We start from the raw sequence: 72,089 nt of genomic DNA on the forward strand, positions 1-72,089 counted from the left end.
AAAACAAAACTCCATATGAGATTTTATTCTCCACTAAACCTGCATACCATCACCTCAAAATTTTTGGATGCTTGTGTTTTGGAACTACTTTGTCCCATGGGTGTAAAAAGTTTGATCCAAGAGGCAAAAAATGCATTTTCCTAGGCTATCCTTTCGGAGTTAAGGGATATAAACTACTTGATCTAGAGTCTCATACCACTTTTGTTTCTAGGGATGTTGTTTTTCATGAAGGAATTTTTCTTTTTCTTAACACTCCTGAATCTGATCTTCCCACTTCTATCCCTCAACCTCCACCTGTTTTTACTGCTTCTACACCAAATTCATTTGATTTTTCCTCTTTCTTTCCTGCTTCATCACCACCTGATATTGATCCAACTCCAACTAACTCACTTATTGTCCTACCCACGAGTCCACCCTTATGTACTTCTCCTTCAAAACCACATACAGTTGAAATGCCCACAAGTCCATCCTCACATAATTCTCCTTCACCACAACTTGTCACTAATTTTGACATGTTTTCACTTCTCTTCCACCTCATATTTGAAGGTCAACCAAGACTCAAAATGCGCCTACCTACCTACATGACCTCCACTGTCAACAGACTGTTTTGGCTTCAACATCACAATCTCTGGCTTAGGTAAATTCTGTTCCTTCTACTTGTCTATACACTTTACATGATTACTTGACTTATGAACATTTCCCTCCAGCCTTTCAAGCCTTTTCTTCATCACTTTCCACTATTTGTGAGCCAACATCCTATTCTCAAACAGTTAAAGATCCCAACTGGTGCATAGCCATGGATGCTGAGTTGCATGCTTTGAAACAAAACAAAACTTGGGTACTTTCAGATCTTCCCCTTGGTAAAGAACCTATAGCTTGCAAGTATGTGTATAAAATAAAGCGTAACTCCGATGGTAGTATAGAAGGGTTGAAGGCACAATTGGTGGGTAAGGATTACACCCAACAAGAGGGGATTAACTACACTGAGACATTCTCACCCGTGGCTAAGATGGTGACTATTCGTTGTCTTTTGTCTATAGCTACCATTCATGGATGGCATTTACATCAATTCAATGTAAATAATGCCTTCCTTCATGATGACTTAAAGGAAGAAATTTTTATGACCAAACCACCAGGGTATACCCTGGTAATCCTGGCCAAGTTTACAAACTTCAGAAGAGTATTTATGGCTTAAAACAAGCCTTACGACAGTGGTATGCCAAACTCACTGCTTGTTTGTTAGATTTTGGCTTTTCCCAATCCAATGCAAATTACAGCTTATTTACTAAGGCCATTGACAATTCTTTTACAGCTCTCTTAGTATATGTTGATGATATTTTGATGACCACTAATTCTCTTGACTCTATAGCTACACTCAAGGATTTTCTCAATGCTAATTTCAAGATCAAATATTTTGGTCCTCTTCAGTTTTTCCTTGGCATTGAGGTGACTAGAACTTCTAAAGGGATCCATATTTCTCAACACAAGTATGCATTAGAGATCCTTGCAGATTCTGGCACTTTGGGATTTAAACCAGTCAAGGTTCTAATGGACCAAAATTTAAAGCTTAGCAAAGATTCTGGCCTTGAATTGCAGGACCCCTCTACTTATCAAAGACTAGTTGGAAGGCTTCCATACTTGACCATAACTCATCCCAAACTCAATTTTGCAGTTCACACACTCAGCTAGTTTATGTCCAAGCCAACTACTGCACATATGGCTGCTGCTCACAAGGTTTTGAGGTACCTTAATGCAGCTCCTGGTCAAGGACTTTTTCTTGCTGCTCGCAATTAGTTGCATACTGTGACTCTGACTGGGCTTATTGCCCTGACACCCATCAGTCAGTAACAGGCTACTGCATTCTACTTGGAAATTCACTTATTTCATGGAAATATAAAAAGCAAACAGTAGTTTCAAGGTCTTCAGCAGAAGCCAAGTACAGGTCCATGGTAGCAACATGTGCTAAAATCACTTGGCTCAAGTTTTTACTTGTAGATCTTCAAGTTCCCCATCCTCAAGTTGCTCATCTTTTCTGTGATAATCAAGCAGCCATTCACATCACTGCAAATCTAATTTTTCATGAGCATACAAAACATATCAAGTTAGATTGTCATCTAATTTGAGATAAGATCGTGGATGGTTTCATTTCCACCTCTCATGTTTCTAGCCATTTACAACTTGTTGATCTTCTCACCAAGGCTTTACCTTCCACAATTCTTCAATCTCCCTTGCTCAAGATGGGAATAGTAAACTTCTATTCTTCATCTTGTGGGGGGTATTGCAGCATCCTGTTTCTGTTGCTGACAATGCTACAAGTCATTCTGATGAGACAAAGGCTACATGTCATCTTCCTCCAACTACTTGTCGTGTTCATCCAGAAGAAGCCTCTCCTCCTACATGTCGTTCACTCACTCTGAATCAGACGCATAAGGATAGACCAGATTAACTTGGAATCTTCTTTTCTTTTCTATTTTATCTCACTTGCTGTGTTGTACAATTGTAATTGGTTCTGTTATTTTCTTGTTAGTATTGGGGTGGCAGATTCTGTTATGGAGGTAGCAATCACTGCTGTGTATATATTTTTTGGTTCTTTGTACATTTTCATTCATTCGATTCATGGTGAATAAAGTAGAAATTCCTCTTCCATCATTTTCCTTTTCTTTCACTTACACCTTCCAGTACTTTACCTTTATAGCACTACAAGCTAGTGCCATGCACACATTAACATCATTTATCAATATATATATATGGCTATAATTTGTAACTAGTCATTTCTTGCGAAAATAATTATTTTTTGTCAAAATGAATTAGTTTTCATAACAAATAATCATTCTCATGACAAATAATTGTCACAAATGCTCATTTTTCTTGTATTATATATATCATGCTCTTGGGGCTTTTGATTAATATTCCTTGTCGCCCTTTGTTCTAATGGTAGCTAGTCCTTCCACCCTCAAAGGGGCTGATGAGTAGGTCATGTACTGGGTTCAATGGAATGTGAGTTACTAAACATTAATGAAAAAACAACAATAACAATTAAAAACTAAAATAACTACCTGCAACTTTGCACTTCCATCTTCTCTATGTTGTGTAAGTGCCACATACAGTGCTTTGCTGACAACCGTTTTGCCATTCATTTCCAAGAGCTGCTACCAAAAAAAAAAAAAAGACCGGAAACAAGAGCAAAAAAAACATAATCATTAATTAACCAAAAATACAAAAAGAAAAAGAAAGTACACACAAGTTGGAAACAAGAGCAAAAGGAAAATGATTATAGTGAAAATGAATGATATTTGTCGAGAATATCAACTCACAGCTCGAGACGATTCTTCAGCAGTCGAGAAAGCAACAAATCTCGATCGTCTAATTATACCATTATAGTCACACAAGATCTATATTAAACAAAAAGCAAGAGACAGAGATCAGCTACAGATACAAAAGAACTGCTCCAACCACATTATTTGCATGTGCATGATGTTGAATTCATTACCAAGACTAGGGATCGATGCACAATTAATACAAACCTTGCATGAAGTAATCGTACCGAATTCTGAGAACAATTCGCTTAGCTTATCATCAGTACTGATGCTATCATCTAGGTTTTTAACAAATAAATTGAGTCCTTTGTTAACATCTACGTTGTCAACCTTCTCCTGCAAGTACTTTTGCTCGATTCCCCCTTTCAAATAAGTCCCTCTTTCAGACTTTTTCTGGGCATTCCCAACATACCACTCCTTAGCTTCAAACTTCTTCCCATTAAGGGCCTCAACAGATCGAGCTGCATCCTCAGAGTCTTCCAAGTTGACAAATTCAAAACACTTGGATTTTCCATCTTCATCTCTCATAACTACAACGCTGGTAATAGTTCCAAAATCACCAAAGACTTCCTTCAGCTCTTCCTCAGTTGTCGATTCAGAAAGATTTTTCACATAGACATTGTTAAATCTGTTCCTATCTGAAGCAGAATCTCTTTCGTACTTACGTAGAAAGGGTCTAACAAAAACTTGTTTGTCCTTCAATAGCATGCCATTCAGCTTTTCAATAGCATTTTTAGCAGAATCTTCAGTATCAATTATCAAATTGTAAGTAACCATATGATCCTTTTAACTGACCCCACAGATCAGTTTCTATCTTGCAAGATAAGATATTCCCAAATGTTGAAAATGTGTCATGCAGTGCTGTGTTGTAAATGGCCTCATCCGAATTCTTCATAATATATATATATAGAATACAGACATGATCAGATTGATAAGTCATATTAGAGATAATGAATATACCTATTAAAATTAGCAGGGTGCTAAGTACTGCAACATAACGACCAAATTAATTAAATTATAAAATCAGAGTACCTTAACAAAGATATTCACTGCCCATCTTTCAAGGCCATGTGTTGCAGATGGAGACAAAATGGTGAACGGTAAGCCATGCACCGTTTGCTCCTTTGTTTTATTAGGCACCCACCCCTTAGTTTCTGCAGCAGATTGCTGCACCATAAATGCTCTGCTCTCCTATAAATAGGAGAACTTAAATGTGCAGAATGGAATAGAGTGTGGGAGAAAAATAAGAAGAAAACAGAGTGGGTGAGTAGAGAGTTTACAAGAGAGTTTTTTGTAAAAATTATTTTCATAGTGAAATTACAGCAGCTGTGGACGTAGGCAATTGCCGAACCACGTTAAATTTCATCCCTCCTTTATTTAGAATCGTCTCTATGTCAGAACAGCTCCCAACAACTGATATCAGAGCACTGGTTCGAGCTGTCCAAAAATTCAAGTTGTTCAAAATTAATTTTTGACAACTCCACAGTGTTCCTCGCGTCGAGACGAATCCGTTGCCACAAACGGAATCGAAAACGGAGGTCGAACGAGCCTACACGCGCCCCTAGAAGATCGGCGCGTGCATTTGCTGCAATCCACGCTCCCCCACGCGCTCCGGATGTTGAAGACGCGTGCACCACACCCGCGCACGCGCCTACACGCGCTCTAGAGGTTGAAGACACGTGAAGGACACGCGCCCACGAGCCCCCACGCGCCCTAGAGAGGTTCAGTGCGTGTGTCACACACGCCTCGCTCTCCCCACGCGCACACAGTACTATAGCGCATGTATTACATGCGCCCACGCGTTTGCCCACGCGCACTGTGCAGCGCGTGTATCCCACGCGCCAGACAAATTAGGACCGTCCATTTTTCAGATCTGTTTTCGGCTAGATCTAAGCCATTCGGAGTCCGATTTCGACGATCAAATAGTGCTTTCCAACTATTTGGATCATTCCGGACTCATCCATACGGTCGAAATTTTGAGATTCGGCATCAGTACATTGGATCTGAACCATCCACGTGTTGCAGATCATTTTGGGCTAGATCACGCCAGTTGGAGTTCCATCGCGATGATCAAATAGTGCTAACAAACTATTTGGATCATTCTGGACTCGTTTCCAGCTAATTCGAGTGTTTCGGACGCAACGGTGATATTTGTTTGTTTAAATTTGAACTCATTTGTAAAGTTATGGCTGGAGAAGAAGCTAAAGGTGTTGGTATCGAGAAATTTGACGGTACAGACTTTGCCTACTGGAGAATGCAGATAGAGGATTATCTCTATGGGAAGAAACTACATCTTCCACTCCTAGGAAGAAAGCCAGATGACATGAGCAATGAAGATTGGAGTTTCCTTGATAGACAAGTGTTGGGAGTCATTCGACTAACACTGTCAAGATCAGTTGCACACAATGTGGGAAAGGAAAAGACCACGGCAGATTTGATGAAAGCTCTATCAGACATGTACGAGCAGCCATCAGCCAATAACAAAGTGCATTTGATGTACAAGCTATTCTACTTGAGAATGGCAGAAGGAACTCCAGTTATTCAGCATCTGAATGAGTTCAACACCATCATCAATCAATTAGCTTCAGTGGGGATTGAATTTGATGATGAAGTACGTGCACTGATTGCTCTAGCTCAGTTGCCAAAAAGCTGGGAGGCCATGAGAACAGCTGTTAGCAATTCTTATGGTAAAACAAAGATGAAGTATCAAGATATCCGGGACCATATTCTTAGCGAGGAAGTTCGCAGAAGAGATACAGGAGAAGCATCAATTTCCAATTCTGCCTTAAACCTCGAGACGAGAGGTAGAGGAACTAGTAGAAGTTCAAATCGGAGCAGGTCAAAGTCCCGAAGAGGCAGAAGTAAATCTAGGTCCGGAAAACAAGTACAGTGCTGGAATTGTGGCAAGATTGGCCACTTCAAAAATAATTGCAATGAGGCAAAGAAGAAGAATGAGCATGACTCTGCTAATGCCACAACAAAAGATCTCTGAGATGCCTTACTCCTTTCAGTCGACAACCAAATTGAATCTTGGGTGTTAGATTCAGGAGTCTCGTTCCACACTACAGCACACCGAGAAATCATGCAGAATTATGTCACTGGTGATTTCGAGAAGGTGTACTTAGCAGATGGTAAAGCGTTGGAAATCGAAGGCATGAGAGATGTACCAATCAATCTGCCCAATGGAAGTGCATGGTTGCTACAGAAGGTGCGACATGTTTCCAAACTCATGAGGAACTTGATTTCTGTAGGACAACTTGATGCTGATGGGCATTCGGTACTATTTACCGGTGGCACGTGGAAGATAACAAGAGGAGCTATGGTAGTAGCTCGAGGCACAAAAACAGGTACTCTATACATGACTTCAAGCATTAGAGATACTGTTGCAATTGCTGATGCAAATGCCAACCTATGGCATCAAAGGTTTGGTCACATGAGTGAGAAATGAATGAAAGTACTATTATCCAAGGGGAAGTTACCAAAGTTGGAATCAACTGATTTCGACATGTGTGAAGGTTGCATTTTTGGAAAACAGAAAAAAGTTAGTTTCTTGAAAAATGGTAGAACTCCAAAATCTACAAAGTTGGAGTTGATGCACACATATTTGTGGGGGCCATCCCCAGTCGCTTCTCTTGGAGGATCGCGGTACTATGTTTCATTTATTGATGACTCAAGCAGGAAAGTATGGGTTTATTTTTTGAAAAATAAATATGACACATTTGATACTTTCAAGAAGTGGAGAGCCATGGTTGAAAATGAAACAGATTTGAAGTTAAAATGTCTGAGGTCAGACAATGGAGGAGAGTACATCGACGGGGGGTTCAAAGAATTCTGTGCTGCAAATGGGATTAGATTTCAGAAGACTATTCCCGGGACACCGCAGCAGAATGGCATAGCTGAACGCATGAACAGAACTCTCAACGAACGTGTCAGAAGCATGAGGCTGAATTCAGGATTGCCTGAATGTTTTTGGGCTGATGCAGTTAATACTGCAGCCTATTTGATTAATCGGGGACCTTCAGTTCCCTTAAAGTTCGATCTACTAGAGGAAGTCTGGAGCAGAAAGAAGGTAAATCTTTTCCATTTGAAAGTTTTTGGTTGTTTATCATATGTTTACATAGATTCTACTGATTGTAACAAGTTAGAAGCCAAATCTAGAAAATATTTTTTCAGCGGTTATGGTGATGAAGAATTTGGCTATCGATTTTGGGATGATAAAAATCGCAAAATCATCAGAAGTAGAAATGTGATATTTAATGAGCAGATTATGTACAAAACTAAGTCACAAGCTGAATCTGAGGAACAGCCAAAGAAACCTGAGGTTGTTGACTTTGATGTTACTCGAGTCAACACTGATCAGAACGAGGATCAAGAAAATGATGATACACAGATCGAACAACGTACACCACTCACTGTTATTCGAAGATCTTCAAGAACAATTAGGCCACCACAGCGGTTCTCACCATCTCTATACTACATCTTGCTAACAGATAGTGGTGAACCGGAAAGTTATGATGAAGCTCTACGAATAGAAGATTCAATCAAGTGGGAAAAAGCCATGCAAGATGAGATGGAGTCACTGATATCAAATCAGACATGGGAGCTAACTAAGCTTCCAAAAGGCAAGAAGCCTTTGCACAATAAATGGGTGTACAGAATTAAGGAAGAGCACAATGGTAGCAAGCGCTACAAAGCCAGAATGGTCGTGAAGGGGTTTCAACAAAAGGAAGGTGTCGACTACACAGACATTTTCTCTCCAGTTGTAAAATTGACAACGATCAGGCTAGTGTTGGCAATTGTGGCTGCAGAGAATCTACATCTTGAGTAGTTAGATGTGAAGACTGCATTCCTTCATGGTGATTTGGAGGAAGACATCTATATGCACCAGCCACAAGGATTCTCAGTGAAGGGAAAAGAGAATCTAGTTTACAAACTGAAGAAGAGCTTGTATGGCCTAAAACAAGCTCCACGACAATGGTACCGGAAGTTTGACAACTTCATGTGCAGTAATGGATTTACAAGACTGCAGGCTGACCATTGTTGCTATATGAAGAACTTTGACAACTCTTATATTATCCTACTGTTGTATGTGGATGATATGCTCGTTGCAGGGTCAAGCATCGAGGAAATCAATGAACTGAAGAAGCAGTTGTCAAAGCGGTTTGAGATGAAGGATTTGGGTGCTGCAAAATAAATCCTTGGTATGAGAATTATTAGAGACAGGACTAATGATTCTCTTAAGCTCTCGCAGGAGGAGTATGTAAAAAAGGTGCTCAGAAGGTTTAACATGGACAAGCCGAAACCAGTGAGCACACCCTTAGCTAGTCACTTTCGACTAACTAAGGATCAGTCGCCAAAGACGGAGGAAGAGCAAGAATGCATGAACAGAATACCCTATGCATCTGCTATTTGTAGTCTTATATACGCCATGGTCTATACAAGGCCAGATATTGCACAAGCAGTGGGAGCTGTGAGCAGGTACATGAGTAATCCAGGAAAGCAGCATTGGGAAACAGTCAAGTGGATTTTAAGATATCTACAAGGCTCTTCAGATACGTCACTATGCTTTACAAAAGCAGGTTTAAAACTACAGGGATATGTAGATGCTGATTTAGCAGGTGACGTTGACAGCAGAAAAAGTACTACTGGATTTGTGTATACGCTGGGTGGTACAGCTGTATCGTGGGCTTCTAAGTTACAGAAGATTGTTGCTCTCTCAACTACAGAAGCAGAATACGTTGCTATAACTGAAGTAGGGAAGGAAATGGTTTGGTTGCAGTCATTCTTGGAGGAATTGGGAAAGAAGAATGAAAAAGGCATTCTGCACAGTGATAGTCAGAGTGCTATTTTTCTTGCAAAGAATCCAGCCTTTCATTCCAGAACAAAACACATACAGTTGCGATACCATTTTATCCGATCTCTTCTCGATAGTGGACAGCTGATACTTGAGAAGATTCGAGGAACAGAGAACCCAGCAGACATGTTCACAAAAGTAGTTACTGCTGACAAACTGAAGCTGTGTATAACTTCAGTTGGACTTCGTACTTAAAGGCATGACTTGAAGTTGCTGTGATAATTGCTATGAAGATATGTAGACTCATTTGTCTCCAAGTGGGAGCTTGTTGTAGATGGAGACAAAATGGTGAACGGTGAGCCATGCACCGTTTGCTCCTTTGTTTTATTAGGCACCCATCCCTTAGTTTCTGCAGCAGATTGCTGCACCGTAAATACTCTGCTCTCCTATAAATAGGAGAGCTTAAATGTGCAGAATGGAGTAGAGTGTGGGAGAAAAATAAGAAGAAAATAGAGTGGGTGAGCAGAGAGTTTACAAGAGAGTTTTTTGTAAAAATTATTTTTATAGTGAAATTACAGCAGCTGTGGACGTAGGCAATTGCCGAACCACGTTAAATTTTGTCCCTCCTTTATTTAGAATTGTCTCTGTGTCAGAACAGCTCCCAACACCATGATAATACATAATTCTGATCCGCTTGCCAAGAAGAGGAGTATCATTCAAAGTAGCAAATGCCCGTAACGCTGTAACCAACAACAAAAGTTTTCAAAAACAAAAAATTATATAATCGGCACAGCTTGGATGACTCTTGTAGCAATTTCATGACTTCAGTTCGGATGACTACTTGATTGAATTAAGTAGTACTACCACTGTTGTGTAGAGATGAGCATGATCTTTTCACGTCCGACATCCACATGTCCGGAATTGGACTAACACGTACGTCTAGGCAATTAACATGCAGATTGCAATCTATGAAAATTCCAAGCAAATATGAAACGTTTTACTTATGGCGGTCGAGTTCTGAAGCATGCAGATTGGAGACATTCAATACATGATCTCATAACCGATCGAACTCCGTACGTAGATTGCAAAATTAAAACATCGATCAAAGTTAACTGAGGAAAAATTCTCCACTAGTTTCAGAAACTTGGATAGATGTATTCCTGCGTACGTGCTAGCTGATCATAACAAATTCCAATCAGTTTAAAACTAAAAGTACCGAAAAAAAAAGGACCAATTACCTACCGTCTTGGTTGTCGTTGTATTTGACGTACCCGTAGCCGAGAGACCTCCGGACCTCGACCCAGACCGAATCCAGCATACCCACATGCATAAACAAGTCGTAGAGGTGCGCGTCGAATACGTTCTGGTCAAGATTTTCGACGTACAAAAACGTCCGCTGGTACGGCCGGTCCACTCCCTTGCTGACCACGCCGTTTGAAACTGGAGGTTGCACCGCCTGATCTTCTTGATCATCATGTACCTGAGCCATATATTCCGTAAATTCTCCCAATAATCTTTGCCTTGCTCTTATATATTAAAGGTGGAATTAGCTTTACCAATTCCGCTGGTACTTAATGATCATGTGTTTGTGTTTTGCTACTTTCATTTGCGTTTATTTATTTATTTTTGTCGTCACTCTGAATACATGCCTCGTAAATAGCGCTCTTCTTGATGTTGTAGTGACGGAATTGTTGTCTCATGCATTTCATTCTTTGCGCCGGCCATATGTCTATTATAAATAGAATTAGGGCGACTTTGGATTTTATGAAATTATATCATTTTGTAAATTTATTTTGTATAATTTTTTGTATTTGTAACAGTTCTTTTTCGAATATGATCCTTTACTTTTGGCGTGACTTTTCTGTCTTTTAATGGCGTCATGAATTGCTTAATTTGCAGCCATCTTCTTCTTAACCAAGTAATAACCAACCTTGACTGAATTAAGTAGTACCATATATAAAATCCGAGGTTTGTTTAGAGAATCCAAAACATTACTTTCGTACAAGGCTTTTTAGGTTCAACTAGGTGGATGTTTTGATGTATTAGGATCGATGTATTTAATTAATTTTGGAATCATTTGTAAGCTAACTGACTAATCTATAGTGTTTTTGATAGTGCAATTTTTATTTTCAAATGATAATTGATCCAACCACTACACAAGTGAAATGACCAGTACACCACCTCCTAGTAGGGGCATACCCTCGTTGCAACTCTCAAGAGAAGCACAGATTCATCGTCACCATCAAAGAATCTTAGTCAGATGCCGAGGAAAACAATTCGAACAACCCTGCTCGAATGCACTGTGAAAACACATGGTCATTATTAACAAGGGAAAGACATGTTAATCACGTCCTAGACACAACAGTGACTATTTTCTTCAATCAATCTTGATCGGCTGAGCGATGTTCTGAGCATCGGTCTGCAGTTGGTTTTGATAGTATCATTCATAATGATGGTGGCGCATTCATTGCTTTTGGGCCCAAAATAATAGCATCTTTCATAAAGCAGACAACAGTTTGAAGGTATTGATCAAAGGCATCCAAAACGATCCCAAAACTCAAGAAACATACATGCACGGTTCAATGCCACTCTAAGCCACCATACATGTACAGTTCAATGCCGATTAAATTCAGGTTCTATTCTTAAGAAACTCTGCAGACAAATAACTTATATTAAATATAGTGCTAATAAAGCCTGGCCAGGCTACCCCACCTACAAAACTCAAGAAACAAGGGTGTCACTTAGCGACAGTGAGGCCATCCGATCATTTGGAGTATTTAATTGCTGCTGCTGATTTACATTCCTCAACACCTCCATGGCCTCAGCAACCTTCACTTTCAAGGCCTCCGGTGATTCCAGTAAATGCAAAACCTCAGTCTGGTCCATCTCCAGTAGCATGCCAGTCACCTTTGCAGCGTTTTCATGTTCCAACTGGTCCACCAGTGGGTATAAATTTTCACCCAGCAACTATGCAGCAAAATAAATAATAAATAGATTATGGCTTGAATGATGGTGACTTTTACAATAATAATGTTTCAAAATCAGGTTTCAAACATAATATCTAAATAATAAGAAAAATTAATCAAGTAACATGTATGGTACCGACCAAATATGCATTTCTACAGATGCATTGAACTCGGAAAGGCAAACTTACAGTCCTCTGCTTCTCGGGTGTTGCATTAGCAAGTGCAGTGGCCAAAGCCCCAGTTGCCATAGGTAAATGGCATTCCACCCATGTCATATGGAGTAGAGAGCATGCCCCCAGAAACACCAGCAAAGGAAGCATCAGGCATGTTACGACCAGGAGGGTAACGATAGGCACGTCCCCTAGGAAGCATCTGTTACCAAGCATCAATAAAAAATAAAAATAATGTTCTCACTACATAGTTTCAATATAGATTCTTTCGAAATAAATTAGAAACTAGAACAACTAAATGACAGATTGCTACCCCACCTGTGGCTGCATTAGTGGGAGTGCTTGCTGATTTGGTTGACTTGTCCCTGCTCCAGACCGTCTGCCACCAGGACGCTGGCTCTGCTGACCTGGTTGGACCATTGGGACAAAAAAGTTTGGCCTCATCCCAGGAACCAATTGCTGCTGATACCCAAATCCAGGCTGACATATTTACAGTAAGAAGATCAGTTGCTGAGATTTATGGGATGCTTGGAGAATGAGATGAGATAAGAAATTTGTAAATAGCAGTGAAATGGTTTGTGAATAGTAGTGAAAATGTTTGAATTATGATGTTTATGGGATTTTGGGAAAGGAGAAAAAAAGTTGAATAAAAATATTATAAAGTTAAAATATTTTTAGAATATAACTCTTTAAAATTATTTTTGTTTTAGGATTTGAAAAGGTTGAATTGTTTTTTATGTTTTATTTGGAAGCTTGAGAAAGTTGTAATAATTAGATAATGATTATATGAAAAAGTTAAATATTTGAAATTGAAAAGTGTTTGCCTTTAAATGATGTTTGGGAAGGAGATGAGATAAGATGAGATGAGATGAAATGGAATGGGATGAGATGAACCATCCCATCTTCCAAACAAGCCCTTAGATGTATAATGACAATGTGACCAGGACGTGTCTCAAACTCATAGAACAATGTAAAGATGTAGGGAGAGAGGGAAAGCATGGTCAAGGAACAATTGTCTCCATATTTTTTTAATAAGTAACAATACTCTCAATATAAGAAGGTTAAGGCTTATTTACACCATTATGCAAAAGGCTTATTTACACCATTATACATACATATACGTATATAAAAAGTACTGAGGATTAACATGGCAGTACCACTGCAACAGATGAAGGAGGCAACAGAAAAAGAAACCTAACATTCGTTTTATGTATGCAAACAAGCCAATCTTAAATTCTGGCTTTCCAATGCAATAGTAATACATTATGGTAACTAAATGACTTCTGATTTGAAATGGAAAGAGTCAAAACTTGCAGAGCTGTTTAATGAATATATATATTTTTTTATACGTACTGTTTAATGAATATATTTAAACTGACCTATAAAAAAAATGAATATATTTAAACTGACACAGAACAGAGTGATAACATAATCAACTAGTAACAAGCAAGCAGACAATACTTTGAAGAGCAAATAGGTCTGATGGATTTCCAGTATAAACATAGAACCAGATTGGAACATATGAAGGGGGCAATTAGCTGAGGGAAAAAAACAATTACTTGTGGAGGGATGATAGCAGGAGGGCCTTGACCATAGAATAGTTGCTGTCCAAGACCTGGAGCCCCCGGGGGATACAAGGGCATTCGAGGGGCCACCGGAATTGCCATTCCAGCAGGACGAATTTGTGAAAACTGTGCCTGAAAAGAGGAAAATAACATACTTTTGATATTAAAACTTAAAAGTACCTTATGGCTACATGAAAGACAAGTAACATGAACAGTGATCATTTGCGATTCAAAAACCATATAGCAAAAGGGGCTAGTCTAGCGATAGAGAGTATCTATGGTCAGGATTTGTAAAGTCTAGATTTACACTCTAATAAAAGATTCTTTTATTTTTTTCTAACAAAAATGAGACATACAAGATTTAAAAAATCAACAAATTTGAAAAGAAAAATCTATACCATCTAAAGGGGTTGTCTGGCCACCGGAGGGGTGGTTCTAAAATTTTCTTTTATTTCTTTTGATTTTTATTTTAAATATAAATCATACGGTGTGGAAGTGTTTTGTAATTCTCCCATAAAAAAAGCTGACATGTCATCTCTTCATTAGAGAGTGCAAAGGACCTGGCTTCGTTGGGTTGTGATTGAAGTTATTTTCCTCCCCAAAAAATAAATACAAATCTGTCACACCCCTTCCACTCTACCTATCTAAAAAAGGGCACAACATTTCTGTAAGAACTCTACAAGCTAGTGCCATTAACATTATTTAAGTTTATCAAATATCTCCCAATGACTTTTTACTACTATAGCTTCCTGAGGCTTGACTAATATTCTACATGGGATGTGAGTTACTAAACAATCAATAACAACAATAAAAATTGAGAATAAAATTAACTACCTGCAACTTTGCTCTTCTATCTTCTCTACGTTGAGCAAGTGCCACATACAGTGGTTTGCTGGAAACCATTTTACCATTCATCTCTGAGAGCTGCAACCAAATAAAGAGGAGAACAAAATATATCATTAAAAAAAAAATACAAAAAAAAAAAACTGGAAACAAGGAAACAAAAGCAAAAGAAAATGTTAATAGTGAATATGCGGGATTATCGGAAAAATCAACTCACAGCTCGAGATGATTCTTCAGCATTTGAGAAAGCTACAAATCCTGATCCTCTACTTATACCATTAGGGTCACACATGACCTATTAAACAAAAAGCAAGGGGCAGAGATCAGCTACAAATACCAAAGAAGAACGCCAACCACATTGAACATGTTGAATTCATTATCAAGAGACAATACAAACCTTGCATGAAGTAATCGTACCAAATTCTGAGAACAATTCCCTTAGCTTATCATCAGTGATGCTATCATCTAGGTTTTTAACATATAAATTCAGTCCTTCATATTTGTCAACCTTCTCCTTCAAATTTTGCTCGATTCCCCCTTTCAATTCAACCTCTCTTTCAGATTTTTTCTGGGCTTTCCCAACATACCACTCCTTATCTTCAAACTTCTTCCCATTAAGGGCCTCAACAGATCGAGCTGCGTCATCAGAGTTTTCAAAGTTGACAAATCCAAAACACTTGGATTTTCCATCTCCATCTCTCATAACTACAACGCTGGTAATAGTTCCAAAATCACCAAAGATTTCCTTCAGCTCTTCCTCAGTAGTGGATTCGGAAAAGTTTTTCACATAGACATTGTTGAATTTGTTCCTATCTGAAGTAGAATCTCTTTCCTGCTTGCGCAGAAAGGGTCCAACAAAAACTTGTTTGTCATTCAATAGCATGCCATTCAGCTTTTCAATGGCATTTTTAGCAGAATCTTCATTATCAAATTGCACATAACCATATCCTTTTGACTGACCCGACTGATCAGTTTCTATCTTGCAAGATAAGATATTCCCAAATGTTGAAAATGTCTCTTGTAGTGCTTTGTTATCAATGGCCTTGTCCAAATTCTTCATTAAAAAATATAAAATCCAGACATCAGACTCAATTTTTGATATTTTAGACATCAGACCAAATCATATGGAGATAATAAATATATCCATTAATTTTTCTTTTATTTTGATAAGTGAGATAACGAATATATCCATCAAAATTAGCAGTTTTCCAAGTACATAACGACCAAAATCATAAAATCAAAGTACCTTAATAAATATATTCCCTGCCCCACTTTTACGAATGCTAGGGTCACGATAAGAATACATAATTCTGATTGGCTTGCCATTGAGAGGAGTAAAATTCAAAGCATCCAATGCACGTGCCGCTGTGAACAACAACAAAAATTTACAAAAAGAAAAAGAAAAATAATCGGTACATGTCTAATCGTAAAGCCAACCCTGATTAGTTGATAAAAAAAAAGTTCATCGAGCAATTTCACTCTAGTTTGGATGACTGCTTAGTTGAAGTGAGTAGGGTTGGCGTGAGATGAGCTTCTATTCACGTTCGACATCTACATGTTCGGAACTGGACTGAGAGAGGCAATGCAGATTACATTGTTTTCAATCGAGGCAAACATGAAACGTTTAACTTACGGCGCCTGAGTTCTGAAGCAGATTGGAGCCATTCAATACATCTCATAACCGAACTCCATAGATTGTACAATTAAAACATCAAATTTCATTTCAGGAAACATTATCATCTAATGTCAGAAACTTAAACAGATTCCTATTCAGGAAAAATTCTCATCTAACGTCAGAAACTTAAATAGATCCTAGGAGATCATAACAAATTCCAATCAGTTAAATTAAAGAAAAAAGGACCAACCTTCTTGAGGGTTGCTGTAATTGACGTAACCATAGCCGAGAGAGCGTCGGGAGCTCAAGTCCCTACAGACCCGGACCGAAACCACCAGACCAACTTGACTAAACACGTCGAAGAGGTGCGTGTCGGTCACGTTCTGGTCAAGATCTCCGACGTACAATGACGTCGACACGAACTGGCCCACTCCGTTGCTGACCACGGCGTTTGAAACCGGAGGCTGCGCCTGAACTTGTACCTGAGCCATTCTGTAAATTCTCCCAAAAATCTCTGCCCTCTTCTCTTTTTTTCTCTATAATTTTCGTTAAATTATCGCAATTTGTGTGCTTTTTTTCCCTAGCGAATAAGGAGGATAAAGTGTCGCAGAGACACGACGACGCACGGTGTGACAGAGACGACAAAAATGGCGTAAGAAAGTAAAAGGAGAGGGCAGGGCAGCAATGGCGGCACCGCACCCAATTGTGTTAGAAATGGACTAGCTTTTATACACGGACAAAGACACACACACCCAGTGGAAGAGTGAGTGCCACCAAACCCTAGCTAAATTTTTTTTTTTTTTGAATGAACCCAATCTTAGCTCGGCCATATCACCTGACGTAATCTTAATAAATCAAGGAAAATTTTCGGACAAGAGAGTGAGCCCACAGGGTTCGTTGGGCTCATGGCCCATATCATAATTTTAGAAACCTATGGTCTATATCAGATCAGGGTTATGACTCTAATCATATTCTCTTATGCAAATTATAAAGGAATCTGTTCTGCAACGTATTATTTATTGTAATGTCCATTATATTCTAATAAACTTTTAAATAAGCCAACGTGGCAGGCTTCCACATTAATGGTTTACTTGTATATCGAAAAAAAAAAAATCATATTCGATATCCAATCAAACCCTAATCTGATATAATCTTAACAATTAAAAATTAAAAGATTGATTAAATTAAAATACATGTTTTAATTGGGAATTAAATGACAAGATTGATAATTTTGAGGACGTTGCAGAATTAATGGTGTTTTGAAGGATAAAGGTATAAATTTTCGGAATGGTTAAATATTCTTTTTACCCAAAAGTTGTTAGGTATTTTACAGAATACTTAACAAACTCAAAGACCAAAACTAGTATTTAGTGTACCTAAACCATCAATCAACAAATGCTTTCACTATTTGTATTCGATGGTCAGGATAGTGTCATATTTCTTAAAATGTTTAGTTACGTAAAACTAAATCATTTCATCTCATATAATTATTATAATTTTTTTAAACTCCCACACAAAATATAATATATAATTCAACTTTTTTAAATCTTAAAATAAAATTTATATTAAAAAATTATATTCTAATATTATTTTATTTAACTTTAAATTTTTATCTCATCTCATCATATAACCAATTGAGGCCTTAATTTTCGCAATATAAAAAGGCCATTTGAATGAGGGCGCCATTGGACAGAAAGTGATCATTTGAATATGCAATAAGACAGTTTTTGGTTATTTGAACCACAAAATATATATTATTAGGACTGGTTTGGATTTGATATGAGATGATTTTAGATAAAAATTGAATAAAATATTATTAAAATATTATTTTTTAATATTATTATTGTTTTAAAATTTAAAAAAATGAATTATTTATTATATTTTATATGAGAATTTAATAAAATTGTAATGATAAGATGAGATAAAATGAAATACTTTTCAAATCCAAACAGAGCCTAAGATTATTGGTATAGCCATTGTCAAGTCTAAAATTTGGCTAAAAATTAAAATTTTTATTAAAATTAAAATCATTAAAGATATTAATCAACGATGGAGTATACATTTAAAAGTTTAAATAATAATATAATATTATATATTTTAATAATAATTTTTTCAAAATTTTTTTTTTAAATTTTGCAAATACACTCCATATATTAAGTAATAACTTAATTTGTACTTAAAACTACTTAAAATGATTATTCTTTTCAGCCTATAATATGAATGAAGTGAAGCATTATTGAAGATCTTTTGCCATTTCCATTTCCAAAGCTCCACAACTGAGAAATGGTAATAGAAAACAAGAGTAGGACTAGGAGAAAGGCATTAGTATTGCTTGAAATAGTCAGCTATTGTCATGGAAAGCAATAAAGAAAAATTAAATAATTTTGCTACGCGATTGATTAGAAGCCATCTTTTGGATGAGAAAGATAATAAAACAGCTTGGAATGTCATTGCTGAAAAATGTCCAACTAGATAACAAACACACATTAACCAGATCTTTATCCAAACATTAATAAGTGTCACTCATGCACGTCAACCTATAACTACCTGGGAATGAGAAAAGTCTCCTCGTTTGTTTTCAGAGATCAGATAAAATAAAATAAAACATTTTAAAATATATTGAGATGAGATGAGATGAGATAAAATATATATTTATTTTCAGAAATAAGATGTGATTAGTTTGACTTTGTTATAATTAATAATATGATAGGACCTACAAGTAATTGTAGTACTTTTTATAGTATTTTATTTATTTATTTATTTACCAATAGTGTAATTTTATTTTTTTCCTGCTTCTTTTTTTTTTAATTATTTGGTCTTTTTTTTTCTGTTTCCTTTGTTTTTTTATTTACCAATGGTGCAATTTTTTTTTTTTTGCTACTTCCTTTTTTTATTTTTATTTTTTGTTGAGAGAAACCATTTGGTCAATTTTTTTTTATTTTTTTTTTTTGCTGCTTCCTTTATTTTTTTATTTACCAAATGTGCAATTTGTTTCTTTGCTACTTTCCTTTCTTTCTTTTTTACCAAGAGAAACCACTTAGTCAATTTTTTTTTTCGTTGTTTCCTTTGTTTATTTATTTACCAATGGTGCAAATTTTTTTTTCACTGCTTCTTTTTTTTTTTAATTGAGAGAAACCATTTGGTTTTTTTTTTTTTTTTTTTGCTGCTTTATTTTTTTATTTATTTACCAATTGTGCAATTTTTTTTTTTTTTGCCGCTTCAATTTTTTTTAAACCATTTGGTCAATTTTTTTTTTTTTTTGCTGCTTCCTTTGTTTATTTATTTACCAATAGTGCAATTTTTTCTTCTTTTTGCTACTTTCTTTTTTTTAACCATTTGGTCAATTTTATTTTTTTTTCTGCTTCCTTTGTTTATTTATTTACCAATGGTACAATTTTTTTTTTCGCTACTTCCTTCTTCTTCTTCTTCTTCTTTTATTAAGAGAAATCATTTGGTCAATTTTTTTCCTGCTTTCTTTGTTTATTTATTTACCAATTTTGTAATTTTTTTATGCTTCCTTTATTTATTTACCTTATGTGTAAATATTTTTTCTTTTAATCAAATATTTTGTTGCACGTTTGGTACAATTTTTACTTTTTTACAATGTGTATTCATGTCAATATACTGTTTATTTAAAATATATTATTGGAGGGAACAATATTAAAATAAGGTGAGATCTAGAGAGATGAAAACTTAAGAAGAAACTTGAGATCTTTTAAGATGAAAACTAGTATATCAAAATGTGTGTTTATTTTTATAAAACTTCTGACAGTACAAAAATTTTGAAAAGTTTTCAAAATTTTAATTTTCAGTCGCGAAAGCAAACAAAAATTAGATCCTCTTAGTTTTCATTAAAAATATTTTCGAGGCATGCGGCCAGATCCAATATCATAGAGTCAACAAAAACTAAAAATAAAAAATAAACAAAACCAAATAAATTACCAAAAGAAACTTAAATGTGAGGTGAAAACCTATAAACTCGAATCGAAGAAATCAACAATACTTGGTCAAAACTAAAAACTTCCCGGCAAAAATATCCTTTCTTCGACTACCCAACGAAATCACAATGAGAAAACACACAAAAACTTTAGAATTGATGAGTTCAGTCAGACCTCAGAAAACCAAGAATGAAATCAAATCTCATTTTCAAATATGCCAATTAACAAGAAATATTATTCTAGGTATAAAAATAAATAAATAAAAATTAAAAATTAAAAAAAAAAAAAAAAAAAAAAAAAAAAAAAAAGAGAGAGAGAGAGAGAGAGAGAGAGAGAGAGAGAGAGAGAGCTTTTACTTTTGGGTCCAGGAGGTGGAGGCAGATAGTAGGCCTCCTCGTCACGGCGCCGCCCCTACTTCTTGATGCAACATGCACAATATATTCAGCACGACCAAAATCACCACGCCATTGATTCTTATCCCCACCACAACCCCAGTAAATATACCATCCAACAAGGAGTGGCGACGACAAAGAATTAGTGGGGCCCCGCGAGGGAAGAGAGAAAGGGAGATAAAGAGAAGGGAGGGAGAAAGGAGAGGGTACGACGACGGAGAGAAGGAAGAGAAAAATGAGTCGGGTGAGAGGTCTTTGAGAAAAGAAAGATAAAAAAGACAAGAAAAAAGAGAACTGAAAAATGAGGGAAGGAAGAAGATGATCGTTGGAGAATATTTTTAGACAAAATGTTTTGGAGATGGGCAGTATAACACCAACTGGAGAATGGTTTGGCGTTACTGTAGCTCAAAAGTGGAGTATTAGAATTTTCACGACTCAAATGCAGACTACTTTAGTATTAGTTAGGCAAACTTTGGCTAGGCACTGGCATTTGGCTTAGGCCAATGCCAATGTTCCATCGGTTTGGATGGTAAATTGAGATTAAACGAGTTAAAATAAAAATTTAAAATTTAAAATATAATTAAAATATTATTTTTGTTTTGAAATTTAAAAATATTTAATTATTTATTATATTTTGTGTAAAAATTTAAAAAAATTATAAAGATAAAATGAGATAAAATGAGACACTTCTTGTATCCAAAAGAGGTCTAAAAAGTGTATATACCCTTTTTCACAAAAAGAAAAAGCATATTATTTGAATAACTTGATCAAAGTTAATGGTTAGAATTAACTTGACCACATCGGTATATTTGGCCCCCCAAAAACAAACGTGAAAGGACCGGAAGGTTTTTGGAGAGCCAATGGGAGATTAGGAAAAAAAAACATTTGACGGAAAATTAAGAGAGAGAGAGAGAGAGTAGAAACTAAGCCAATGGAGGATTATGAAAATGAATTTCACCTCCTTGGCATCTTGCTTATAGAGATTCAATTCATGGCCTCTCATATAGCAAACCGTATGGGAGCAGGTCTCTGGTACCGACCTAAATGTTCTCCCTTCTTAATATGCCCACTAACTTCATGCCATTCAAAAACATTTTTACTACAGAAGCAATAAACTCGTATACGTTCTTAATGAGTAAATCCGGGATACACGACCTCATTGTCAAAACAGTATATCACGTACTCTAGAGAAGCTTCAAGTGTGAAATTGAACCCTAGATGTCCAAGGGTACAACCTATCCCATGCCCTTCCTTTGACTACGTCTATAAAGTCGAATGGTTTAAAACGTTAAAAACAAGAGGTTTCATAGAGAAAATAGTATTTTATGCCTAATCACCTTGAGAATTGATGAGCATAGATATTATAAGGAGAGCACGTGCTCTACTCCAATCATGAATCAAAATTACTCATCCAAAGCAAGTTTTAACTGATATGAGGACCAATGAGTTTTATTGGCCAACTGATACTGTGATACACATATGCCCAAAGACATAAATGCAAATCTTGAGAGAAGAAACATTTCAACATCCAGTCTAGACATAACGGTAACTTACATTTACCAAATCCTGACACTCTCTTAGAAACGCCTTTATAACATCAAATAAGAGGTGGCAAATAACAATAAACATAGTACACAATCTCTGAAAACATGGATTTAACCTTACACGAGAGGGGGGTATTGCTTGGCCTGCTGTCGGACTCGTTTCTTATACTCTGCAGTGTCCTGTTGAGAGTTGCATATAAACTCAATAAAGAAATGGAGAAAACCAAAAGTGAACCTTCTACATATTTAATTGTAAACCAGGTCAAATTCTCTGCACTTAAACCCTACTGTCCTACATTAAGTGACCACAGATATCGAGAGAGTCAGTATGATCAGCAAAAAGAAAGTTCCTGGTTTACCATATCACCCAGTCATATGATATCTCATTAGGCAAGGAGGGCTTTGCATTTAGACAACACAGATGTACATCACTGCTACACCTGTTTTGCCTCATTGAAAGAAATGAAAGGGCCCTTTTTATATCCTGCTGAGATAGCATGTGACTGGATCTGATGATGCACAACGGCTCATTGAAAACAGGTGCTTCGAGTTAGCGAGGCACTGTAGTAGCGCCATATAACAATGCAGAAATTCAGAAAGTACTTTAAGCCATTTATACCTGGATGTAGAGGTGATACCCTTCTGTCTGTGCAGGATCAGCTGGATTTGGTAGGTCAAGCAAGTCCTGAATTCCCACAAGGATTTGCTTTACAGTTATGGCAGGTCTCCACCCCTGCATATACCACAACATTTGCCATCTTATGCCAGGGTCTAAATGTTATGGCTGGGCTACAGCCCTAAAGATAAACTAGCTTCAAATTGTCAATAACAGCATAAGGTACTTACACTATCCTCATTAAGAATAGATAGACAGACAGTTCCAGATGGGTAGACATTAGGGTGGAAGAAACCTTGAGGGAATTTACATTTAGGGGGCTTACTAGGGTAGTCTTCACTGAAGTGGAGTGTCAGTGGGAAGTAACCACCCTCCCAATCAGTCTGCAATATCACAAGTGGAAAGAAAAAAGGTCAGGCCATTCACCATAAAAAACACATGGCTATAAAGGAAAATAATTTGAATATTCATTTGGTTCATATTTAAACTTCAAACAAGGGATCGTCTGAGTCCTTAATCTCATTGTGTTTGAATTCACTGATAAGCCCACAATACAATCTTGATTTAAACATGTTCCCTATTACACTACACTAATATCATAACCACAGAGTCATTGGAAGGGGGCTGTTGTCATGTGTATTTTTCCAAATTTGGAAATTTTTGAGTTTATTCTTTGAAACCCACATAACATCTTCTACAAAGGCAAATCCTGACCACCATTGAAGATCATGTCACGGCACTTCTACATTTAAAACGGTTTCAATGAGTCAGTGGTTTGAATCATTTCCATTGTATTCAGCAGCAGGATTGTATTCAACGAACCCGTCACAAAATATTAAGCATCTTTAGGATATTTTAAAATAAAGATGGGTCTAGATTTGTTTTCAAAATATTCAGAGCCTTAGGACTGTTTTCTTCAATTTGAATAAGTCATTTGTGTGTTAATTTTGCAGAGCAAATTAAGGAGCCCAAGAATCAATAAATAGTCTCTATTGTACACTAATGAAACCAGACTTTCAAATGATGGAATTGTGAGTTTTTTTCCGATATAGAGGCATCATTGCCAATTGTGTGCTTATCATTATCATCAGTACACATCATAATCCTCTTCATAGTACTTTCTACAAAGCGCCATGTTCTCTTCACTTTTCTCTACTTTCCCCAGTATAATAACAATTTGTCTTCTCAATATATCCATTGTCCAAACTGACCAAAAAGCCCTTAACTATCTGCTGTCCAGAATATGAGAAATTTTGGTATCTGCTGCCCTTAATTATCTGCTGGACATTGACATGCCTAAGTGAACCTTTATTTTTATAAGAACAATTGAGTGAACTTTTGAAATGAGAAAAGAAACCAAAAGAACAAATGAAGGGCAAAAGACACAAAGATGAGAAAAATCACCAGATACCTGCAAAGCAGCTTGTTTTATGGTAGACAATTTTGGGGACTTGGAGAAAACTAATGAGGAAAAGCTAGAAATTCATTCTATTATGCCAGAATCTTCATTTGGTACGTGTTTTCAAGAACCATATTGTTTTGGGGTTCTTTGTTACCATAACTCTTGAGAGTGTATGGTAAGTGTTTCATAAAATGTAATGTAGGGACAATTTGAGAAAAAAGATTTTAAAAAATGAATGGTGGATCTCCCCCTCCACTGCAGCTTGTGCAGTGGCAGCACTCAGGGAGGGGATAGATATTCCCTCCTCTGGAGCTCATGCACGTGTTGGTTTTCAAGAACCAAACGTAGCCTGATGTTCCAACAAAACCTCCATGTCCATAGTTTGAAGATCAACACCAATATTAGACTTCCATCAGTCTGATTCAGTGCTCAAATAACATAGCACCAATAATTTTTCTGCAGAGAAAAGCTGAAATATCTATCAAAGAATGAAATCCCTGCAAGGGTATACACACAAGGAAATGAACCTCAAATTAAAACTACATGAGACAACTCAGTGAAGTACAAAAATAGGAACAGGTACTTCGATAAAACACTGTAAACCACTAGAGACATATGCAAGTCAAAATATATGAAATGTAATGATGAAAATCATATGTATTAAACACTCCTTAAGGGTTTCCACTTCATTATGGCGGCAACTTCCCCATAATATATCTCGAACCTATAGGCTAAACTGAAGGGAAACTCATACTTGAGCACCCACCGTAAAGCAAGCAACTCCATTTTCTCACATTATCCAGACTCAGTTTATCCATTCATCCAGCACCATAGCCTAGAATAACTGGAATTCCAAAATTTAAAACTTCATTTTGATCTTGGTCAGGCTTACTTTAGATGGCATTTCAACCTTGCTAACTCATTCAGTGAACTTACTTTCTTTAAGATAGGACCAAATCACAATTCACTGTAACTGTTCCTGCCGATCACACCTATTAATCCAACAACCATGTAATAATTTTGAGCACAGTTCTTAATACCTTACACCTAGTTGTTAAGTTATTACTTCACCATTTCGAATTAGGAATCTTGGTCTGAGATGGAACTTAATGAAGAAGAAATAGCATACCATCTTTACCAGAATGGCCTAAGATGCACACGAGCATTCAAAATTAACTAATATTATGTTGGGACATGTGGGAAGGAAAAAGTGAGTCGAGTTCCCTCACTCCAACTTGACTGTCTTGCTTTCCTTTCTGTGTGTGGCAATTCCAAATTGAGTGTCCATTTTCAAAAAACCATGACAAATACATATGATTATTAGAGGGTAAAAAGAACCTAAGAGTGCCAAACAACAACAGGAAAAATCGCAAATAAAGAAAAAGAAAAAATGCACAATTTAGGGTTCAAAAACTGAGGGTGAAGAAGAAGATAAAGAGCTTACGCCAGGCTTGCCAGGGATAGTGCAATGCCACACCATCAAATTAACTGTACCATCGGGCAGAGTCTCGGGTTTCGCAACAAAACCCTAGATTGCAAAAATAAAAACCACCAAATAAAAACCAAATTCAAATAAAAGATATATATCGAAAGGAATTTCATAGAGAACTAACAAATACAAGATATTAGATAGAAATAGAGCGTTGTACGGACATGTGGATGATTCTTACGCCAAGCCTTTCGCTCCTCGGTAAGTCGACCACGAGCAATACCTCCAGACATGTCTCTCACACAATCTCTCTCTCTCTCTCTCTCTTTCTTTCTCTCTCTCTCTCTCTCTAAAACTCACTCTGGCTTCGGTGGTGGAGTATTTAAGAGAGAGAGAAAGAGTGAGCAAATCCGGTTCGTCTTCTTCGGTTCCGATTCTGCCCCGAGCAATGACTTTTGGCCTGCGGGGAACTTGCAGGAATGTACGGTCCAGATCTCATCAAGACCGATACGGTACTGCAAATAGGCTGACATTTTTGTCCCTTTATGTTTTCCTTCTCCATTATTTAAAAATAATAATAATAACTAAAAATTGACAAAAAAGTCAAAGCTATTCTCGCTTAAGAATCACGCCACTGGGTCGTTACCCACGTTTTAGTCCACCTCTAAAAGTCATTCCATCTACGACTGGTAACCTTTTCTTTCGCCAATTATTTAAGAGAATTGGTAATGGTTCATTTATTTTTATTTTTATTTTTGAATTTAAAGAATATCTTTAAAATAATTTGTATTGATTTATTTATATCTATAATTATAAATAATTATGTATAGTTTTTATTTAAAGATAAAGATCTTATTTTCCTTCTTCAAATTATATTTTATTATTTTTTTTCTCTCCTCTCAATTCTCTATTTTCTCTCTTTTTTTTCGCTTCTCTCTCTTTATTATTTTATTATTATTTGATCAAAAAATACATAATCTAATATAGAAATTTTTCTTCTTTTTTAAAATCAATCTTCAAAAGATATAATTTTACATATGAAGATAAAAAATCCATTATCAATGCTCTTAAGGTTTGGATACTTAAATTTAAATTATTTTATTTTATATAACTATTTTAATTTTTATAAATTTTTATATAAAATATAATAAATAATTATTCTTTTTTAAATTTTAAAATAAAATTAATATTAAAAATTATAAAATAATAAAATTTTATTTAATTTTTAACAAAATAGTTTATTTCATCTTATCACAATTGTATAACTAAATGAGAAAGTTTTATCTTAAAAAAAATTAATAAAATAATTACTCTCAAAGATTTTAATGATTTTAATCTAGAGAAAAAGAGAAATTCTATTAGTCGGATGGCCAACCTAAAAACCACCGGTGGCTCAGTCTGGGCCGCCAAGCCGTCGTGAATAGGTCAGATTGGGCTATTGTGACGGCTAGTGACTCTAATGACAACATACAAGAGTGAGTGGTGTAGCATCCCAATAACTTTAAGAATGAGTTTATCAAAGGTCATGCAGGCCCGACAAATAATTCGTGTTTTAGCCCATTCCTTACCACTGGTCCCTGAGCTTTGCAATGCTGGTGGTGTGAGCTCGGGTGAGCTCAAGTGGTCCTTCCCCACTCTAGCAACAGGCCCATATCTATGAACCAGCGGCAAGACTCATTCCTTACTCACTCCCACGTATAGAAATCTCTGGTGGCCACCGATTTTTTTTTTTTTTAAGTGATTAAAGAAGTATTTTTAAATGATATTGTGAATTTTTTTAAATATATTATTAAAGACATAAGAAAATGTATGAAAAAGAAAGCAAAAAAAAAAAATCAATAACCTATTTAATGACCATAAGTGACTTTCATCTGTGGCTGTAGCAGGATGAAGCCCCAATATTATAAAAAAGAGTAGGATTTGTATAGATTTCGAAGCCATTAGCATTATCGATGCATTCTAGAGTAGTAGTAAAGTATCACAATCAAGATGCATGCAAATAAAGAGTTGAGCTTTCAGAATTAGCATCCCAATATTCTCTGTCGATGGCCATGTACAATAAACATTCATCCTCAGTGGATTGTTGAGGAACTTGAAGATGAAATTCAGAAACATTACATGTAAAGGAAAAGGAACTGTTTCAAAGATGAAAAGGCTGCGTGTAGAAGAAAGGTACTTTCGACTGAAGTACTATCACAAACTACCACTCACTAAAAAGATGATAACCTTAGGGGTCAGAGAGCATAACATGATAGGAACCTGCAGCGCTAGCAGAACATCGTAGTTGTTGACAATTGCTTTGAGCTCAAGTTGGAAGCAATATAAAGCTTTGAACTATTGCAGTTTTTTTTTTTTTCGATAGATTTGGAATCATTTCCGATGATAACCAAGACCACAATGCCATAATCCCAATATTTATCTGCTTTCTTTTTGGTGTACATATGGAATCCAAGCTTGACATGTGGGTCGGTGACGATTTCTTCTTATTGTTATTGAAACCCAGCAACTTCGGTTCAAGGACAGTTCCACCACCACTATTGATATCCCCTATATTTTCAAGACTGGCTCAACCATTAATCTAGGTGCATCTTCAACTTATTCACACAAGTAGGTACAGAGAATCGTTGTAAGAAACCTATTTGCCTCAACTATAAATAACCCAATGAAGATCAATTAAGACCGGACAAACACCTTAATATAGGATGATAGGATCCATCCTTCTCTAAAAGGCAAGATGCTAACCCCAATGTTAAAATTAAAAAAACATTACAACACAAGCTCATGAGCAACCAAAAAGTTCAAACACAAACACTGCAGCATGCACTGTTCTCTCTCGCCCATGCTTCCCCCATCTTTCTCCTCCAGAGGCTTTAGTGCCTCCACTCTTGATCACCACGGCTGACTTGGGCATTAGAAGGACCCCTCATTGGTACCGTCGAGAGATTCTGGACATTACTATCTCTGATATTCATGAGCAAGTTTTTGTACAAAGGCGTTGTAGTGAAAAACCGTCCAAAAGTGTAAGCCAATGGGAATGAAATTACCTTCTATTATCAAAGATTCTATATATAAAATCATGATTTATCCACCATAAAAAATAAATATATTGTGGGAGATTCTATTTATAGGTTTACTATAATCTCCCAAGCTTAGCCCAATAAATAAGTTGTTCATGACACTTATCTCCCACTTTTATAATCCTTCTTTGGTGTTTACTCGCCTCCCTTCCAAGTTCCAAAATATACAAGTTGTCGCCGGCCAGAACCTCGATTTTCTTCTTTGCACTCACTCAATCTTGTAAATCCAGACAAAAAACTACGAGAATCCAACAGATGCATTTTCTACTACCACCCTCTCCTTTATTTCCAGTATCATCTTCAAAACCTGCCACATCGCTGGCCTTTGTTCTGGTGATGTCAAAGTACAGACACAAGCAACCTCTGTAAGCATTCCAAGTCTGCTGTCTTCACAACCATCATCTTCCCTCATTGCTCTGACCCAATCAGGCACCTCTGTGGGTTCAAGGAACGGATGTTGTGATGGGTGTTTACCGGTCAAAAGCTCCAACAAAAGGATGCCAAAGGCAAAGACATCAGACTTGAAAGTGGCTTGGCTGCTAGACCTTCGGGTCTCAGGTGCTTTGTAGGCTGCAGAATCCAGATTTTCATTGGAAGAAGAATCTGCAAGGACCGCAAGGCAATAGTCTGTGACACATGCCTCAAAGTCAGCTCCAAGGAGGACATTGGAGGACTTCAGGTTGCCATGGATCAACCTTGAAGCTTGATGGATGTAAGTAAGGCCCTGGGCCACATCCTCAGCTATCTTTAAGCATGATGTCCAGTGTAGAGGCTTCGCTCTGGTTGATTTTGATCCTACACAGAATTTGCAACTTTTAAACACGAACAATGGTTGCCCAAAAACAGCCAATCAATAAAATTATTTCTATTAATTATTGCAGTATAACGAAAAAAGAAAAGTTTACTGCGAAGGAGAAATATTCTATTGATCAGCTTGCACTAGAATTTCAGATATCTCTCTCCTCAAGTCTCTTAAGATGCATACCAGAAAGAACTATAATATCTTTAAGATCGTTCTGTAAAAATAAAAAACAAAATCCAAAACTTACATTGTGGAAACTCTAAAAGAAGCCTCTACAGCACAAAATAGTGATTATGGGAGTAACTGTATCACCTCAAAGCTACTGAAGCAATGTGGGATATACCACCTACCCTTAGGTGGCACGTCTCAAGTCTCACATTTTACATTTCTGATCGGGATAGGCCCTGATACTATTTGTAATGTCCTAAGGAATGGGCAAGCCACATATGCGCCTATACTCCAAAATGACGAGTCAATAATATAATTAGGGTCTCATTGGAACCATTATAAAGAGTAAGAACTTCTTATTCCCAAACAATACAGTATTCCATACACTACTATCACTCAGAATGGGATATCACAGTAACATTCTCACTTAGACTGAGATAGGATGGAATTAAGTAAAGTTTAAGAAACTAATGGTGACGACTCTGTGCAGGACAAAAAGGGCATTGATTCCTACTTTAATTAACAAAATGAATTGGAAAAACAATATGCTAAACTAAAAACCGTCTCTAAAGTAGAGCACAAAACAGGAACATACTAAACTATTTAGAAATATCGAATTCTCTCTATTAAAAGTCTTATAGATACTAATTATAATCATGCAGTTAGCGATGCAGTAAATGTTCTTGAACAATAGAACGAATGAGAATTGAATCCATCTTTATGATTCAGTCCATAATATTAACAGCGCAACGATTCGTTTAGAACATGAAAAGCCAAATTATAGGCATTTGGCAGCTTTTGAAAAAATAAAAATAAAAAATATAGGTCGAGGAGAGAAAATATCTCATTAAATTGTCGCATTTGAAAAGGGAGAAATCTATTATGTCATCCTAAAACTATTACGACGCCGACCGACATTCCGTTACGTCGAACTCCCCGATGCTTACGGACGGGGTTATGACAAGAACTACTAGTAGAATCTAATCAATACACTTGGTGACCGAAAATACGTAAAACCGACAATACACCCGAATCGAGGCCAAAAATGCTCAACTCGGTGCCAGACCATGCGGTAAACTCAGTAGACTCGGAAACCAAATCATGGAGCTTTAAGTTAGTTACTCACCGTGAATGAGGTTGAAGAGGCTCCCGTTTGGTTCGTATTCGTAGATCACGAGCCTCTCCCCCTTGGCCTGGAAGTAAGCTCCCATGGGAACCAGATTCGGGTGGCGGAGCCCGCCCACAGCGTCCATGTGGTGCTCGAACATTTGGCTGCTCGTAATGGCCGTCTTGTTTGCATCAAGCCTCTTAACTGTCACGATCAGTTGGTTATCGAGCACGGCCTTGTATGTCGTCCCAACCGTGCCCCTCCCCAGCAATTCCGCCGACGCCCTCATTAGCTGCTCCAAGTTGTACGGCTGGGCCTGCCCTCCACAGAACACCAAGTTCCCGCTCTTCCGCACCGCTCGAACCTCGGGGATAAAAGTTTTTGGTAAGTCGCTAATTTCTTCGGGTCGAGCTTCTGTGGGAGGGTTTGGAGTATAACCGGGTTCGCTTCCCAAAGACTCCGTTGTTTTTTTCGGTGGGTCTTTTTCATGGCTGCTCTTTTTCTTGACCAAGCCAAAAACGCATAGTAGAGAGGCAATGAGGACTGAGACTCCGATTAAAGACCCCAAAACAAGAGCAATGCTCTTGAGCTTCCTTGAATTAGATGTAGGAGAGAGAACAACAACCTCCTGCGATTGCGCGCTTTGGTTGAGCGGAGCATTAGTGGGAGATTCGAAGAAGGGAGAGTGTGAGTCATTGCAGACCTTGTTGATGATCTCGCCGCAGAGCCCGAGGTTCGATTGGAACGACTTCGCGTCAAAGCGCGAGAGAGTTGGCGTGACGGGTATCGGTCCCTCGAGGTTATTCTCGGACACGTTCAAGATTTGAAGATATGACTGGTTCAGCGGAGGCACTGTCCCGTTGAAACGGTTCGACTCGAGCCGAAGGGAACTGAGCCGTTCCAAAATGCATAATGAGGCCGGTATCGGACCGGTGAGATTGTTATGTGAGAGTTCAAGCACTCGAAGCCGATGGAGGAGTAGGACCGAAGCAGGGAAAGAACCGGAGAAGTAGTTGCGATCCAAGATGAGGGACTTGAGGTTGAAGAGACCGGAGAGGTCAGGAATGGGACCAAAAAGTGAGTTGTTGCGGAGAATGAGGACTCGAAGCTGGTCGAGTCGAGTCAAGGTGTTGGGGGGGAGGACGCCCCGAAGACCGAAGCCTTGGAGACCGAAGCGGACCACTCGGCCTTGGGTGCATTTCACGCCCTGCCACTGGCAGTAGTCGAAGCGTTCGTTCAGCGTGTATAGCAGGCGGTTGTCTAGGTCGGCTTTAGATTTGAAGGAGAGCAGCGAAACGGCATCAGAGGGAAGCAGTAAGCTCTCTGCTGCCGGGGAAGTCGTCGACGGCGCAGCCAATACGTGACCGGAGAAGATGAGTACAGAGAGAACAGTGAGGAGGAGGAGAGAGAGTTGTAGAAGCAGGATCATTCTGTTAAACATATTTGAGTGGCGGACATTGGAGGAGGGGGCGTTAAGAGCGAAGTAGTAAAGGGTAGGCTGTGTTGTGCTGTGTCTTGTCGTGTGTGGTGGGAAGCAGCTGGCTTTCCACTTAAGAGACTGGAGATTCACGTGAAAGTGGGGAATGGAGCCTTGACATTTGTTTAGACCCAGATCAGTACAATTCTTTCTCCCCATGAGTTTTTTCATATATTCTGAATGTTGTTATTAAATTCTTTTCTTCAATATCTTAATATATATTTGTGTATATACTGTTGTTTAGTCGTCGCATGAATCGTGAGGGACTCTTATGATGGAATGTTGTATGTGAGTATGTTTAGGTAGGATCTCAGTGTCTTTCCAAAAGCCATTATTGATCTGCCCAACATGATCATCAGACAAAATTCTGGGCCATCCTTGTCAAAAATAAAAGATAAAAAATAAAGGGGGACTGTGCTTTCCTTCTTCTTTTCACAATCTCAAAGAGCAAAGTTTATGCTTTCTTGACAAAAAAAAGAGGGCACTTAAGTGTCATGAGTCCACAATGATGGCGGCAGTGTACGTACGTGGCTTTGCTGTTGCTGCGCACATGATGATAATAAGTGAGATTGGGCCATATATGCGGCATGGACAAAAGCCTAAAGGCTAAAAGCATATAGAGAAAGGCTCTCCGATCCCAAATGTGGGTTCTTCGTCCCAAAAGCAGACAAACATTCTTGTTTTTTACTTTACCATTGATTCCTTTATCACTACTTCTTTATGGGAATGAGGGCCAGGCTAGCCCAGTTAAAACAAGAGCACTCACTACTCGCATACGTTTTCTCGATCAAGAAAGCCAAATTTTAATGTTTCAAATATAATGGCAAACGTTTCATGATGCCATTCTCTGAATGTTTTTATGACGCCAATTCTCTTTTTACATACATCATCCGAGTCTTCCTTGGTGTGTGAATAGTTGGGGCCCAACATCAAACCCATGGACATCAGGTGGTAGCCCTAGTTGGGGCTTTCATCTAACAGCGTGTTTAGGCCCAACCCCTGCTAGTTGCCACTTCCTTCTTAACTCGTGCAACAAAATTTGGTCGTATAAATTAAGGTACAGTAAGTACGGTTTTGACCCGTTTAATGGTTACATCGTTGGCTTCACCCACGAGTCGCTATAAATATCATCTGAATTTCCATGACATGTTTTCCATATGGAATCTGTTGCAGCAGGTAGTTGGTCTCCCTCAAAGGTAACTACTTACTTAAGAAATAAAATTTCTATATACTTAACCATCATTTTATTTTTATGATGTGATATATTTATTATTATTAAACGATCTTTTTATTAGATAATTTTTTCTCATCTAATGATGTTAAATATACTACATCTTGTATAGTAAAATGAAAATAAGATGTGAATATGAAATATAGCATTAGTTTTTAAGATATTGTAAAAATAAAAAATAAAAAAAATCAAAGAGCTTCCTTGGGAACTAAAGCTGAAATTGGAGAGAAAGAAAAGCGACTTCTGGCTTGTAATCAGTTATGGGGTCACTACAGCTATTCCCTCTACCTATTCTCCACCAGCTCCAGTCCAACCACTCCTTTTTTCGGTATTCTCCTTCCTCCCATGCCAATTCCATCTACTTTTAAGCACCAATACCCCCATTAAAATACGGGAATAAAAAATCCAATCAAATGAGGCCGGAAAAATAGAAATGCCTAGCCAACCAACATAAACTAGGGAAAATAATAACTACTTGGCACTAAATAAACTGCTATAGACCCTTAATTATTAGGGTCATTGTAAGGTCACCCTCATATATTCTACTCTCATACATTGCTTAAGTTTTGTTTGCTTACAACAACTCTCATCTTTAAATCAATCACTCCTCCTCAAACCCATTTCAGAACCGATTTAGAATCTACCTTTCAGAGAGAATTTTTTTTTTTCTCTGAAGCCTTGGATCTTTTCAAGATGAAGAACAGTAACGGTAACACGAAGCTGATCCTCCTCCACCCTTATATCCAGAAACAAGGAAGCTCCAGTCGACTATGGCTCCTAGGCTTTGTTTCCTTATTCACGCTTGCTTTCCTACTCACCCTCATCTACACAAGAGAATCCACGTCGACCGCGGCCGCTGCCACCACCGTTGCTTCCTCTAGCTTGGCCGGTGCTCCATTGCCGACCACTGTCATCAATATTCTCATCCACTACGCCTCAACATCCAATAGCTCATTCCACATGTCCTACGCGGAGATCAAGCAAATCTCCGATGTCCTCCGAAAGTGCTCGTCCCCATGCAACTTCCTCATATTTGGCCTCACCCCGGAGACCCTTCTCTGGAAAGCACTCAACCACAACGGTCGGACCGTGTTCATCGACGAGAACCGCTATTACGCCGCCTACATGGAAGAGAAACACCCAGAGATCGATGCATACGACGTGCAGTACACGACGAAACTGAGCGAGTTGCACGAGCTCCTAGCGTCTACAAAGAAACATATACAAAACGAGTGCCGGCCGGTGCAAAACCTATTGTTTTCGGAGTGTAAGCTCGGCCTCAACGACCTTCCCAACCATGTCTATGAGGTGGACTGGGATGTCATACTGGTGGACGGGCCGCGCGGCGAATGGCCGGACGCTCCGGGTCGCATGTCACCGATATTCACGGCCGGCGTGCTTGCGAGAAGCAAGAAGATGGGTGTGAATGCCAAGACCCATGTGTTCGTGCATGACTTCTACGGGGAAGCAGAGAGGGTTTGTGGGGATGAATTTTTGTGCAGAGAGAATTTGGTGGAGGCGAGTGACACTCTTGGGCATTATGTCTTGGAGAGAATGGACGCCAATAGCTTCCAGTTCTGTAGCAACCAGACATTACCGAAAGCTTCAACTTCCTAGCCAGCAGTTTGTTTCATGCATCATGCATGCTTCATCTTCTTCCTGCATAAAGTGCTCAAAGTACTGGCTATTTATCATGATCATTTCAAAAAAAAAAAATTTTCCAGATATTGTTTCTTGGGCGGGGAATATTGTAAAAAATAATTTTTTTGCATTGAAAAAGTTTAATTTCATGGAATTGAGAATTCTCCTTTTTTCTTGTCAGTGTACATTCTTCTTTTCTTGTCTTTTTTTTTTTTTTTTTCTTGTTCTTTTTTTATCAATTCAAAGGCTTCAAAGTACAGGCCACCAGTCATTTTATGTCATGGAATTAATCTTCAACTGCATGAGAAACCATGCATCATGTACAATTACATTGCAACAAGAGATCAAATGTTGTTCCTTGTGCTAAATTTTATTATTAGTGATATCTATCATGTGCCATATTTTAAATAATGACTATATAACTTTAAAATGCATAAAATAAATATGATTACTATTACTATATAATGATACCATATAATTACTATATTGTATGATTATTAATATAATGTTTATGTCCTATATATATATAGCATGAATTTTTTAACACGTCATTTGTGGGCATGAGTTGTTGGAAGGTTTTTGTCATGCATTTTGCAGGTAGACAGATAGAGTACTTAATTAATCAATCATGCAAGTAGCTAGTTAGCTAGGCTGTAGCAGTCACAAATTAAATTAAAATTGTATATTAATGTATCTTCTAACTTTAACTTTGTATTAATTCGTTATACCTAACTCAAGATAATTGACTCGATCGTCATATAGATATAAATAAAACCAGAACTCAAGGTACGTACATATATAAAATTGGCTCAACTCTCAAGTAGTACTAGTACTACACCCCCGGCCACTCACAAAAATATTGGACCGATCGACGTGCACATGATAATTTTGGTAGCATATATAAGATCGGCGAATTTTTTTATTTTACAGCGAAAAAAAACGCTAGAAATAATCGTTTATTTATAGCGATTGTCGGCTATCGCTAGACTAATTTATAAGTAAGCATACAATTGCGACTAACATCCAGCAGTTAAGAAAGCGCTGAGAATAAATATTTCCAGCGATTTGGGAGCTCTTTACCGACTATTTATGGCGCTGAGAAAAGTATATTTTCTTGTAGTGAGGAGACCATATCATATATATATATATATATATATATAACGAATTAGATTGATTAGTTTTACGCTATAAATGAATTAAATAGCCTCGATATTGCAGTGACCATGAACGTCTAATTTGTTTGGTACAGAAGAAAACATTGAAGTACTGACGTCGTAGTACCATACCTCTCTCTAAATATATCCCCTATCATGAGGATGAAACGTCATATAAACATGGTGTAAGGAAAACTAAAACAATGAAAACCACGCAAACATGTTTGGTGAGGCCATATATGCTGATTTAGTTGGCTTCTAGATACAGAATATGCATTTAGAGTATAAAGTCCTTTTACATTATGTAAATTGAATCATAACATGTTAACCATATAAAAGAGGTCGGAGGATAGATTATCATCCATACCGACTTATAAATATGATTTTTCTTGACCAGTTGAACCTCACCTCATGATCGAAACTTCATATATATATATATATATCTCCTGATAAACGAAGTTTGTTAGGAGCTTGCTGGCTATATTGTTGTGTCAAAGTTTGGTTGTACTGCATGTACATACAATAGACTGATGTGTGGTAGACTAACATCACACAGAAATTCAAAGTTAGAAGCAGAAAACATGCAAAAATATAAGCTGAAAAAATATAATTGCTTTGAATGAATACGTACAATGAAATAGGATGATCTAATAAAGAAGATCATGTGCACTCCTAATCAACCACCGGGGATATAATTGATTCAGTTCAGTTCGGTTTTGGATATACTTTAGAATCGAACAAAACAAAGTATGTCCAAAATCGGACTGAATTGGTCAACGTCAATTTTGGAATCTTGATAATACTGGCCGGTTAACCTCAGCCAATCAATATGACAAAATGTCATTTACAAAATTATAACAAAAATCCTAACAAACAAGTTAAAAAAATAATCTACCTCGCATTATCTCTTCACTTCAAAGGGCCTTTGTCTCTAGTAAATATATATATATATAAAAAAAAAAAAAAAAAAAACATGATAATGGCACATGAGATGTTTCACAACCTAAAAAAAAAATCAGGGAAAAGGGGACTAATGGTGATTAGGTTGACAAGGCTTTTGATTATGTTGAATGAGAATTTTTGTTCAAAATTATGTGGAAGTTCTAGGATATAGCTCCACATGGATAAATCTTACAAGAGAGTGCATCTTGCCTGCGAGTTTCTCCATCATCATTAACAGAACTCCAAGAATTTTTTTATAGTGCAAATGGGACTCAAACAAGGCGATATCATCTCGCCTTTCTTAGTCACCTTATGTACTGAGGTTTTGTCTAGATTACTAACCAGATCAAAAGATCAGTGAGAGTTTGAAGGGATTTGACTTAGCAAGAATAGTCCTCCAATATTCTACCTGTTATTTGTATATGAACTTATATTTTTTGGGAAAGCAAACGAACAAAGTGATAAAGTCATTTTTTAAATCCTTGAGAAATACATGGAATGGTTAAGACAAAAGATAAATCACAATATGTCTTCTATCTTCATTATGAGGAACAGCAACTCTACGACCAAAGCATTGATTGCTCAGATATTACCATACAAACCTTCCTCGTCCAAAATGAAGTATTTAGTACTTCCAACTTCTTTCACAGGGGCAGAAAATTAGAGCTTCAAAGACTTGTTGGAAAAAATAAACAACAAACTAGAAGGCTAGAAGACAAAACTACTTTCACAAACAGGAAGAACAATGCTAATCAGAGCAGTTGCAAGCACAATCCCAACATATCAAATACAAACTTTCAAGTTACCAAAATCTATGTGTAAGACATTGAACACTAGTTTCAAAAACTTCTTGTGGGGCTTCCCAAAAGAAAAAAATCACAACCTCTCTTTGAAATCATGGAAATCCATAAGTCAGCCAAAGAAATAATGAGGATTAAGCCTTAGATTAATGGAGAATGTGAATTTAGCATTATTAGCAAAAACAAGCTAGGAAATGAGTCAAGCAAACAATGGACTCTTGCAAGAGATACTTCCAAAAAAATACCTCAGCTCGACAAACTTTTTGAGTGCAACTCCAAAACTGTCTGACTCATGGTTATGGAAGGGAATCCTAAAGACGAGCTAGAGACTTAATCTTAAAAAGCAAATGCTACCAAATCGCCAACGGATCGTCAATAAACATTTGGACAGAATCATGAATCCCAATCAGATTCTTTCAAGCCAAAATCGATCCAAAAAAATGAATGAGGTACACCTAATGTTGAAAGTTTCAAATATCATCACCAATAATCCCCAGTCTTAGAATTTAGAGAAAATGCTAACATTATTTGAACAAGATAGCATTGATCAAATCCAAAAAATCCCTCTTTCCCAACATGGCCAAAGAAATGACTCTATGATCAGGATCCCAAACCAAAATGGCAAATTCTCAATCAAAACCGCTTACCATTTAGCAACTAATGAACAAGATAGCTCCCCTCCCCAAAATTTCTTAATCTCCAATCTCAAAAAACTTTAGAGATTAAAGATCCATGATCGTCATAAAATGCTACTGTGGAAATTAATTTAGGATATGCTACCAACAAGGGCAAGACTGAGTAACATCATCCCAAACATTCAACTCGAAAGATGCCTTCTATGCAACGAGGAAGAAGAAATGTCAATCCATCTCTTTGTTCAATGTTCGATTGTGCACATAATATGGCAACAAAGTAGTTGGCCATTATATCTTGCTCTTTTGCCGACCAATTCAATGACGGATTGGATACAAATGATAATTGACCATGTGCCTCTATTGAGTCTAATAGCATTAAAAAATCATCATTTCCAACTATTTGCAGTAATAGTAATGGAGTTCATATTGAGGTTGAGAAATTATATTATGCACAATCACTCAAACCTCTTGCTCAAGAAGATAATGATCCAAGTGGAAACCACATATCAAGTGTACAAGCAAGCATGGAAACAAAAGGCACAACTTCCTTAAAGTCTAAGCTGGATCCCTCTACCCCAAACTAATGGACCTATTCCTTTGATGTAGCAATAAGAGATCATTTCTCCACTTCCTCAACAATATGTTGAGATTCAAATGGTAATATTATGGACGTCCATGAGGATTCAAACCACCAACTCAACTTTCGCAAAAGCTTCAAATTTTCAATGGCACCATTGGCCACACAAATGGCAAAAAAAAACTCCAAAAAAGGCATGTAGTGTTAGAATGTGACGCCCAAATTGTTATAAATGCAATCATAACAAAAACTCCCTCTTCATTGTGGGAATTAACTCTAATCTTGGAAGATATAAGTCAAAACCTCATTCCGCAAGAAGAGTGGAGGTAGCCAATTAAATACATAGGTCTCAAAACTGGTACGCACACACTGTGGTGCAATGGGCAGTGAGTAACCTACTTTTTGGTCGCATACCCCTGTATGGTATTACAAGATATATCTTATATATTGACAATGAGAAAGACCCACCATGAGTTCTTATGCATTATGTTTTCGATTTTAATATATAATACATGTTTGTTGAGAGAGAGGAAAAAAATCTCAATTTCCTTTGACAAATAAAGATTTAGACAAGCTAAAATATGATAAATTCGACTTGACACGTATAAAGATATAATCTCTTTTATACTAGGAATTTATATATGGTTTATTATATATACAAAAATATTTGTTAATTTAAGTGATAAAATCTTAACATAACCAAGTGATTAATTATAAATGGAGAACTCATGAATAGTGAGATTTATTTCATTTTAAAAAAATGATAAATGAATTAGCATTTATAATTATTCAAAAAATAAATTATCAATCTATTGTGGGAATAATAGTTAGGCATCATTTGATTATATAGATGAGATAAGAAATTTATGAATAATAGTGAGATAATTTGTGAATAGTAGATAAATGGTTTGAGTTAAGGATTTGATAGAGTTTTGGAAAATGAGAGAGCAAAAGTTGAATAAGAAATTATAAAATTAAAATAGGGTTATAATATTATTTTTGTTTTAGAATTTAAAAAAGTTGAATTATTTTTTATGTTTTGTTTAGAAGTTTGAAAAAGTTGCAATGATTAGGTAATTATTAGATGAAAAAGTTAAAAATTAAAAATTAAAAAATATTTATATTTAAATTATATTTGGATGTTGAGATAAAATGAGTTGATTTTAAAGATTTGCGAAATCAGACCATGCCTTATTACAAACAAAACTTTAGCATATTTGACTCGATGTATATATTATGTGTGGTTATTGAGTAATAATTTTTATAATTTTTTTATTGAGTTATTATAATTTAAAAAGATATAGATCCAACATGTGAACCTTATTTTATTTAATATTATGATCCAAAAAGATTCATAAAATGTCTAGAAACATAAAAATACGTAGATCAAACAAATTATAGAAGATCTTAATTCGAAGTCAGATTTGTGACAGCCTTCCTAAACCTGTATTTGACTTTTGTCTTCTTCTTCTTCTTTTTATTTTTTTTTTGGCTTGGCCAGCAATTAATATCAATTAATATAACATATTATATAGTGAGCGGGAACTCCAACAACTATGAAAGGCTCTTGGGGCCCAAGAAAAGGGCATCTTGATTGATGTTTTTTTTACAATTTTAAGAACACTTTTCTGGTTGACTATTGCGATTTTTTAGATAAAAATTTTAAATTTTATGATTAAATATTAAAATATTATATTTAATATTATTATTGTATTAAGATTTAAAAAAGTTAAGAAAAAATTAAATTATTTATTATATTTTGTATGGAGATTTGAAAAAATTATAATGATGAGATAAAAATTTTATGTTTAAAATGAAAATTTTATTTGGCTAAACAGTATTTCAATGTTTTAAAATAAAGTTTTCTTTAAATTATGAAAGAAATTTATCAAAATAAGGATATAATGGATAAATTATTTTTCTTTTTCAAATAGTTACATTACTCCTTTATATATTTATAGATTACTGTTTACATATGTAAAAGAAAATTAATTATCTCTCTCTCCTCTAAATTATTTAATCCCTTTATCTTTTTTTTTTTTAAAGTTCAACTCATAAAATTTTTGTCATCCCATTTTCAGATTTTATACGGAATGACATAATTTTTTATGACCATCATATTTGAAATGGTCCATATATTTTTTTTATAAATAATTTAAAATATGACATAATTTTTTTTTTATTATATTTTGAATAAATGTCAATTTTATTTTGATTTAAAATAAAATATAATGATATGAGATTGTATAGGAGAGGATATTGTAAATATTAAAAGATAAAGATATTATTTATAATTAGAAAAAATATTTAAAATAAATAAAAAAAATATTAAAAAATATAATATTTAAATAATATAAAAAAAATAAATAAACTGATATATTATCGTAAAAGTTGGTACGTAAAATAAAAAATAAATAAATTTTGATGATATATTGTGAATGATAGGATGAAGGAACCGCCGAGTGCTCTAAGATTGGGAAGCTTCCCTGAGTCCCTGGTTGTGTTAGCGGCAGAAGCCCAGACGTAGACCCGGAGCAGCAATCGAAGTCTGTCTTCGCTAATCTCGGAAAAGGGAAAAAATTAAGAAAACTAAAATCTAACCGGATATTGATGTCTGTCAGAGGGAGAAGAGGATGGGGGCCATTGATGTCAGTCAGAGGGAGAAGAGGAAGGTAGAGCTACTGTAGCTCCACCCCCCTCTCCGAGATGGACGGATAGATGGATGGCCGATTAGCGGCTTCTGGAACTTCTTACAGACCTGGGCCACTGTAAACGTGTATTTGATTTCTGCGTAATCAATATTCTTTGTTTTAAAGTGTATAATTGAGGCAGCCACACGTGTGGATGTGGATGACGAACAGCCGAAGAATATTATTTTTGAGTTGCTCGGGATAGGCATGGGAATTTTAAATTTGGTATGAAAATTTAAAATATTATTTTTAATATTATTATTATTTTAAAATTTAAAAAATTAAATTATTTATTATATTTTATATAAAAGTTTAAAAAAATTATAATAATAAAATAAAAATTTATATCTTTCATCTACCAAACCTGCCCTAAATCATGGAGGACCAAAGACGGGGTCCACGAATGCACAACGGGGTCGACGTTAAGGCAAAGGCAAAGAACAAAACCGTGGACTGGCCCCACCTCTCAAACCACAATGCCAGGGGCCAGGACTCATCAATTCCGCAACCCAATCGTTTTGACTTTGCCCATTTTTTATTTCCCATCACGAGTACCGTTTCTCCTCACTCCACTCCAAATTGAGCCAAACGAGCCCACAAAATTTGCATTAAAAACACTCTTTCTTTCGTTTTCCCCACCCATCACCCACCTTCTTCACTAAATTGGCCGTCCAAACCTGCAACTGCCAACCCCACTTTTTATTTTTTACCTTTGGTCAACCGTCCCTAACACGACATGTTGGTCCACATCTTTCCAAATGTTTGACCCAGTCATTTTCCTTTCTTTAATGTCTCCTTTGTCAGTACTGTTACTAGTATTATTATTAGATCAGAGAAAAAACTTTGGTGGGCAATGAGAAAATAAAGTAAGGGGTAGAACCGTAGAAGGCATCCAAAGACAAAATCCAAAGATAAAAGCAATCAGTACCAAGATAAAAGCGAATAGAACCCACTTTTTTTTTTATGCTTTTCATAATTCATACCCAAATCTATAATCACCAAATTCACCACCTTCTCCTTTTTCGTCGTTTTTAAATTCATAATGATTCTGGTGTTCAAGAGAGAGAAAGAAAGAGAAAAGAGAGGAAGGAATCCAATATGTTACAGGCATTGAACTAACCCCACTAATCTCCTTCGAGATAAGAGTGGAGTCTGACCGAGAGACAACAGCTACAGCTACCGCTGTGCTGCAACTGCTCCTATTCTTGGCTCCTTTCGATGAATTAATGAAACATGGAGAGGCTTTCCGCAGCTGTCTCTGTGATGTTCAAGACGATTCTAAGATGAGACTGGTAGCATCGGTAACACAGAGAGAGTGGTTGTGCTCGCCTTCGTAGGTCACAACCAGCATAGATGGATCATCCAGTGCTCTCTCGACGTGTTTACGTGCTGGACACCCTCTAACGCTGCTGCACTTGTAGTAACCCCTGTTTCATGTATATTTACATGTCAAAACACGCATTCCAAACTTAGGTCCTGAATTAGCTGTAACTTGGACATATGGAAAAAGAAAAAAAAAAAAAGTCCTCGCACATAAGCCTGGCGATGATGGAGACTTGGAGTTGACGACTGAGATAACAGAGTTACGAAATTTAAAATTGAAGGAACCTATCTAATTATATATCTGTGTTATCTATATACCTTGGATGAGGAGAACCCTTAATCGGCTTCTGTCCATATTTCCTCCAAGAAAAATCGTCCGGGGGAATATCAGCCATCTTCAAGCTAATCGCCGGAACCCTCACCACTCTCTTCACCCTCAACTTTCTGCTATAAGAAAACAACATATATAAACTTAGAAAATCGAACCCAAGTTTAAAACGATGTAAGAGAGAGACGATGTGAGTAGGAAAGACCGACCTTTTCTTGGAACAATGGCATCGGCCGGAGGAGCTAACGCACTTGCCGGAACCCAAATTTTCGGAGCTACACTTTCTCTTCAAGGAGGTCGACAAAGACAAAGGTGGCTTTCCCACGGAGGAAAGCTGGGACAGATTCGTGATTTGAAACGCCGAAGAACAAGATGGCTGCTTGCTGTCTGTGTCGCCAGTCAAAGACGACATGAACGAGGTCGCAGCAGAATAAGAAAAATTAATCGTGGTGGATGCGTCCTTCCTGTCGATCACACCCTTTTTAGGCATCAAAGAGTCACTGTACTGGTACTGATTATTCAGGTTGTGGTGAGGAAGAGGTGGGATCTGCTGGATCGGAGTCGCATAGTAAACTCTGTCGGGTTCAGAAGCCTTCTCTTTATCTTCGATTTGGGAACCCAAAGGGCCTCTTCTGAAGCGAGCGTGGCCAGTCCGGGTCCGACCCAGAAGCGAAATAACCTTCTTGAACTTGGAGACAGCAACATCCGCCACAGCCTTGCAGTCCATCTCCATTTCCATGGACGGCTTCGAACTCGAGGACGAGAACGACGAAGATAGGTATTGCTGCTGGCTCTGCGAAAGCAATCTGATAAGCTTTTCGACGCTCTCGAGGCCAGACGCCGCTTCCTGCACGGCGTTGTCTTCCATTTTCGTTCTGAAATCGCTGTTTTTGTTGTTGTTCCTATACTCCATCATGAAATCCACCGCCATCTCTCAGAAGCATCAAAGAAGAGGAAGACAAAAGGGGAAAAGGCAAGGAGAAAGATGAGAGCAAATGTAGAAAATAAAAAGGGTAGGTCTCTGGTCAAAGTGGTGCCCCTTATGTTGAATTAAATAAAATTTTAGCATCCCCTTGCCCCCACTGACCCACGGCGTGACGGACCTGTCACGCTACCTCTCTCTCCGTCAAACCTTAGGTGCGAATCAAGCCCCAACTGCACATGGGCAGTTTTTTATTCATTACCCTGCACATGGACAACAAAATAGGAAAATACTAGTTTTACCACTACTTTCCACCGATAGATTCTACCGCTGTAATGTTTTTTTTTTATTATTATTATTACTTTTACTTAATGATTAAATAAATATTTTTTAATAATATTATGAATTTTTTTACTTTTTTAAAAATATTTAAATATATTAAAAAATACATATAAAAAAATATAAAAAAAAAAAAAAGAAATTTCCAAACCATTAGCAGAAGGCTGGGGCTCAGCGATACGTGTAGCACTGCCTAACAAACAAAATAATACCTTCTTTGATAAATATTCTTTTAAATACTGATCACAAAAAATGATTTGTATAAAAATAATTTTATAAATTAAATTCATTTATTGTAATTTATTAAATTATAAAATTAATTTTCTTATTTAATAAATTAAATAAAATCCGATTATTTTTATATAATAACATTTTTTTTTCAATCAAACGTTGTAGTATTAGTATGGTCGCGACATTCATTGACCTGATATTCTTGGAGTAGGGCCCGTCGAGGTTAATGTGGTCTCTACTCACGTGGCAAGATTGGACTACATGAGATCAAACATTTGCTATTTAAATTAATTAAAAGAAAATTTTAATATACCATAGTAATATTTTACTTGTATAAAATAATACCTTCTTTGATAATTTTTTTTTTTAAATACTGATCACAAAAAATGATTTGTATAAAAATAATTTTATAAATTAAATTGATTTATTGTAATTTATTAAATTATAAAATTAATATTCTTATAATATAAATTAAATAAAATCCAATTATTTTTATATAATAAAATTTTATTTCAATCGAACGTTTTAGTATAGTATGGTCGCGACATTCATTGACCTGATATTCTTGGAGTAGGAGGTGAATGTGGTCTCTCTACTCACGTGTTAAGATTGGACTACATGAGGTCAAACATTTGCTATTTAAACCAATTAAAAAAATTATATATGATATTATTATCTTATTTACATCTTATTAAATAAAATATAATAAATTTATTATTATTAAATAATTATTTATTACATATTTTTTATTATTAAATTATAATAAATATACTATATTATATATAATAAAATATAAATAAAATGATGATATAATTCATTTATTTTATGTCAGACAGAAGGATAGATTGGGATTAATCCGTTTTTATTGGTTGGCAGCACTCAGTGCAAAGTTGACTTTGTTTTGCGGGACTGCAACTTCATAATGAGTAATAATAGACGAATAAAGATAACCTCCATGGGGTTATACATTTTCCATTTTTTCTCGAGGGAAATGACACAAACGAGGTGAAAGATTATATCAATATATATATATATATTATTATCTTTGGTTTTTTATATATTGTCATTGCACAAATATCAAGCTGGTGAGAAGGACTTGGAAATTTAATTTTGGGGGATCTAAGTAAAACTATAATAATTTATTGATTTTTCATAATATATATTTTGTGATTGAATCAATTTTCAACAGATTTGGTGGAGAAAGAGAGCTCCTCCCGCCGGGCTTACCGTTTGTGCTTGAAAATTCATGGTCATAGAAGTGTATAATTACTTAAAAGTTCAGAGAAATTAAGCTCCTTGGAGAGATAGAGAAGATCAACAATTAGCAAGTGGGAGTTCTTTCAACGTTTGTAAGAAAAGATGAGGGAGAAAGATTCTTTTTTGGCCCATGGTGACGATGTCGAGCTCAATTGAGTTTGAAGCCCAAGATGTGTCCGGAGCGGCGATATAAATATGGCATCTATATGTATGTACATTGCAATGAAAGAAAGATAAATACAGCAAATATAAATAGAGAATAAGATAAATAAATTTACGTTGTTTGGCTCATGACCTACTTCCACAGGTCGTTGGAGTGTAAATCCACCATAAAATAAGAATATTTTACAATCTCTTATGATGTCTCATCGCTCAATATACAAGTAATAAAACTAGAGTTTCTCTTATGGAGGTTAAAGAAACTCATCTAGTCGCCCTGAAGTTTGAAAGAATAAGAAGCCTCAAAGTCTTTGATCTCAAATCCATTTTATTTGCCCTTGACAGTAATTGATGAAAAACTCAGCCTTATGTCATTTCACCATTCTCTCCCATGTGCTTGACTCCCTTTCCATTTCCTTTCCTCCCATTTTTCCCTAACATATTTTCCCTCCCTTAACTTTTGTATCCACCTATCCATTACTTGTCCTTTTAGCGCCTCATGGACTGGGGCATGGAGTTCCATATGAGCTAGGGATTTTACCTCTTCCAATGTCCTTTTGGTTAAGTTTCACATGCACAAGGTATGTTATGTTGACTCAATTTCACTATCTCAACAAAACGGCATCGTTTCTGGATTAAAACGGTGTCGCTTCTGGATTAGGTTAAGGATCGTGTCCTTCCTCCATTCTTCCTCTCATTCTTTGCACTACTCTCTCTCTCTCTCTCTCTCTCTCTCTCTCTCTCTCTCTCTCTCTCTCTCTCTCTCTCTCTCTCTTCGATGCCCTCAATCCATTGTTGTTTTCATTGGGTTCTTCTTCCGTTGTCGTCACTCTCTCCCTCTATCCATTTGCTCTATTTCAAGCTCTCATCTTCGATTCATTTGAGGTTTGTTGATGGAGACCAAGATTCTTCTAATGTTTCTAGAGAGGTTACCGATCCATTTTCTAGCTTTTTGTTATGGCTCAGTTATGTGATAGTGTGATATTTGTTGTGAATCTTTTGAATATGTGATGTGACACTTGTAAACCAAAGCTACACTGATGAACCGATGGTAATCGATTTTATCCCTCTTTATCAGTTGTTTCGGTCAGTATCTCTCATTGGAAAGCACGTCGGTGCGATATCAATTTTGTGCAAAGCCGTGCTGAATGGGTTGGTTTTCACCCCATCACTAACAATGCTCTTACATGAGAAACATCAAAGTGGCAGTTAATTTTATAATATGGATGATCTTACAACATATAATTTCATTTTATGAAGAGAAACCTTGAAGATCATGCAACATATTTTTAGTCATCTAAAGGGAATGTTTGGAAACAATTTTCATTTCAACCTATTTCATATCATCTCATCTCATCTCATCTTATTTCATTTACAAATATTATTCAAACATACACACTTTGAAACTAATCATTACTACTTTTTCAAAATTTCAAAGAAAAAAAAAATAATTCAACTTTTTTAAATTTAAAAATAAAAATTATATTTTAATAATATTTTAACTTTATAATATTTTTTATTTAACTTTTTCTCTTTTATTTTTCAAAACCTAAAATTCTTAATTCAAATTATCTCACTTATATTCCTAAACTATCTTATTACTATTTATAAAATTTTGATTTCATCACAAGAATAAATCTCAAACCCATATAACGTATTTTCATCGCAGGTATCGATGACACTTCCACATATAATGCCAATATTAATAAAATGTCATTGAACAAAACTAGAATCATTTCTCTTTTAAGACAAGGTTTTTATCTTTTAGAGCAGGTTTGGAAGGTATGATGAGATGAAAATTTTGTAAATAGTAGGAAGATAGTTTGTAAATATTAATAAGATAGTTTGAGTTAAGTATTTTTTAGATTTTAGAAAAAGAGAGAGAAAGTTAAATAAAAAATATTATAAAGTTAAAATATTATTAGAATATATTTTATAATATTATTTTTATTTAGAGATTTGAAAAAATTGAGATTATTTTTTATTTTTTATTTGAAAGTTTGAAAAAACTATAATAATCAATTTGAAAACTTTGTATTTGAATTATGTTTAAAAATAATATAAAATAAATTCAGATAATAATTATATATTGTAATTGAAGCTTCAAACTTGCCCACAAGGTATGTTTGAATATAAAAAGTATCTTAGATAATTGATAAATAATAAAAAAATAATTTATGAATAATAATAAATAATTTGTAAATAATAAACACAACTTTAGATGACTCAAATGCAAAGAGTGAGTACTTAGGATTGATGGAAGTTTTCCGTAAAGAAAAAAGAAAAATATAGTTGCAAGTACAATTATGTACTAATCTGTGTATTAATATGATGTAATTGATCAAAAAGTAGATTTTATTAAAAACAGTGTTGATTTAAATTTTAAGTATAAATAAATCAGTATTAATATATAGATTAGTGTGTGACTGTATTGTATTATATGTAGTAAAATTTAAAAAAAAAAACAGAGAACTTAAAAAAAAATAAAATAAAATAAAATCAAAAGAGGCATAGAAAATAATAGGATAGCAAAAAGATGGATGGGGGTTATCGAATTAGGTGAAGAAATTGATCATTTTGTCGATCATGAAACTCAATAGTCAAATATCTGGAGCTCGTCGATTATATTTAATTCAAATGAGTTGGGAGGCACGTGGCACTTTGGACTGATCGAGCTTTATAAATAAATATTTTCTTTAGGAATGAAAAAGACAGACGCACGTAAATGATGAAGAAGATAGTGGTGCTGGAATTCGGACGAGAAGTTTGAAAGTTAAGGCAGGCAGCTCAAATGACTGATTGATTTGGACATGGCCTCTTCAGCCTGAGTTCGCATCCACAAAAGTCAAATTGCGTGTTAAAGTTGGCATGCATCGCTGTCTTACTCATTGACTTCCCGTCATAAACTCTTTAATATGGCTGTGTAACGTGTATTATGATTTTTAGATATATCAATTATCAAATATTAAATGATTTAGTAATATTTAGAAGAAAATTTCTAAAATTTTGATAAAAAAAAAAAGCTCATTATTTTTAGGTGAAAGTTGGGAATAGGAGTGGATGGTTGAATCCAAGATGTGGGTATAGAAGAATATAAGATGACACGCAATCGCATGAATGATAGTTGGGAAAGAAGTTGTACAGACTAAACATGGAGTAGTGGGAACGTGCAACACTCATATTCTATCGGATACATTCTAGACAGACGGAGCTTGATCCAAAGCTACAAAGCTGACTTGACTAACGATGCAGTTTTTGTATTAATTACTAATTAGTGTATGATAATGGACAATATCAAACACGAGGGATTCGATTGTTCCATTCTTGTCTTTTATTACCGTCTCTACCTCATCCGACCGAATAAGACTTTCTATGTTGAGTTTTTGGTTTTATAAACTATTTAAGGTAATTTAAAAGATACTTAAAAAAAAAAACATTAAAAAAATACATTTTACTCTTTTACATAGATATTCTCAGGATTCCTCTAGGTGACCTTAGCAGTCCCTCGTCTCAAATTTATGTTCTGTTAAGAGTATTGTTAATAAATTATATAAATATATATATATATATATATGAATGACATTTTTTATCAATATAAGATAAATTTAGATTTTGACTATTTTATTCACATAAGTCTTTGTATTGAAATAATTATTTTTTTATTATATAATAATAAAATAATATGAGATGAATCTGACTTTGACTATTCACATTAAATTTTTACATTAAATTATCTATTTATTCATTATATAGTAATGAGTAATTAATCATTATAAAAATATTTAATTTTTTTTAATTAATAATTTATTTTATTTGATCATATTTTACTGTTCTATCTATTATGTGTTAATTAGTAATCATATTCTAATTAAATTATCTAGATGTTTGTAGATATAGATGGAGACAAGAGAGAAAGTATTATAAAAAATAATAAAATATATATTTGCTCATTTAAGAGTGACCATCAAATTTGGATTTTGGTTTACAAATACTGTAGGTCAAAATCAAATTATTTTAGTTTGCATAATCTATTGTGAGCCCATTTTCATCCCTAATAACTAAAAAGTATCGTTTGTTTTGGATATGGATAATTCAATGAAACTGCTCTAAGTTGCTGTATAAATCCACCCCTTTGTTGTCAATGCATTATTATTATTATTATTAAAAATAAAAATATACGTTTATAACTCTTTTCACAATTCTTTACAAAATTCTATTTTAAACTAGAGATATTAAATAATATTATTTTACATAAATATCCTCAATTTAAAATATAGTTATATAAAGAGTTGTGTGTATAATATTTACAGTGCATGCATACTCTTTTTGAAAATAAGAGTAAATATGAAATCTAAAAAATTAATTTTTTTTAATAATTAACTTCATTCTTTTTTAAAATGAGTGTGCGATGTTTGCACGACACAAAATTATATCTTGCATTACTTTTTTTTTTTAATCTCCGACTCTAATCCACTAAACTCCAATTTCTTTTATTAAATTTCCTGGAGTTTCCACGCAAATTCTAGGGCTTGTGCGTAGGGCTGAACAAAAAACCCGAAATACATGACCCGACTCGTTTTTCCGAAATTGGCTGATCCAAAAAACCGGACCGTTTGCTGTTAAATCGGAAACGGGTATTACCCGTTACCCGATTTAAGCATCTTCTCTGTTTCTTTCTCTTTTATATTTCTGGGTTTTTCTTCTAGGTAGTCGATCTGCTCTGCTTTTCTCTGCTTTCATCGTATTTGGCAATATCTGCATTCCAGCCGAGTGTCACGCGCAAACCCAAAACCCATGAAAAATTCCATCGGAGCCTTGAAGGAGAGCTCTTGGATGATAAATGAAGCGACGATGCTGCTTCACTGAATCAATCCCAGAGAACATTCGAGGAAGAAAATAAAAAAGTTAGGTTTCATATTCTAGCTCCTTCACTGAACGAATCCCAACGTAGCTAAAGGCCTCCTTAAATAATTTTTTTTTTCTTTTTACCTCAAGAAATTGAAACTGAAAGCAAATGCTGAAAGAGTCAAGAAAATCTCTCTAGTTTCTTTTTTTCTTCATTTTATGAAAATTCTTGCCAACCAAACAGAGGAGCTGAGGTTTTTCTAGGGTTAAACAAATTGAGAGAGAAAGAGAGAGAGAGATGGAATGAATTACTTGACTTTCATACGAGCAAGGCAATCGGCAATGGAAGTGTCCTCCATCTTCGGCTCTTTCGTCCCGAAGGTGTAGCTTGAAAATGGATGCGTGTCCACCACTGATGATGATGCTTCCAAGAAGAAGAGGAAGAAGGATTCGGGTAATCGGTTAACGGGTAATTGCCCAATCGGTATGAAGTGTTTCTAGAACGGGTCGGAATTTGGTGTTTCCGAAACGGAACGGGTCGGTGAACTCCCCTACTTGTGCGGGCGAGGGTTGTTGGTACCATGTTAACCTAAACCTAATAAGTTTGGGCCGAGTAGTGAACGTCTGGTTAAAATAAAAAATAAAAAACCTGGTCGTACTGGGTGTGATTATGGTTGGTTTTTGTTTTCATGTCGTCCCAATTGAGGCCCAATCATAGGAATGAGGTTGTTCTCCTAAGCTCAAAACTACGACTGGGCCCAATGATTGGTCTCAAGCCACAATCACTCCAGCAGCTAGTCACTTTTGTGAGCTCAAGTAATGGGCCCGTATTTATAGGCTTAGCTTAGAAAATAAAAATAAAATAAATAATAGTTGTAATCTTGAATGTGTAAACATCGTATAATTATTTTGAAAATAAATATAAAATTTATATAAAAAAATTAATTTTTTATTTAGGGATCCCACTTTCTTTCAAGAGTTATATTATATATAATTACTTTTACCTACTCTTTATATACTCTACTGATATGATTAACTAAATTAGTTATTTTATATGAAGAAATAGTGACGCAGTTAGTCATATTAGTAGAATATATAAGTAGTACGTAAAAGTGATTGCATATAAAATTTTTACTTTTTCAAACTGACTGTATAGTACTTACAAACTCTATAACTATATATAGCATTACTTTAAAACGAATAATTAAAAACAGAAATAAAAACCAATTGTTTTAGAAGAAAAACATCATGCACATGCATGCCGGAATTATTTTATTGGGCTGCATTTCTGTTGCTTTTTAGTTCGGTATGCAATCATCATCAATCAACAGCAAGATGATTGAAATGTCACATTTTCCCTCATATTTTTTTGGTACCATTTCACGAACCCACCAAACCCATTCCCCTGTTTCATACTCTTTACGTTTTATGCAATAGTGACATTTTCGCACATTAAACACCAATTATTTTTTTAAAAAATTATAATATTTATCAAGTTACATCAAGTATACTGTATCCATTGTATGGTATTTATAAAAAAAATTGATATGTTTATAAAATTTATTAATTTATTTTTTTATAAAATATGTTTATAAACGGAACTTTCTAGGAATGCTTTCGGTCCTTTTTTTGAACTTCTAAGCTAAGAATTTACTAATTTTCAGCTTAAGAGACGATGATGTGGCAAGAAGACAGTAAAATGTCAAAGGGTTTTGCTAGATACAGTCGGGAAATGCAGTCGGCGTGCAGTCGGCTGGGAATGAATAAAAAAAAATTATAAAAAAATTATTTTATATTCAGGGAGACCTACATGAATAAAAAAAAGTTATAAAAATAATTTTTTTTTCATATAGGTCCCGTATTAATTCACTTTTTTCTCCACAACTGCACGCCGACTGCATTTTCCGACTGCAAAAACTTGGGGTGTACAACAAACCGAGGAACCGCCCGTGACCGACTCAGACAGGCCGCCGAAGGCCGGAACCGGCCGAAACCGCCAAGGAACCGGTTGGCGGGCGGCAACGATTTAGTAAAACCAACGTTCGTCGGTTCGGTCGCGGTTTGAGGCCGGCTCAAACCGCTAAACCGGCCGACAACATAAACATATATATTTTTTAATTTATACCTAAATAAAACGACGCCGTTCCACTAAGTTGTTTGATGCTGTTATGATTAAACACATGTAAACGATGCCGTTTGTATTAAAGCAAACGGCGCCGTTTTATCTATAATAACGAAAAAAAAAATAAGTAGAACGACGCCGTTGGATTTAAAACCAAACGGCGTCGTTTTGATCTCCTTCTTCCTCCTTCTTCTTCTTCTCCCGATTCACCTGGGTTTCACAGCTTCTCTCTCATCTGTAACTCTCTCTCTCTCTACTCTCTCCGAGCACCAGCGCCGCTAGAGGAACCGAGAACCGACAGTGAACCGCCAGAGAACCGCCGGAGTAGATACGGACGGTTTTCCTCCCCCCATCGACCGGTTACGGTCGGTTGCTCCGGCGAATCTCACCTCATCGGTCGGCGTCGGTTTTACCCAAAAACCACGCCGATGAGGTCGGTTTTCATCACTAGCAAAAAGTATTTCTCAATGTCAAATTTTCGAGGCATAAGTGATGTAAGATGGGAGGAAAAATCGTAATTACAGTTGTAAGTATACTTGTAATTATTTTAATAAAAAAATATAAAATTTATATAAAAATTAATTTTTTAATAATAAAATCTTTTTTTTTTTTTTATGGATAAACTGAATCATGACCAACGGCTCACTTATGAAGAGTTTGAAGAATTTTTTTCAATTTTAAATGGAAAGGATATGTAGAGATTGATTGGTGGGTCCAATCCTGTCAATGAAAAGAAGTGTCAGTATTTTTCAGAATTAAATTACTTGGTACCTAGACAATAATTAATCATTCCGACTCCGACTGGTTGCCAAGAAAATCGGCGGAAAATGAAGAAATTCTAGAAATCTAGAAACCTGCCGGTAGCTAATTCCTTGCAGACACGGGCCAGACAGTGGTCTCTCTCTCTCTCTCTCTCTCCCCGACGTCTCTCCCTGTTTGCTTGCAGTTGCAGTTGCTGGTGTTGTAAGAACTAAGTAATCGGTAACGAATAACACCAGATAATGATATATTCTACGCCCACCGGTTATTCCTTCATCCATTCGTAAACCCCAAGAAACCTCCGCTTAAACCAATCGAACCACAACTCCTCCATCCCAAATTCTCTCTCTCTCTCTCTCTCTAACAGTCCACGCACAGGGACAGCCAAAGAGAGTAGAGAGAGTGAGAGTGTCAGTCGGAAATGAAGCTCTCGGTGCTACAGCAGAGTTACATGAACCGGCGTGGCAACAACTTCAGGTCATCTGGTCCCTTGGATTCGTCTTCGGACGCTTCCACCAAGTCCCCCTCTTCCATCATTTGGCTCCTATTCCACGGACTTTGCTGCCTCATTAGTCTCGTTCTCGGCTTCCGCTTCTCCCGCCTTGTCTTCTTCTTCCTCTTCTCCACTTCCCACACCACCAACCTCTACAACTTTCCGTTTCGCACAGCCTCCGAGCTCGCCCAGAGCCTCACCGTTTACTCCACTCCGATCACCAATTTCAACTCCCCACTGGGCAGTAACGCTACTACTACCGGCGTTAGTAATAGCCGAGTCATTGTCGGGAGACATGGGATCCGAATCCGGCCGTGGCCGCACCCGAACCCTGTTGAGGTCATGAGGGCGCACCATATCATCGAGAGGGTCCAGAAGGAGCAGAGGCTCCAGTTCGGGGTCAAGAATCCGAGGACAGTAATCGTAATCACGCCGACCTATGTGCGGACGTTCCAGGCGCTGCACTTGACCGGCGTGATGCACTCGCTCATGCTGGTCCCGTATGATCTCGTCTGGATTGTGGTGGAGGCCGGTGGAGCTACCAACGAGACCACTTCGCTTATCGCCAAGTCAGGGCTTCGGACTATCCACGTTGGATTCCGTCAGCGGATGCCGAATTTGTGGGAGGGACGGCACCATTTAGAGATTCAGATGCGGCTTCACGCTTTAAGGTGAACACTATTGCCTTTTCTTTTGATTTATATTTTCTATTTGTTTGTTGAGGAAACCGAGCTGGTAAAATGGGGCTACTTCTACATTCTCTACTTGCAAGAAACTAACTGTAACACTTTTTTTTTTGGTCCTCCGTACAAATTATGATTAGAGGATTTTAAATTGCTAGAATATGAATTTGATTCAGTGGGTCTATGATGGAACAGAATTGTGCGAGACAAGAAGCTGGATGGGATTGTGATGTTTGCAGATGATAGTAATACGCATAGCATGGAGCTCTTTGACGAGATTCAGAATGTCAAATGGGTTGGTGCTCTTTCGGTTGGTATACTTGCGCATATGAGTGATACCGATGAGTCCTCGGTGTCCTTATTAGAGAAAGATGAGGATGAAGATGACGAGATCTCATCAATGCCTGTTCAAGGTCCTGCTTGTAACTCATCCAATCAATTGATTGGTTGGCACACCTTCAATTCCATGCCCTATGTTGGGAACAGCGCCACTTACATTGGTGATAGGGGGGTTGTGCTGCCCAGGAAACTTGAATGGGCTGGGTTTGTACTGAATTCCCGGTTGCTTTGGAAGGATGATGACGGCGGGCCAGAGTGGGTCAATGATCTAGATACATTAGCTCACAATGAGGAGGCCGTAGAGAGTCCATTATTTCTGCTGAAGGATTTTTCTCTGGTGGAGCCACTTGGAAGTTGTGGACGTCAAATCTTGCTCTGGTGGCTACGAGTTGAAGCTCGTGCTGATAGCAAATTTCCTCCTGGGTGAGTCTTTCATCTTTTGCTCTTAGTATTCTATATCTTGCTAAAGTCATTTTATCTCATTGTGTCCGAAATGCATATCCATTAGTGAAGGTTGTGATGTGCTCGCCTGCTGTCACATATATGCATGTTGAAATTATTTGGTTATGCTTTTGTAAATTGAAATTAAACTATAAGTGAAACGGCATCTACTACTGCCTAGTTTTATAAACGTCAAGGTGAACTTGATTGACAACACGTTGAAATTAAACCAAGCGCTGTCCCTTAAGAATTTTGGAAAGTAGACATCATTGAAAGAAATTACCTTTTGGAGGAGGACTCAGCATGAAAATGGAGCATCGAGTGTGCGCTTTTTATCTCTTCTAGATGCCATTGTACGTCAAATTTCCTCTAAGATGCTAGAATTGCAATTTGTGTGACATAATCCAAGTTGTATTAACTTGTCTTTGTTAAAACCAAGTGCACTAAATGTAGACCATATGTAACTTTAAAACACATAACACCTTATTGAGAAGGCGGACACAGTTACTGATCTAGTCCCAACCTTTTCCGTCTTGTCTAATCTTATTAAGAATGGAATTTTGGGCTGAACTTGGTGTTTTCTGCTAGTTCAGCTTAGAGGGCATTTTATTGGGTTGGTTGTTTACCCCACCTTACAATGCTGAAACCTCTTGAAGTTGTGCATCTCAAATGGCTTGCTTTATTCATTTCTTTGCCCTGCTACGTTACCTTGTTTGATATGATGAGCACAGCTTCATCATATTCATAATTGGCATGTTAGTTATAATGATGTGTCTAGTGTATACACGTGCCTAACTTTTTTTCATAAACTAATGGATGGTTACTGCTCTATCCATTCATCTCCAATTAGTTAAAATGCTTACAGTCTATTTTGTTTTAGAGGTTGAATCTAAAAGATGACTTTCCGCATACATGTAGAAGCATAAATAGCACTAGTCTCATAGGTGCATGCAAACAGACACAGGTTGTATTGATCACACCTTGTTTATAAAAATATTTTATCTAAGTCCTTTGTGGTTATAGTTATAAAGGCACGTGTTTGTGTCTCCAAGGACCAAGACCCCATACTGGAAGTCATGATGTTCAATTCTCATTGTTTTTTGTCAAGTAGCAAGGAGTTTAGGCCCATGTAGCTTGTCATGTTTTAATCTTCAAGTTTGGTTCTACGTTTGTATGACTCTTTATGATCCCTGCAACAACTATTTTTTACTTCTTTAAAGGACCTGTATGCAACATCTTAAAAGCCTCACTGTCCTGTTCAATCAATCCTCCATCACCTTGGAACATCTGATAGCCATCCTGCCACCTTCCTTTCACATGAAAATGCCTCTTATACAAATTATGAGGCTGTCCTACCTTATAGCCTTTCTTGACCATGGCCTTAACCACTCGAGCTACTTGAAAAAGAAACCAAGCAATGTCAATTTTAACTTTCCTGTGTTTCCTTCTGTTCACATTTCCTTTTTGGACAAAAAAACCTTCCGTATGCTGTCATTTGGTTGTGTGCTCTTTGTAATCTTTCAATGTTCAACAAAGAATCAAGACTTGACATAGCCTATATCCTTACACATGTAGTCCTTATTAAACTATACGGATAACTACTGTGGCCTGGTGTTCCGATTTTGATGGGGAATATAGGAATTTTTTTGTATAAAGATGCATGGAGCCTATTAATTTCAGATGAAAATCCTTATGCATTGATTGTTAGCATATCACCATGAGCCCCATACATCCACCATGTCAGATGCAGGGGACGTATGGCATACCATTCTTGCTATGTGCAAGTTAAAGGGTATCATATGACTTTCAGATCCTTTAAGCATGAAGTTGTCACGAAGCATGGGTACAGGAGTGAGGCAGTTTGAAAGTGCCTTTAACTAGTAGGTGCTTTCCCGAACCAATATTATCCAAGATTCTGAATTTTAAGCAACTGATAGAGGAAACCGTGAGGTACATCTTTGGGCATGTGATGGCCTATTGTTTAGAGAACTGGGTTCAAGGTTGTCAATTTTATTCCATTTTAGGTCACTCCCTCAAAAACTTAGGAAGTTTAGTACAGGAATCCATTTTTAAGAGAGCTTGATCATGAAGTTTCAGGTTACACATAAACTATGCAGTTTTGTGGCTGCTAAGTATGGTTGGAGGCACACCATATGAATCCATGATGCTAATCTAGATAGAAAGAGGGACCAGGGGTTTGGGGTGTAAAGATTTTAATGGTTGATGAAGAAGTGGCATGTGAAACTCCACTAGATGATCTCGTTTCTAGTTTCACACTGGAACTAAAGGCCTTTCACAGCTGCTTGTGTATGTGTAACTTTGTACTCCTCTAGCTTTTGATGATCTCAGGGGTAATCACTAATATTAACAGTCATCAATTGTGTGACTTGTGGATATCTATGCCATATTGTTTCTTAGAAGTCTAATGTGAAAGTCGATAGTGGCATCCTTGTCATTAAGCATGTTCAATATTTTGGTCATCGTGAGTAATATATTTTCAGTATAAGGTTTTATGATATGAACACACAAAGACCACGCAAAATGGGCTGTAATTGGATCTGTATTTTCTTTTGCAATTTATGTTCACTGGATAAGCTGTCTAGCTCGCATTTTACATATTGATTTTGAATGTGTTTTATACAGATGGATAATTGATCCTCCTCTGGAGATCACTGTCCCATCGAAACGTACACCATGGCCGGATGTTCCTCCTGAACTCCCATCTAGTGAGAGGGAAGTGACTGGTGTCCAAGAGCACATAGTGAAGCATTCTTCAAAGACTCGAACATCCAGATCTAACCGCTCTCGAAGTAAGAGAAAGCATCATGACACAAAAATACTAGACACACAGCTTCCTTTGATGGATTCTGAACAAAGCTGAAAGATGATCCCGGACATCTCAAGATAATGCAATGCTGTGTGAATTTAAGACCACTAGTCTCTCCGCTTCAAACAATTTGGTTGATATAGGAAAAAAGCAAGCGGTATCGCGGGGTAAATACCTGAAGGCACCGGTTACACACGCAGTCCATCCGATCTGAATTCCAAAATGCCGCCAGAGTTTCTCATTTTTTTCCCTTTTTATTTTTCTTTGTTGGGGGTGATATCATTGATATTCTGGACTCATGAAAGTGGGGTTTTCACTGGATCATGATGAGTCTCGTGTTTGTCGAAAGCTTGTATCAAAATAGGCTTTTAAATTGTGTACACAAAACTTTTCCAAGTAGGAATTATAGAGTTGCGTTCATTTGGATCTCTGAAAAACGAGACCAAATACAATAAATTTTTTAATTCGTTCCAAAACAGTGTCCTTGCCATTGTACTAAGAGCCATTGCATGGTTTTTATTTCGAAAGGGATTCCAATAATACCAGCAAGGCCCCTTAATCAGTATGTTCTGTCCCCGTGGAGTTCAGTTTATTTTGATACATATGAATGAGAGCCAAACCAAAAATCCCATGGCCGAAGAAGCTTTTGCTTGATGCTTGTGGAGAGGAGAAACCAATTTGATTCTTTTTGGGTACACAGACAAAATGGTAAGAGACTATTGAGAGCAAGCCCCTATACATAACTTATGTACCATGTTTTAAGCATTTTCTCATAAGAGAATTATTTTAGTAACAAATGAATTATAAAAAATAAATGTACAAAATGATGTGATATGTTATTTTTAAATAAATCTAGCGAATTACATAAAATTACGTTAGTTTATAAATTTAATTTTATATAATTCTTTTATACGTGGCACTTCTCTTTTCGTAAAAGCTCGCCACAATTTTGTTCTTTAGACAATCTTGTTTTAAAGCCACCAAATCATAAGAATATGTATTATGTACGTTGGACAATCCTCCTTTATATCTACCTTATTTTTTACAGATAAAAACCCCCTTAGGTTTTCAAACTTTAGCAATTAATTCTTTAAGTTTTTAATTTTGACAATTAACTTCTTCATCCATTCAAATTCTGTCAAATTAACTACGGCGAAGTTGCCACATGTGCCATAAAAATGCCACGTCGGCCATCTTATCAAAAAATAATAATAATTCAGAATATAAAATGAATGAGGCAGACAACCAGATCGGCTAAATTCCTCTCGTCTAGGGGCTCTTTCTAGTTTCTCATGTGCCATGACGTCCTCATATCCCAAAATTCCACACATGCTCTATTTGACTTCTAAACCTTTTTCTCTTTCAAAAATGCAGAATCCAAGCGCGAGGGGTAATCGCCGCGTAGTTGGGTACTACGCGGCGATTGCCCCTCGCGCTTGGATATCAATACGGCTATGCAACCCACAATTAACACAACTTCATTCCATTTCGCCCAAACACTTCGCCCTTTCGTCTCCCCTCTCATTTTTTCCATTTCACCCAAACACTTTGCCCTTTCGTCTCCCATCTTATCTTCTCCATCTACCTTGCGAATCCTCTGACCTTCTCAATCAACCCTGACCCTAACACTACTTCCTTCATCTTCTTCCTCCTCTTTTATTTTATGGTGGTTCTCCTTCTCACGTGCAAAATCTGTTTCCCCTCCTCGGTTTCCCTTCTTAAGTATGGGTTCCAATAACTTTCAAACAGATCGATTTCACATCTCACCTCTTTCCTCATCTAAAATCTATTTCCTCATGGATTCTCTTTCGTAGATCAATTTCACAAGTTTCCTCCTCGGTTTCTCTTTCGCAAGTTTGAGTTCTCCTTCATTTTTTTTGATTTCTTGTTTTTCTTCGTCAAGATTTGTTTCCTCCTTGGCTTCTCTTTGCAAAAATCTGTTCTCCTTCCTCTAGATCTGGTTCCTCCTCAAGATCTTCGAAACCCTAATCCTAATCCTTCATCCTGAAACCCTACTCTTCATCCCTAAACCTTAACCCTAGCTTTTGGACTTCAGGTTCAAGCTTGGTAAGCTCGCCCTTTGATATTGGAAATATTATAATTTTTTTTGTTGGGTCAAAGAACTGATTCTTCCACTGTTTCATCTGTAGGTTTTTACTGTGTAGAATTGAGAATCAACTCAGTTCCCCAACTTCCCCAACTAAAGTTGAGTGTTTTTTTCCCCTCTTTGGTTTGTTAATTCCTAAGTTAATTTAGGATTATGGTTGGATTGTTCTATTTAAACTATATGAATATATAGATTTGTTTATATATGGGGGAAGTGATTGCACTACGTTGGATTGTTCTGTTTAAAGTATATGGATTTTTGTATGGTTAAACTGATATATGGATATGTTTATATGTGGAGGAAGTGATTGCACTAAGTTGGAATGTTCTGCTTAAACTATATGGATATATGAATTTGTGAAGGAAGTGATTGCACTAAGTTGGATTGTTGTGTTTAAACTATTTTGATATGGATATATGGATCGTTTCTCCATTGAAAACATTTGCATGAATTTTCTTTTTATTCATAAATTAAATTGTTTTGTCTAAACGAAAGAGACTTGGATGGTTGGATCTGTTTATATGTTTCTCCATTGATTGCATGTGCATGAATTGTCTTTCTATTCATAAATTAAATTGTTTTGTTTCAAAGAAAGAGTCTTGGATGGTTGTATCTGTTTATTTGTTTCTCCATAGAAAGCATTTGCATGAATTGTCTTTCTATTCATAAATTAAATTGTTCTGTTTAAAAGAAAGAGCATTGGAGGATTGGATCTGTTTATATGTTTCTCCATTGAAAGCATTTGCATGAAATGTCTTTCTATTCATAAATTAAATTGTTCTATTTAAAAGAAAGAGACTTAGACAGTTGGATCTATTTATATATTTCTCCATTGATTGCATTTGCGTGAATTGTCTTTCTATTCATAAATTAAATTGTTCTGTTTAAAAGAAAGAGACTTGGATGGTTGGATTTCTTTATATGTTTCTCCATTGAAAGCATTTGCATGAATTGTCTTTCTATTCATAAATTAAATTGTTCTGTTTAAAAGAAAGGGGACCTGGATGGTTGGATCTGTTTATATGTCTCCATTGATTGCATTTTGGATGGTTGGATCTGTTTATATGTCTCCATTGATTGTATATGCATGAATTATCTTTCTATTCATAAATTAAATTGTTATGTTTAAAAGAAAGAGACTTAGATGGTTGGATCTGTTTATATGTTTTTCCATTGATTGCATTTGCATGAATTGTCTTTCTATTCATAAATTAAATTGTTCTGTTTAAAAGAAAGATATTTTGATACATGATGTTTATACGTGTATCCATTAAAAGCATTTGCTATGTTGAATTTATTGCAATCAGAACTGGATGTTTTTTCTATTGTTTGATTTTTAACTCCATTGTGAATCTGGTTCATTTTAGAATGTCATCATCAGCAATATCTTATTCTTCCTTTGATAAACGTACAAAGAGTCAACCATTCTGCTTCCATGAGATTGAAGCCACACTGAGATACTCAAATACAGCAAGAAATCCAGGATGACTCTTCTTAGGCTGTCCAAATTACAATACTGAGATAAAACGTTTCAGTACATGTAATCAAAGTTTCACTTTTAAATAAAAGTACATCTAACATTTTTCAAATGTGTATCTTGAGCAATGATTACCATATTGCAAGTTTTTCAAGCGGACAAATGGTAATCAATACATAGAACAAGAACTACAAGAATTGAAAAATGAACTATTAAGGAAGGAGGAAGAGTTGAAAAGGATACTCGACGATATCGAAAAGATGGAGATTGGAATTTGAAAGATAGCAAATGCGATCAAGAAAATGCTATCCAATAGATTCGAGGACGTTAGGAAGAAAGAGTTGGTGCTTTTAAAGCAAGAAGCTGAAATAAAGCATTCACGCACACTACTCCGAATATATTGGGCATTTGTCATTGTTGTTTCATGTTACTTGCTTTTGTCTAAGTGATCCTTGACAAGATTATTTCATTAAAGTACGTAGTTTAAGTAACTGTGAACTGGGAAGTTATGTTTGAGTAGTGTTTGTATTTTTATTTCATGTGTTCTGATGTGAATGTACTATGAACTAGGAAGTTGTATATAAGTAGTCTTTGTATTTTTATTTTGTGTGTTCTGATGGTGGATGTACTCTGAATTGGAAACTGTATATTTTATGCCTTTGTAAAGGTATTTCATGTGTTTTGAGTAGTCTTTGTGTTCTGTTCCGATGGTGGATGTACATTGACTTCAAGGGCTGAGCTTGTATTACATTTATTTATATTCATTGCACATATGATCTTAGACAAATGGATTATAAGATCAGAAGGTGGACCCAGGCAAGAGGTCATTGAACGTTCTAGTCATTGATTACAGGATCATGAATTATGCACCCGTCCCAGTCATTGAATGTATAAACCAATTGCAAATTAGGCTCCCATGTCTTTCTTTCTTGCAACACATTTAAATCATTCCTTTATCTTCCATGCACATAACAATCATTCATCTCCCTTCCGATTGCACTAAACAATCATGCCTTCAACAATTGAACTCTCTCATGAACCTACTATAACAATTGAACCCTAGCATGTGTCCATTCACAATACCACATAAATTACCCTATTATAACCCCTTCATTAAGGATTTGCAAATTTCAACCTGGAAAGGGCACCCATTCAAACATTCGATACACACATAACCATCCATAAATATCATTAAAATTTGGAAACAATTTCAATTGGTGCAAAATTTTCAATAGACATGCAATAGATTCACATAACTCATAATCTGTCCAATTACATTTGATACACAAAAATCCAGTAATTTGTCCAGGAATTACAGCCAATAGCTAAAAAATTTTCAATGTTTAAAAATTTCACAATATCATTGTTGGATCTGGTTGTGTCCTGTACACATACTTCGGTTGTGATCTATCAAACCCAAATTCTATCTGTCATGAATATGGCACAAATATTAAATGAAATAACATAATCATATAAAAATATGCAAATAGCACAAATATTACAGTTTCTTGGCTCCCAACTACTTTTCTCGGAACTGGGTTCCACTAATGTCAATAGCTGAGCCGTCTGCGACAATCTGGTGAGAATAAAAAATTAACATTGATAATCAAGATTTGTCAATACTTTCTGTGTACAAAACCTAGGACTGATGTATCTTCGCTAGGTTGCTAAGAATCAAGTAACAAAATCCATTAGTGCAAAAATATATATCTACATGTACGCATTTAATAATATTATTCTTGTAACAAGTAACAATTATTAGGGTCGTGCACTTGCTTAAGTTTTTCCTTTACAGGTGCTTTATGCTTCTTCACTTTAAACATTAGTACTCGCTTTTCCATCGTGGACGCTCTCATCAGAGATGAGGGTCTGCATTTCCCTGTAACAACAATGGGACTGAGTACCGACTTTGAACTACCAACGGTAGTTAGTTTCCCTGAATGCAAACTAACATTGGAACCTATTCCAATCATAGATGAGGGTTGTTGGTTGTTACCATATAAGTCAATCATTGCAAGTAACTTTTGAAATGCATCCGCAGTGTGCTCATTAGAAATTGATGCAAGGGTTATCATCTTATAAAATATATTTAGTAGACCTGAATATCTATTTGCATATGGCCTATGATCCCCGACGTCATTGTTGCTATAGATTAAAGTGTATCTTCTTCTGATATTCTTCTACCATCGATTTAAAATATACTTATCGGGTAATGATTTAATTTGGTTAGATTTAAATATGGCAAGAATATGCCTACACAGTATCCTTATCATCTGGAACAACCCGCATGAGCACTTTGAATTACAGTTTTCCTCACTAAACTCCACTGCATGTGTGACTCCTTCAAGTTTGTTTTTTCATGAACATAATTGTTAAAAAAAGGCATTCATGCTCTCGTTGCGCTGTGTTGTACTCATTTTAGCCCAAAAGTTTTCTTTTAGGAATATTGGTACTCAATGCTCACGCTCCACATATAAACTTTTCAACCACGCGTTCTCATGTAAGTCATGTGTTAATAAACACGTCCCAACATTTCTCAAACTCCTCAATAGTTTGTGTGTCGTACACACATTTCATCAGCTGAGTTTTCAGCTTGCTTTTGTAGGCAGCATATGACCTATGCTTCTCAGGGACTTTCTTCAATACATGCCACAAGCAGAATCCATGTCGAGTTTCTGGAAAGATAATAGCAATTGCATTTTTTATTGCTCTGTCTTGATTAGTAATAATAGTCTTTGGAGTTATACCGTCCATACATTGCAACCGGTTTTGGAATAACCATATGAAAAACTCTGTGTCCTCACTGGAAATCAACCCAATTCCAAAAGGAATTGACTGGTGGTGGTTTCCATTAACAAATGGTGCAAAGGGCATCCTATACCTATTCATCAGGTATGTGGTGTCGAATGCGACTACATTACCAGAATACTGGTAGGCTGCCTGACTGCGTGGATCTGCTCAGAAAATATTCTTTAACCTCCTGTCATCGTCTAAATCCATCAATACAAAAAATCCATTATTCTTGTACTGCATCTTCAGAAAATAATCTCGAAGTGCTCCAGCACCACTGCACAAAGTCGTAGATGTCGTACTTTGTCGATATAATTGCAACAATCATTTTCAAAAAATGAGAGGTTCTTGAAGCCAGCGATAAGAGATTCATAACTCTTATTCAGTCGAATGCAAGCTAAGTCGTTTTTGTCTATGAGTCTTTTAACGGTCTCACTCACTTCTTTGTTACATTGAAAGAAGCATGATTTCTATTAGGGGTGAATTCGGTCCGGTCCGGTCCGGTCCGGAGATGTTTTACGGACCGGACCGGACCTATTCGGTCCAGGGTTAGACCGAACTTCATACTGTGACGCCCCCAAATTCCGTTTGGGATCGGACGGACATTTGAAGCGTCGAGACATGCAACACAAGGTTACCTGCCCCCGTTCATGACATATAAGATGCAATATTCCTAACATGCATCTAACAATATGCAATATTCGCAGCGGATAAATTTTTTGTCTTTAGCAATACTATGCGCCAAATTGAAAATATCCCAAATGCTTAAAACATACTTCATACATAAAAATCCATTGAACAACTAAGATCACAACACTAGTCCAAAATGGTTATGATCCAAAAAGTAGTAGAGATGCAACTCAATCGTACAAGTAGTAATTTACGTTAATTACTATATCAACATTTATGTCGCACCGTCACTTAGTCAACTGTGTCTAGTTGATCAGCTCCTGATTCTCCTTCAGGTCCTGTAACAAGATCTACCATTCGGGGGGAATGGTAGTTGGGACTACCAAAGTGAGATTTGATTACAAATCTCAGTAAGTTAACAAAAAACTTCCACACAAGCTAATGATGCATGGATGTCAGTAAAAGCATAAATGCATAATCAAATTCATAAGAAATTAAAGCATAACTTGGAGTACAACATAGCATAATTGACATAACTTAAATTGAAACATGAACTGAACTTGACTTGCAACTTGACTTAGCATGAACTTGCTCTGAAACTTGAATTAACATGAAAATACATACTCCACAGTTGTTGTGGCCCCATGTATTCTACACAAATTTGACTTAACATGAAAAATACATACTCCACAGTTGTTGTGGCCCCATGTATTCTATACAAACTTGACTTAACATGAAAAATACATACTCCACAGTTGTTGTGGCCCCATGCATTCTACACATCACAATGCAGTTAAATACATACTCCACAGTTGTTGTGGCCCCATGTATTCTACATAAACTTGACTTAACATTAAAAATACATACTCCACAGTTGTTGTGGCCCCATGTATTCTATGTGTAAATACATACTCCACAGTTGTTGTGGCCCCATGTATTCTACACAAACTTGACTTAACATAAAAAATACATATTCCACAGTTGTTGTGGCCCCATGTATTTTACGCATCACATTTGTAGTTAAATACATACTCCACAGTTGTTGTGGCCCCATGTATTCTACACATCATAATGTACTCAAGATGAAATGTGACTGGAATACGAAAGGACTGAAGTCCTGACGTAACATAACGTGACTTGAACATAACTTAGAATACATGACCAACTTGAGATAGAAACATTTCGTAACATGGCATAACATATAATAGACAACATATTTAACATGACATACTTGCAACAGTGAATATTACATGACTTGACTTACATGTAATAGATGACATACTTAGCATGACGTACTTGTAATGTACAGTAATACATAACAGAATATATTATGTAACAGATAAAAATTGATGACAGAATAAATTCTGTATAATAGACAATTACATGATAACTTGACATGGCATGACACATATGATAACATACATACATACACTGTAGTTCTTTTACTTAGCATACATACACAGTAGACTGCTAGTAAGTTAAAAGCTAACTTACCTCGATCTCCGCGTTTCTTATAAAACTTCAAGTGCGATCACGAGGAATTGTAATTAGTGATTCTAAAAATTAGAACTAAATCACTAATAATTTGAAATATGGAAAATACTAACTTAAAGAATTTTCATTTTACTCTCTACATGTGGGAAATTGACCGTTTTACCCATAACTTAAGGATTTTGCATACTAACTTCAAAAGTTTCCAAAATTTACATTCCTCATGTAAATTTTGTCCTAAACTTAAATATCAACTCATAAAAATTTAAAACAAAACACAACCATGAAGAACACACTATGGTCGAAACATCCATAGGCCATTTCCCTTTATTTTTGTTGCAATTCCTTCCAACTTCAAAACTCATGCTTAAACCAAAATTTTGCAACAAACATCTTCCAATCCTAAGTTCAAAACCATACTTAAAACATCCATTTAGAAAAATCTAATAATCAACACCAAACTTTTTTTTTGTAAAAAGATCTAAGCACTTGAATCACAAGTTTTGACCTTAAATCAAAACATCTCCAAGAATTTCAAAAATCAAATCTTACTTCTAACATATTCATAATATCATCCTAACATCAACCATGCTTTAAATCATCAAACTAAAGTCACCAAAATCACAAAATAACATTTGGAGTTTTTGGTTTTACACTTAGTCCAAAAACAGGAACTTTTTCCTCAACTAGTTTTGATAAATCTCTTGATCTATGACTTATAAATATATGATCTTCAAACCAAACCATTACATGGTTTAAAAAGATGTCCTAAAACATATACAAGCTTCTAATTCAAGATCACATGGTTAGAAATTAACCAAAACATAAATTTAGCCAAGAATATCCACACTTTGGCTTATCTGAATATCTCTTTGCATAAAATTTTATATCTTTGAAACTAACATCAAATATCTTCAAAATAATAATATAACATGTATATAAGATGTTTAGGATCCTCCAATAAAATTATCAAAGTCATTAGAATAGGTTTAGACCACCAAAGAGTTAAACTTTCTCAAAACAGAAACTGTTTTTCCTCTTCCAGTTTCTAAGTTTCTAAATCTAAGAACATCTTTCATCAAAACCTTTAACCATGCAAAAATCCTCAACCAATAGTCACATATACATGTTAACAATACTCCATAAAAATTTCGGATCAATATCTAACCATTAGCTTGGTCAAAAACTCCAAACTATAACATATTCTCTAGTTTATCTCCCAGAATGACCTTTCTATAGTTTACACAATATTTGACTGATCAAATGATCTTCAAATGGGGCAAATAAGATATCCATGTAAACTAGACTAAAAAAGGAACAACTTATATGAAGGAGACTTTATGATAAAACACTTACAACAGCTTCGAAATGGGCATGCAAAAGAACTCCTAAAAGCTGTCCGAGAGAGAATGTTTGATATTCTTTTAAAGAAACGTGTAAATGAAGATAAGTTCGTGGGTGATGGCTGGAGATGCTTATGGAAGAGATAAGGGAGATGATAAGGCTGGAGTTGAGAGTTGAGTGTGGTTTTCTCCTACCCAAAATATCTATAAAATATTATCTCAAAATATTCTATCCAATAATATCTATAAAAAATCAGCTCAATATATTTTCCAAATGTGGAGTAGACTTGGAAGAGTAAGGTGGCTAAAATCTTTCTATGTGTATTTTAAATCTCTATTCTTAAGATATTTTCTAAATGTGTATTTTGCTTAGGTGTCATGATCTCACACCTTGATTTCCTTCACAATTCCATCTAATGGTTTCTCTTTGTGCCAAGTATCTAATACTATTCATTATGTGTGGTTAAGATCTTGCCAAGTGTCCAAATAAAATATCGCTATCCTAATTTAGAGATTTCACATTATGATTTTGAAAACACTGCGCTCAGTACATTTACCGAGGTTACTATTCACTCCAAAAATAAACGTAATAAACTTAGTACTGAAAAATTCTAAATATTCAATTAAGCCTAGTGGTGTAGACTATAATATATTCTGACACTTTTAACTATCTCAAATAATTAAAATCGCATTTCTGGCACCATAGTGAGTGATAACACTAACTATGTTGACAGGCTAAAATTTATGCGATTAGTCGATTCGTGTAAACTTACAGAGTTTTCACGAGGTTCCTAAAGTCAATAGAAATTCCTTAATTGAATTTCTAGCGGGCTGTTACATCATACGGTCCGGTCCGGTCGGTCCGTTCGGTCCACCCTATGAGTTTTTTTTTTTTTTCAATGACATTTTGTTTAATACTTATGTAATTATATTGTGACATATTTAATATATATACATATAGTATACTATTATATATATTAATAATACACTACTACTATTAGTAATAGTGATAACTATATATGTAACTATATCATGTAATAATAATAGTAATAATAGTAATATATGTAACTATATGTAATATTAATAACTAATACTATTAGTCTATTATTACTAATAACTATACTAGTACTACTACTATAACTAATAAATATATGTAATGATAGTGATAATATATGTAATATTATATTAAATAATAGTAATACTCTTATTAATAATATTCTATGTAGTTATAGTGATTTAATGCTAACATATTACATATTAAGTTAACTATACTAATACTATTATAAATTTACAAATATATGATATATTATAATTGATACTATAACTTTTATAATATGTTAATACATTAATATATATTTTTTGATCGGTTATACTAATACTATGTATTATAGTTAATAGTTATATATTAAAGAATATAGTAATACATTGATATTAAATATATATAATATAGTTATAGACTTACATTGATTTAGTTATTATGAATTTATAATTAGTATAACTATATAATTGTATTAGTATTAGACTATTAGTAATTCAATTTGACTATATTATATTAGTAATATTAGTTATGTTGAACTTAAATCAGTTAGTTAGTATAACTGTATTCTATATTATTAGTATTAATATAAATATCAGTATTAGTTATAACTATATAGACTATATTAAAATTGAGAGTCTTAGACTATATAATATACTAATAGTATTAGTGCAACTATATAAGTATACTGTATAGCTATATATTAGTTTTAATTATAGTGATTAGTATAACTATATAATATTAGACTATTAGTATAACTATATAATAGTAGACTATTAGTATAACTATATATTAGTATTAGTTATACTGTTATAGTGATTTAGTATATTATAATTTATATATTATATTTATACTATAACTCTTATAATATATTAATATATACTACTACTATATATTATAGTTATATATTAAAGAATATAATAATACATTCATACTAAATATATATAGTTATATTTCTAGTGATTTAGTTATTAACTTATTATGATTAGTATAACTATATAAATTATAATAGTATTAGACCATTAATATAGCTATATATTAGTAATATTAGTTGTGGTGAATCAGTGCTTTAGCATAACTATATAAGTATTAACTATAATGATTAGTATAACTATATAAATTACAATATAATGATAATTATATTAATTAAATATAAGTATATTAATAATTAAATTATATTAATTATAGTGATAAATATACTCTATAGCTATACATAGTATTAATTATAGTGATTAGTATAACTATATAAATCATATGATAGTATATTAGTATTAATAGTAAACTATTAGTATAGGTCACTATAACTATTGTTGAAGACTTGAAGTATTAGTTATAGTGATTTATATAACTATATTAATATAAGTATAACTACAATCTATATTAGACTATTAATATTTTTTTATACCATATATAATTATATAATTAATTATATACAACTATTATATAAATAATAATTTTTTTTTAATCTATTCGGTCCGGTCCGGGGTGAAAAACCCCCGGACCGGGACCGGACCGAATACCTTCGGTCCCTTAAAAATTGGATCGGGACCGGACCGTCCGGTCCGGTCCGGTCCAAAAATGACCGGTCCGGTCGGTTTTTTCGGTCTGGACCGTTCGACTTTCAACCCTAATTTCTATGGACTGAGGCCATGATTATGTGTATTATGGACTGTTATCAACCGCATTTTTTCCTTGACTCTTAAGGCATTAATCCTTGCTTTACAGTTTTTTTTCTTGTCGGATGTGGATTGGTAACATTGGAACTCCTATTTCGTGCCTTCTTTCCCTGTGCAAAATCTGATACTTTGATCCTTTAATCTCTCACTTCTTTGTGTCATCACCCCAAACCCGCATTTTTTAGCATAATGTTTATAATAGCTCAGCAAATTTTCAAACGAATTGAACTCCATTCCCAACTTTGGTTCCTCAATAATATCATCACCAACTGACGATGACACTACCTGCGGTGTACGGGTAGTGCCTTCCTCGTTTTCCCATTCATCTATTCTATCCAACAGAATTTCTTCATTAACTCTAGTGGAAGTACATGACGCTTCAGTTTCCAAACAATCGAGTCTATCTTCTTGACCAACTCTTGTGCTCGTTGCGGAGTTTGTAGCGATAAATGGCCTCGGAGGTCCCATCTCATATTGAAATGGGTAACCAACGTTTTCCTTAAAACAAAAAAATGAAAACACTTACCCAAACTTAAAAAATAATTAACCATTCAAAGACAAGAACAAAGTTGAAAATC

The 72,089-nt window shown here is 35.7% G+C and overlaps 6 protein-coding genes and 1 pseudogene across 8 annotated transcripts; 2 read left to right on the forward strand and 5 right to left on the reverse strand.

Moving 5' to 3' along the window:
* Positions 1–3,005: 3,005 nt before the first annotated feature.
* LOC122301591 (polyadenylate-binding protein 8-like) lies at positions 3,006–10,718 on the reverse strand. The gene is made up of 5 exons (XM_043113000.1): positions 10,354–10,718; positions 9,768–9,851; positions 3,525–4,060; positions 3,315–3,392; positions 3,006–3,146 (listed from the first exon to the last, which is right to left on the reverse strand). The coding sequence occupies exons 1-5, from the start codon at positions 10,598–10,600 to the stop codon at positions 3,006–3,008; spliced, it is 1,086 nt and encodes a 361-aa protein (XP_042968934.1). The 5' UTR covers positions 10,601–10,718.
* An 864-nt stretch (positions 10,719–11,582) lies between these two features.
* LOC122296213 lies at positions 11,583–17,055 on the reverse strand (annotated as a pseudogene). The gene is made up of 9 exons (XR_006238426.1): positions 16,521–17,055; positions 15,902–16,020; positions 15,053–15,709; positions 14,873–14,950; positions 14,647–14,736; positions 13,807–13,944; positions 12,566–12,727; positions 12,266–12,449; positions 11,583–12,078 (listed from the first exon to the last, which is right to left on the reverse strand). The product of XR_006238426.1 is annotated as a polyadenylate-binding protein 2-like (transcript).
* Positions 17,056–21,993: 4,938 nt separating this feature from the next.
* On the reverse strand, positions 21,994–26,067 carry LOC122296218 (SUMO-conjugating enzyme SCE1-like). The gene is made up of 5 exons (XM_043105742.1): positions 25,816–26,067; positions 25,607–25,690; positions 22,991–23,143; positions 22,764–22,877; positions 21,994–22,324 (listed from the first exon to the last, which is right to left on the reverse strand). Exons 1-5 carry the CDS (start codon positions 25,882–25,884, stop codon positions 22,262–22,264), a joined length of 483 nt encoding a protein of 160 aa, XP_042961676.1. The 5' UTR covers positions 25,885–26,067; the 3' UTR covers positions 21,994–22,261.
* Positions 26,068–28,160: 2,093 nt separating this feature from the next.
* Positions 28,161–32,419, reverse strand: LOC122296223 (probable inactive receptor kinase At5g67200). Its single transcript, XM_043105757.1, has 2 exons — positions 30,765–32,419; positions 28,161–29,463 (listed from the first exon to the last, which is right to left on the reverse strand). Exons 1-2 carry the CDS (start codon positions 32,392–32,394, stop codon positions 28,907–28,909), a joined length of 2,187 nt encoding a protein of 728 aa, XP_042961691.1. The 5' UTR covers positions 32,395–32,419; the 3' UTR covers positions 28,161–28,906.
* Positions 32,420–33,985: 1,566 nt separating this feature from the next.
* Positions 33,986–35,270, forward strand: LOC122296227 (protein IRX15-LIKE-like). Its single transcript, XM_043105770.1, has one exon. The coding sequence runs from the start codon at positions 34,148–34,150 to the stop codon at positions 35,069–35,071; it is 924 nt and encodes a 307-aa protein (XP_042961704.1). The 5' UTR covers positions 33,986–34,147; the 3' UTR covers positions 35,072–35,270.
* A 7,556-nt stretch (positions 35,271–42,826) lies between these two features.
* On the reverse strand, positions 42,827–44,573 carry LOC122296234 (probable WRKY transcription factor 7). Of its 2 annotated transcripts, none has more exons than XM_043105779.1 (3): positions 43,754–44,573; positions 43,535–43,663; positions 42,827–43,320 (listed from the first exon to the last, which is right to left on the reverse strand). In XM_043105779.1, the coding sequence occupies exons 1-3, from the start codon at positions 44,473–44,475 to the stop codon at positions 43,161–43,163; spliced, it is 1,011 nt and encodes a 336-aa protein (XP_042961713.1). In that variant the 5' UTR covers positions 44,476–44,573; the 3' UTR covers positions 42,827–43,160. The 2 variants fall into 2 exon arrangements, with proteins under 2 accessions (XP_042961713.1, XP_042961724.1); XM_043105790.1 differs by having other exon boundaries at positions 43,535–43,660; positions 43,754–44,572.
* Positions 44,574–54,201: 9,628 nt separating this feature from the next.
* LOC122296244 (probable beta-1,4-xylosyltransferase IRX14H) lies at positions 54,202–59,526 on the forward strand. Its single transcript, XM_043105795.1, has 3 exons — positions 54,202–55,342; positions 55,550–56,116; positions 58,778–59,526. Exons 1-3 carry the CDS (start codon positions 54,600–54,602, stop codon positions 59,013–59,015), a joined length of 1,548 nt encoding a protein of 515 aa, XP_042961729.1. The 5' UTR covers positions 54,202–54,599; the 3' UTR covers positions 59,016–59,526.
* Positions 59,527–72,089: the final 12,563 nt, after the last annotated feature.

The sequence above is a fragment of the Carya illinoinensis genome, chromosome 2, assembly GCF_018687715.1.
Source record: "Carya illinoinensis cultivar Pawnee chromosome 2, C.illinoinensisPawnee_v1, whole genome shotgun sequence".
Taxonomy (NCBI): domain Eukaryota; kingdom Viridiplantae; phylum Streptophyta; class Magnoliopsida; order Fagales; family Juglandaceae; genus Carya; species Carya illinoinensis.

Bases quoted from the DNA above. Each gene is read 5' to 3' on its own strand.
- LOC122301591 (XM_043113000.1), bottom strand. From the start codon at position 10,600: ATGGCTCAGGTACATGATGATCAAGAAGATCAGGCGGTGCAACCTCCA. The intron at 3,393-3,524 runs GTTTGTATTAAT...TGTTTAATATAG, and splicing joins GTACGATTACTTCATGCAAG to ATCTTGTGTGACTATAATGG. The intron at 3,147-3,314 runs GTGAGTTGATAT...TTTTGGTAGCAG, and splicing joins CTGAAGAATCGTCTCGAGCT to CTCTTGGAAATGAATGGCAA.
- LOC122296218 (XM_043105742.1), bottom strand. From the start codon at position 25,884: ATGTCTGGAGGTATTGCTCGTGGTCGACTTACCGAGGAGCGAAAGGCT. The intron at 23,144-25,606 runs GTAAGCTCTTTA...GTGATATTGCAG, and splicing joins CTATCCCTGGCAAGCCTGGC to ACTGATTGGGAGGGTGGTTA. The intron at 22,878-22,990 runs GTAAGTACCTTA...TGGTATATGCAG, and splicing joins CTATTCTTAATGAGGATAGT to GGGTGGAGACCTGCCATAAC.
- LOC122296223 (XM_043105757.1), bottom strand. From the start codon at position 32,394: ATGAAAAAACTCATGGGGAGAAAGAATTGTACTGATCTGGGTCTAAAC. The intron at 29,464-30,764 runs GTGAGTAACTAA...AATTCTGTGTAG, and splicing joins CCTCTTCAACCTCATTCACG to GATCAAAATCAACCAGAGCG.
- LOC122296227 (XM_043105770.1), top strand. From the start codon at position 34,148: ATGAAGAACAGTAACGGTAACACGAAGCTGATCCTCCTCCACCCTTAT.
- LOC122296234 (XM_043105779.1), bottom strand. From the start codon at position 44,475: ATGGCGGTGGATTTCATGATGGAGTATAGGAACAACAACAAAAACAGC. The intron at 43,664-43,753 runs GTCGGTCTTTCC...GTTTTCTTATAG, and splicing joins TGCCATTGTTCCAAGAAAAG to CAGAAAGTTGAGGGTGAAGA. The intron at 43,321-43,534 runs GTATATAGATAA...TACATGAAACAG, and splicing joins AAGGGTTCTCCTCATCCAAG to GGGTTACTACAAGTGCAGCA.
- LOC122296244 (XM_043105795.1), top strand. From the start codon at position 54,600: ATGAAGCTCTCGGTGCTACAGCAGAGTTACATGAACCGGCGTGGCAAC. The intron at 55,343-55,549 runs GTGAACACTATT...ATGATGGAACAG, and splicing joins ATGCGGCTTCACGCTTTAAG to AATTGTGCGAGACAAGAAGC. The intron at 56,117-58,777 runs GTGAGTCTTTCA...TGTTTTATACAG, and splicing joins GATAGCAAATTTCCTCCTGG to ATGGATAATTGATCCTCCTC.